This window comes from Microtus oregoni, unplaced genomic scaffold, assembly GCF_018167655.1.
Source record: "Microtus oregoni isolate MIOR12 unplaced genomic scaffold, Mior012 000034F_ref0000314, whole genome shotgun sequence".
In the NCBI taxonomy this organism is placed as follows: domain Eukaryota; kingdom Metazoa; phylum Chordata; class Mammalia; order Rodentia; family Cricetidae; genus Microtus; species Microtus oregoni.
In genome coordinates, this window is record NW_024543093.1 from 13296648 (window position 1) to 13358144 (window position 61497).

Genomic DNA, 61497 nt, shown 5'->3' on the forward strand with positions numbered 1-61497 from the left:
AAGCATCCAGCCCCTGGCTCTTAGTCTGAAATGACGATCCTGCCTGCAGGAATCTCAGAATGAGATTGTATGTGAGAGCTCTCTCCTCCCCTTTTATATTCTCCTCTAGTTCTGGAATTAAAGGCATGCACTATCACCCAGTTTCTATGACAAATTAGCATGTCTACTGGGATTAAAGGTGTGTCACCACTGCCTGACTGATCAGTGTGGCTATTTTTCACTCTAAACTTCAGGCAAGCTTTATTTGCTAAAATACAAATAAAACACCTCTACAGGTCTGTGATGAAGTCTGTGGCCAGGTTGCTACTAGGGCCAATACAGAGGTCTGGACAAAAGACTGCAACTTGGTTTGAGTCTGAGGGCCAAGTCACAGCAGGGGACATTCAGATATGAGTGGACTGTGCTGCTACATGGGGTCATGGTGTCATCTGGGCCCGGGCTGCTGCTGAAGGCTATGCCAGGGTTTGTGGCCCTTTAGCAGCTGGGGGCTGGACTGATGCATGGGGCCCCTGTTCCCACCATGAGCTATGAGGGTGCCCAGGGTCAGATCAGTCACCTGAGTCCAGGTTGGTGTCTAAGGGCCAGGAAGCTTCCGGATCTGAGTATACTGCACTGCTACACACAAAGTCCTGGTGATGTCTGGGCCAGAGCAACAGCTGAGGGCCCTGTCAGAGTCCATGGCCCTATTGACAACAGGGTCTGTGATGATGTCCAGTGCACCTGCTACCATGGACGGTTGTGTAAACACCACAGCTTGAGGCCATGTTGGTGTCTCAGGGCCATACTGCTGCTGGGGCAGTGGTGATATCCAGACCCAGGCACTGTCGAGCATCATGGTTCTACCATGACTGGGGTCTGTGCTGAAGTCCAGATCCTGCACTGCCACCAAAAGTCTCATAGAGGCTAAAGGTTAGAGCCACAACCATTCCTACCTGAGTGGCCAATCCTTCCACCCAGAGCCAGGTGATGTGGGAAGTCCTTTTGTATATGCGTTTGCTTTCCTTGGTTAATGAATAAAGAAGCTACTTTGGCCTGTGATAGGGCAGAATAGAGCTAGGCCGGGAAAACTAAATGAGTGCTGGGAGAGAGTAGGTGGAGTCAGTAAGAAGCCCTGTAGTCCCGCTGGAGACGGGTGCCAGACAGAACTTCACCCAATTAGCCACAGCCACGTGGCAATATACAGATTAATAGAAATGGGTTCACTTAAGATGTAAGCACTAGCTCAAAATATGCTTAAGTTATTGGCCAAACGGTATTACAAATACCAGGATGTCTACTAGGCCCAAGCTGCTGCCAATGGCCATGTCTGAGTCTGTGGTCCGGCTATAGCTGGGGCATATGTGGATGTCTGTGGCCTGTGTCACCTCATGGCCCTGGGAACCATGCAAGATGAAATCAGAGGGCTATGCTGAGCTGGCCACACCCTTTGTTGGCTCTGTGAGAGCTGGCCTTGCCTCTCGCTGGACACCACAGTGAGAGCTGGACCCTGCATGCCGGAGAAGATGGCCCCCATCACATCACAGGCCAGGGTGAACCATCCCCGAAGGCATGCATGTAGGAAAGCAGACTCTGTTCACTTGCCCAAGGTGGGTGACCCCAGGGGCCTGAACTGACCAGCTTGGATACTATCCAGGCCTACAGCTTGGCCGTGGGTTAATCTAGCCTAGCACCTACCCCATCTAGGACAGACTGGAATTGGTGAAGGGACTGGTCCTGTGGAATGACACCCGCAAAATCTCCAAAACCAATGGCAGCAACAGGATGTCCCAGAGGAGTTCCAATGAGGATCTAGTGATGCTGCACCAGAAACCAGAGGCCTTGGACCAGACCAGAGACTCACTGCAATGAACATTTGACAGTAAAGCTGATGAACAAAGAGGTATACTGTATGCACGCTGAAACCTCCATTGCCACCAGGATGGATGAAAAGGTGTTGGAGAAGCAGGAACGAAGGAGAAATGAAGAGATTTTTCTGTTGTGGCTCTTGTTTTGTTTTTGTTGTGGGTCTTTTGTTTGTTTCGTTTTTGTTTGGGGCTTGTTTTGCTTCTCCTTTTGTTCTCTTGATTGCTTACTTTGAATCGTTTCCTTATGTGGGGTGTGTGTGGCAGGGATGAGGAGGGCATAGGGAGGACAAGGAAGTGAACAGAATTGGGGTGCATGATGTGAAACTTGCAAAGAGTCAATAAAGAAGTTATATATATATATATTGGTTTTTTGAGACAGGGTTTCTCTGTAGCTTTGGTGCCTGTCCTGGAACTAGCTCTTGTAGACCAGGCTGGCCTCGAACTCACAGAGATCCGCCTGCCTCTGCCTCCCGAGTGCTGGGATTAAAGGCGTGCGCCACCACCGCCCGGTTAAGAAGTTATATTTTTAAAAAAAGTTTTGTGGAGGCTGAGATGGCTCAGAGGTTAAGAGCAGAGGTCATGAGTTCAACTTCCAGGAAACACAAGGTGGCTCCTGACCATCTATAATGGCATTTGAGGCCTTCTTTTGGCATGCAGATGTATATGCAAATGGTACCCATGTATACATAAAATACATAAATAAAAATATCACACTGAAGAAACTGTAAGAAGGTTAGTAAATACTTTTTAAAAAATTTGTAAGAAATTTTTCTGCTTCTTTACATGGACAGTGGGTAAAGATTTCAAAGAACCCCTAAAACAAAAGAGGTCCTGATAAAATGAATAGAATTCTAAGCAAAGAGCTCCAACTAATCAGTAATGTTTGAAAGTTGCTTCCTCATTCCAACTCTCAAAAACTAAAGTTACTTTTTAATGTGAAGTTCATCATTTATAGACACAGTTTTCTGTAATTCTTTTACCCAATTTATTACACATAAAGAGGTTTCGGAAAGCCTAGAAAATTTAAAGAACAGAAATGAAATGAAAGAATGTATCCCATTACCTTGTAAATTACCTTGTGTTGTTGTAAATGAAAAAGTTATATGATGAAATGAAGTAAGTCTGCTCTGAGTAAATCATATTTACAAAGATTAATTTCATTAACAACCTTTATTTTCTCTTCTTGTTTGGCAGTGGTGGGGATCAAAACTAAGGTAAAAAAGTTGCATAAGTGTCTGAAACTGGATTCTAACCCTTGCTTTCTTTCCACCTCATAAGTATTTAATATCTGCATACCCCTTAACTCTTTTTAAATTATCAACACCAGGCATTGCAACAGTGTTTCCATCACAACAGTATAGAGAACAAAGGGTATCTCCATATTGCATTCTTAATTCTTAAAGTTCCTAATCAATCATGCTGACATGTGAGATATATTTGAAAAGTACAGCCTAATACATATTTTCTGAGAACCACAAACTCGTTTGAAACGATGGTGCTTTCTCTGTCCATTACTAGGCATCTATTGGGAAAACTCATACATACATGCTCCTGACTTACAGTGAGCAAGGAAATTAGGAGATTTTTAAGACATCTGACTGAATGGACTTAAGTATTTCCATTGACATAAGAAAGATAACTGGCATGAGCTTTTATATTTTAAATAACATGACAAGGGAAAAGCAAATGAGCAAAGCTAAATGGCATATGCTCTTAAAGCCTAACCTCACACTGGTAGCAGTATGTTGAATGATATTTTCTGGAATAATAATTAGGGGCAGCAGTAGTGATGCACTGTGATGATCATGTATACAAATATATAAAACTAGCAAGAACGCCACAGCCCATTACACCCAAAAGAAATACACATGGTTTGATGACTTTAACAAACTTTACACTAAGTAACTATGGCAAAGTAACATTACAGGCTAGGGTTAATGTTCATCAGTTTGGATGTATTTAACATAAATCACCTTCATCTTTCCCACTTGCAAAGGATGCAATCTTATGAAATCTAAGAAGCACTGGTATTAGTGGAAAATAGAGTTCAATATATTTTAATGAAATACTTAGTAGATAACAAGTAAAGTAGGAAGAAGCAAGGCCTTAAAAAGTAATACTTGCAGAAGTAGGAAATTCTCCTCAGTAACTAGGATGAAAAAGAAACAAGGAAAAACAGTAACATCCTGGACATCTACCTGAACATTCAAAAATAATCTGAATCATGAAAACGAACAAAATTGCCACCCTTTAAAAGTGAGATTAACTCGTACTCATAAATCACTACTTCCTCTCACTATATCACAACCTTCCAGGTGAGACCATTATTACAACACAAAAGAGAGAACTATATTCAACCACAAAGTACTTTTAATAAATAGGAACCGCAAACTACATTAAAGTGTATTCAAGTCATTTAAAACAATTATTAAGCAGGTTAGAAATTACACCTAATGAGGACTAACACTATCATTAATCACAATTGAAAAGATTCACTAAAATCCATTACATTTTATTGAGATACATGGTATGGTCGTGTTCATGTTTTGTCCAGAGAAACACATCAGCCTAATATATTTTATGTTTCAATGAGCAAAGAAACACTTATAATAAAAGTTGAACAATATAAGCATAAAAGAAATTTTACATCTTAAAAACCAGTTTCAAACTGATGAACATGGCAATAGGTTTTAACTTTTAAAGATACACAGTTTCAAGCATGGTGTGGCGTGTCTGTCTGAGTTTGAGGTCAGCCTGGTCTCCATAGTGAGTTCCTAGAGAGACAGACCTAGGTAGAGAGATAATGTCTCAGTAAATAAAAGAAAGAACAGTTCAAAAATGGCAATTGGGGCTGGTGATGAGACCCAATGAGTAAAACTGCTTGCTGAGCAAGCCTGGCAGGGAATAAAATCTTGAATATCGTCCACTGAGCTGCACATCTCTACTACGGCACACTCACAAACACACACACATAAATAAATAATAAAACATCAAAAACTTTAAAAGAAAATATACACTAAAATTACAAAATATAAAATCTATGTAAAAATGTTACTCTGAGAAAAAAATCTAAGTACGCACCTAAATTTAGGAAACTGGCAAACAATAATAGCTTTAAAAAGTACATGCCAGAAAATACTAACAATGGACAAATATATTTTTTCAACTTCACATGAAACATGACAACTCAAAATATGCCTAAAAATTAAGCATACTCGGATGGTTACAAATGCCATCTGAATTTGACAAATCCAATACAGCTTTCTACCAAAGGAAACTGTATTATTACTTGATTTAAAAACTGCTATTAAATTGAAATTCAATTGATTTACCAAACAGATTTTATCACCAAAACTCAAATAGTTTCTTTATTCAGGTGTTAGTGTTATTCCTTCATAGAGGTTATTGTTATTCCTTGCAGCGTCCCGGTGGCTTTCCACTGTGGGTTAAAGTTCCTGTTGGGCCCCAGCTTTGCAACCACGAGGAAAACAGGCAGGTAGAATAATGCCAAAGTTATTTTACTTGCCAAACCATACTTTAAAAGTTTTTTTTTTAAATTAAGTCAAGCAGTCTTGTACGTACATAAGAAAGGAACAAAAATCACAATATTTAATTTTTTAGTGTATTTCAGGTTTTCAGTAATATTCTACCAAATATTGCTTCCAGCCTTTCACGTTTCTTGCTTATACAATGATCATCTACAGGAGAAAATTTAATGACTCTTATCTGAAACAAACTTTACTCAATGTTGCCATGCTCTAAACCTCCACTGCCCTACTGCTGGAATAAAAGGCATGTATCAACATGCCTGGTACAACAACAGATTGTATCCTATGTACGCTTGCTATGTAAGAAAAAATTATACAGCTACTGGTCTCATATCCTCTCAATTTCTCTCCATACTTCCTTTATTCCTTGCAAGCTGGCTATGAATACGCTCACATGATTTACATTGGTATAAATTCTATCCACTAGATTTCTTCTCATTGTGAATTCTTTCATGTTGGTGAAGGTATGTCGAACATGTGAAGGCTTTCCCGCATTGTTCACACACATATGGCTTCTCTCCAGTGTGGTTTCTTTCATGAATTTGAAGGGATTTTGAAAAAGTGAATGCATGCCCACACTGCACACATACATATGGTTTCTCTCCAGTGTGAATTCTTTCATGATTGTAACAAGCTCTATGCTGGATGAAGGCTTTCCCACATTGCTTACATGAATAAGGTTTCTCTCCAGTGTGAATTCTTTCATGTTTGTGAAGGTATGTGGAACACGTAAATGCTTTCCCACACTGCTTACAAACATAGGGTTTCTCTCCAGTGTGAATCCTTTCATGGATGTAACAGGCACTGGAATAGGTGAAAGCTTTCCCACAATGTTTACATGAGTACGGTTTCTCTCCGGTGTGAATTCTTTCATGGATCAGAAGCTGAGAAGAACGAATGAAGGCTTTCCCACACTGCTTGCAAACATAGTGTTTCTCTCCAGTGTGAGTTCTTTCATGATTGTTACGGGTTGTGGGATCACTGAATGCTTTTCCACAATGCTTACATAAATAAGGCTTCTCTCCAGTGTGAATTCTCTCATGTTTACGAAGGTATGAAGAACGTCCAAACACTTTCCCACACTGCTTACATGCATAAAGTTTTTCCCGGGTGTGACTCCTTTCATGTTGGAGAAGGTGGTAAGAATGAATACATGCTTTCCCACACTGTTTACACACATAAGGTCTGTCTCCAGTGTGAGTTCGTTCATGATTGTAACAGGCCCTGGGATGAATGAAAGCTTTTCTACAGTACTTACATGCAAAAGTCTTCTCTTTAGTATGAGTTTTATGATGTTTGATAAGGTGACTAGAATTAATGAAGGCTTCGCCACACTGCTTACACACAAATGTCTTTTCTCCAGTCTGGAGTTTTTCATAAGACTGAACATAACTACACGCCATGAGAGCTGCTTCAAACTGCTTATATTCAAGGACGTTATCTCCACTACGCGTTGCTTGAGACTCCTGAGCAGAAGCAAGACTCCTCCAGTGCTCATTAGAGAGTTTATTTTCACAGGGTTTCTCTCTGGAAGGATTCTCAAGGGTAAGAGAGGACTCGGAATATGTAAATTCTTTCCAATATTTCTTATGTTTAAAAGACTTGTCCATATCTTCCTGATACTCATATGGTTTCTCTCCAGTTGGATCGCTGCGATGCACATCCGGTTGTGAAAGACCAATGGCATCATTTGCGCACACACTGTTGTCACAGACGGCTACTCCAGGAGGCATGTCCTCACTACCAACAGGCTCTCGGTCACAGACTGCTACTCCAGGAGGCATGTCCTCATTACCAACAGGCTCTCGAATCTGCCGGTGGGTTTCTCCACACTGAATATCACATTCAGATTCATATAATCCTTTAACCACATGAGCGCTGAAAAAAAAAATGAAAAGAATATTACTATAGTTTTATGGCTAGCCAAGAGAGATACTGGAGACTGGGTATTGAGGTGCACACTTGTTACTTCACTACTTAGAAGGCAAGGGCAAAGGGACTACAAGCTCGAAGCTAACATAAACCACATAGAAAGAGCTCATTCTAGGGGAAAAAGAGTTGTGACTATTGCCACAAGAATTTATGCCTAAAAAAAAAAATTGAACATTGAGCCACAGGCCCTGGGAAAAACACACAATTTTCTTAGTTTCTCTAATAACATTTTTTCTCCTAAAACAATCCACATGGTTACAAAAAGAATGGTGTAAAAACACTGCAGATGCAGAGTAATTTGTTCAGCCCATGTTACATTTTATTCTTAACTATTCCTATTTCATGGTTGGCTCGTATGTGACAAACAGGGTCTTTGCCAAAGTTACCAACGTTGAATAGTCCTGATGCAAAATGGTGTGGGTCAGGCTTTATGGAATTGGGATAGCTGAGTATTTTTTTTTTAAAGATTTATTTATTTATTGTGTATACAGTATACTGCCTGCATGCATGTCTGCAGGCCAGAAGAGGGCACCAGATCTCATTGCAGATGGCACCAGATCTCATTGCAGATGGTTGTGAGCCACCATGTGGTTGCTTGGAATAGAACTCAGGACCATTAGAAGAGCAGGCAATGCTCTTAACCACTAAGCCTTCTCTCCAGACCAATAGCTGAGTATTTTTAACGTAGTTATTGAAGTTACATTACAATTTATCCCAAACACACTTTTATTCACATATGTTTGACATTCAAGGTCTAAAGGTAACTCGAAAAACTATATTAAATAATTTTGTGCACACAGTAAAGTTTTCGTATAATGAAAGAATTGGGAAAAAGTCTCATATAGCTTAGGTTGCGTGGTATTGTGCAATATTACATCACAAAGTTGGGATCCTTCAATTCTGAATGCTCAAGTTCAATGAAGTTTCAGATTAAATGAATTTACATTTAGCTGTACTTGGATTATTTACTTGGGTATCAGATTTTCTACTACTTTCAAGTATTTACTGTAAATTCTTTTTTGTTGTTGTTGAGTGTAAATTACCTCAGATTTCTCCTAATACTTTGGTAGTCCTCTCCAATATTTTCTTCCTCTGTTTTCCCTGAAAGGCAAACCCAAGGAAAGTTTGGTTACATATTACATTAAAAATCATTACATTCTTGTCTCCCACCCCGTGGTAAAATGCAAAAAAGCATACAAATAGTCAATAATATCTTGCCTTTTAATATTTCAAATTAGGCAACTATACAGAAGAGCAAGAAACACTTACTTTTGTGAATGAATAAGAAAAATAATTATGCTGTATTTTTTTACCTATGGAGATCAGGTTGCTAAAGGTTTCCTTCATCACATCTCTGTAGAGCTCCTTTTGATAAGAATCCAACAAAGCCCACTCTCCTAGAGTGAAGTTCACAGCCACGTCCTCAAAGGTCACTGGCTCCTGAAAGAATCCACAGACACTTATGAGACCAATGGTGAGAAAACACGGGAGATCCAGAGTGCCTTGATCCCTTCACTTCATGCCTGTTCTTCATCTGTTTCTTATATATCATAATTAGCACTACTTTTCACTAGTCACAAATAGTGAATACACACTTGGTATTCGTTCTAACTTGTGCACTGTCACAGTCCTCAGGCCAGTAAGGAACTGCATGATAAATGAACAACACAACACCAGCACCTCTTGTGATGTTTGCCTTGATACTCTTTGTACAGTGCATCTTTAGTAATTTGGAACCCACCAGATTTAGAAACGTCTACTTGTCAACAGAAGCTAATTATGAAGCCTGAGGACACCCACTGGAACAGAAACAATTAGCTTAAGGGTAAAGGGGGAATCACCGCCAGGCAATGCTTTATAGTATTCTATATACTCTTAGTATCTTTCCAACTTTTTACCTATTTCTGACATACTAAGAATCTGAAACCCCAATGAAACTTGGATGAATTCTCTCTTATCAAGATGACAAATGTGCCCAGGTATAGTGGTGCACATATTAATTCCAACACAGAGGAGCAGGGGCAGATGGATCTCTGTGAATTCAAGGCCAGTGTAGCCTATGTGGCAAATTCAAGGACAAACAGAGCTACACATATAGTGAGACCCTGACTCAAACAAAGAAAAAGACTGTGGATGTCAGCCCTACACAGAACATTTTAATCAGTCCCCCCATGCCCAAGGCTAAGGGATCATCATAGAAGAGGTAGAAAGAATTTAAGAGCCAGAAGTGGAGAGGGGTGCTACAAAATGCTGATTTCTGGGCATCACGTGACTACTGTGCCTGTGAAGTCATGGTATCTATGTTAGCCTACACAAGATCAAGTCAGACAAAATCCTGGCATAAACAGAGAGATACTCTCCATGCCTCAATCCTTACTAAGGAGCTAGTGGCAGATGGTTGCTGCTGGGGAGGGAGAATCGCTCTTCTTTTACTCTGTAGCCACTGGGAGTTTCCTATGCTCCAGTGAATGGTACCATACCATACACATATTGGCAGTACTGATTAAACTTAATGGTTTATAAGGAAAAAGAGACATGAAGTTGGGCAATAGTCATATTAAGGAGGATATACAGGAAGCTTCAGGTGGAAATTGATATAATCATATTTTATTATGCACATATATAAAATTCTCATAGAATATAAATACAAAAAAAGTCTCATCATTGGTCTGATAAATAACATGAAAGATCTTCTGCCAAAATGTGTTACACCAAGGCCAGATAAGGAAGAGTGCTGCCAAACTTGGGTTAGCATGGGTTGCATCACTGGCCTATATGATAAAAGAAGAGAACCAACTTCTGAAAGCTGTCCCTGACTCCCACTCTCTGTTGTGGTCCAAGCACATCACAGCCACCCTAAGAATAAATACAATGAAAACAAATCAAAGCAAGGCATAACTTTCTGAAAGAGAAATAACAAGCTCAGGCTCTTTCTGATGTGTTTTCTGGGACATTTAGTGAAATATGTGACAACAATGGCAATCTCTCCCAGAAGATAAGAGCAGAGGGGATTGGAGAGTCAGCTCAGTGGGTAGGAGTGCTTGTTGCTCTTGCAAAGGAGTCCCCGGCACTCACAAAAGGCAGCTCAAAGTCACCTGTAATTTCAGCTCCAAGGGATCTGACCCACTCTTCTGGCCTCTACAGGTATCCCCCCCACACACCCACTACACTAGTTAGTTTGCGGATTTCTTTGTTTTGTTTTTGTAAACTTGATACAAGCTAGAGTCATCTGAGAATAAGAAATCACAACTGAAAAAATGTCTTCATAATACTGGTCTGTAGGCAAATATATGAGACATTTTCTCAATTCATGTTTGATATCAGAGGGCCCAACCCACAGTAGGCAGTATCACTTGTGGGCAATAAAAAGCAAGTTGGAGAATAGTCTGTTATAACTTTAAAAATGGGTGGGGGGACGACACCATCAAGCAACAGGGCTCATGTGGAGAGTTTTTTTAATTGGGGGAAGGGAACGGGAAAGAGGGGAGGGGAGAGGAGGCCTGTCTGAAAAAAGGAGCGGTGGAGGACAGGAAGAGAGAGGAGAGACTGTAGTCTTTTACATTACTTTTACTGTCCCTTTAAAGACTTTGTTTTATCTGTACTTTTTTCCTTCTGTCTCCCAAGCCTACATATATTTTTTAAACACATTGTGTCTCATTTAAGAGGTCTTTTATGTCTGAATCTATCCTATTGTGTATCTGAAACCCTTTTCTGACAAGTAGTATTTTAAAATGGTTAGCAGTGTGGTCTGCCAGGATGCTGGCTCTGCTTCTCTTGGCCTTTTAATATGGTGGAGGTACGTTCACCGCTTCTGAGAGCCATGCTCACTGTCCTAGCTCCAGGGATACAAGCGGATCTATGTTGCCATTAAGCAACTTGCAGTACTCAGCTCACAAACCCCATTTAAGTGTTATGTAGCTGAACCTCCTTGAAAGAACCAGAGCTGTTTGTGCAACTAGCATGAACCAGGAAGCCTTGTTAAAGGAGCTGAATCTCTGTTTGTGCCCAGCAAACAGAGCCTATCTGAAAAAAAAAAAAAAAAAAAAAAAAAGATGCTGCTATCAAGAAGCTGCACTTGGCTCCCATTTTTGTGGGTCAGAAGGCTTCTTTCTGTTCTTAAGCTTTTTTTTTTCATTTTTTCATTGAACATTCTCCAAAAATGGCCATATCTTGGACACAAAGCACATCTCAACAGGTACAACAAAGTTGAAATAACTCTTTGCAACCCTATCTAACCATATCAATAACAGAAACAATTGAAATGTTATTAACTTACAAAAATTCAACAGCTCTTTACTGATAGAAAAATGAGTTAAAACAGAAAAATAAATTAAAGACCTTCTAGAATTGAGTGAAAATGGATACACAGCATACCTGAAGTTATGGGACACATTAGAGGTGGTTCAAAGAGGCAAGTTCATGTGCTAAGTACCTACATAAACCCCTTGAATAGATCTCAAACTAGAAACTTATCAACACACCAATATATATATATATATATATATATATATATATATATATATATACTTGGAGATAATCAAACTCAGTGCTGAAAACAATAAACAAACAACAATCTCCTTGAAAAAAATAAAAAAAGCATCAATAAATCTGAGAGTTAGTTGTAACAGTACTTTTTCATTGGGACTGCCAGCCCACAAATGGTGACATAGAAATCAATTTAATTATGAAAGCTTGACCTTAGCTTAGGCTTGTTCTTAACCAGTTTTACAACTTCAATTAACCCACATTTTAAGTCTATGTTCTTTCACGTGGGTTGTTACTTCATCTCCCTGCTGCCCGTCCTGCTCCCACATCTAGTTTGTGACTCTGCCTTTTTGCTTCCCAGAGTTCTTTCTCTGCCTGGAAGTCCCGCCTATAATCACTCTCCTGTCTCACTATTGGTCATTCAGCTTTATAAAATATTGAATCAATCACAACAATACATCTTCATACAGTTGGTTCTTTGAGAAAAATAAGTAAGATTGACAAATCCTCATCCAAATTAAGTAAAAAGCAGAGAGAGGATCCAAATAAACAAAATTAGATACGGAAATGTCAACAGACATTGAAGAAATCCAGAAAATCATAAGAACATACTTTAAGAAACCTGTACTTCGCTGAATTGGAACATCTGAAAGTGGATAATTTTCTGGATATATACCAGAATTTAACTTACCAAAATGAAATCAAGATCAGATAAGCAGTTTAAAAAGGCAAATAAGCCCTATTGAATAGAAGCCATCATTAAAAGTCTCCCAAACAAACAAATAAACAAAGAAACAGCCAGGCCCTGGTGTTTCATAAAGAATTCTATTAGACCTTAAAAGCAGAATTAAAGCCAATGATCCTCCAATTACTCCACAAAACAGAGACAAAAGGAACACTGCCTAATTCTTTTTAATATGTGACAGTTACCCTGATACCTAAACCTTATAAAGTCCCAATAAAGAAAGAGAATTACAGACCAATTTCCCTTAAGAAAATAGGTGTAAAAATTCTCAAGGAAGTACTTGCAAACCAAATCCAAGAACACATTTAAAAAATCATCCACCATGATCATGTGGTCTTCATCCCAGAGATGCAGGATACATCAACATACATAAATCAATAAATGCAACCCACCATATAAACAAACTGAAAGACAAAAACCCCATGATCATCTCATTAGATGCAGAAATGGACTCTGACAAAATCCAATACCCCTTCATGATGAAATTACTAGAGATTAGGGATTAAAGAAAAATCCTTCAAGATAATAAAGGCAGCCCCACCCTCCACCACTGCGGCCATATTAGCCAGCCAGCAGGCAAGGTTCCTTCAGGCAGACCATCCCACCATCACCCCCCCATCAGACCCTATAATCTACAAGTCATTCTCTGACCCCCAAACCTACCCATCCTCTGTGACCTCAGATACTCCCTGAGACATAGACACACTTGTATAGATTGGACTAAGAGGTAAGTGACTGGTCTCCCAGCTGGAGAGCCCAGCATTTAGGTCCTAAGCCTGAGGGCACAACTCGTGCCCCTCTCCCAACCAGCAGGCAAGGCTCCCATAAGAAGGCCACTCCACCCACTCCCAATTTGACCCTGTAATCTACAAGCCTCACTCTGTCCAGTGGGAAGTAGCCTTGAACTCTTTGGCACAGGAGACCACTTCCTAAATATAACAACAGCAGCACAGACACTGAGAGCAACAATTAATAAATGTGACCTCCTGAAACTGGAAAGCTTCTGTAAGGCAAAGTACATGGTAAATAAGATAAAACGACAGCCTACAGAATGGGGAAAGATCTTCACCAACCCCACATCTGACAGAAGGCTGATCTCTAAAACATATAAAAAACCAAAAAAAAAATAGACATCAAAATACCAAATAATCCAATTAAAAAAATGAATACAGATCTAAACAGAATTCTCAGCAGAAGAATCCCAAATGGCCAATAGACATTTAAGGAACTGTTCAACATTCTTAATCATCAGGGAAAAGCAAATCAAAATGTCTCTGAGACACCATCATACACCTGTCATAATGGCTAAAATCAAAAACACTAATAAAAGCTCATGCTAAAGAGGATGTGGAGTTTGGGGAACTTGTACAGTCACTTTGGAAATCAGTATGGCAGTTTCTTAGAAAATTGGGAATCAATCTACCCCAAGACCCAGTGATACCCACTCTTGGGCATGTACCCAAAGGATGCTCAATCATACTACAAGGACACTTGCTCAGCTATATTCATAGCATTATTCATAATAGAACCTGGAAACAACCTAGATACCCCTCATAACTGAAGAATTGGTAAGGAAAATGTGGTACATTTGCACAATGGAATATTACTTAGCTGTAAAAACAAACAATGCCATCATTAAACTTGCAGACAAATGGATGGAACTAGAAAAAAATCATCCTGAGTAAGATAACCCAAACTCAGAAAGACAAACACTCATAAATGGATATTAGATGTAAATCAAAGGATAACCAAACTACAATATACAGCTCCAGAGAAGCTAGGTAACAAGGACCCTAAAGAGGGACACATGAATCACTCTGGGAATGGGAAATAGATGAGATCTCCTGGGAAAACTAGGGGTGTGGTGAGTGGTATTAGAGGGGAGGAGATTAGGGATGAGAATATAAGGAAATGAATGGTCAAGTTGGGGAAGAGATGGAGTGGAAGAACAATGAAAGAGATATCCTGACAGAGGGAGCTATTATTGGGTTAGGAAGAAACCGGTGCTAGGCAAATTCCCAGGAATCCATAAGGTCAACCCCAGCTAAGACTCCTAGCAATAGTGGAGAGAGTGTGCCTGAGCTGGCCTTCCCCTGTAATCAGATTGGTAACTACCATACTGTTATCATAGAACCTTCATCCAGTATCTGATGGAAGCAGATGCAGAGATCCACAACCAAGCACTGGACCGAGATCCAAGAGTCCCTTTGAAGAGGTGGGGGAATATATGAGCAAGGAGGGACAAGACCGCTATGTGGCAATCTAAAGAGGCAGTTGGACCAAGTTTGTGGAAACTCACAATGTCTGGACTATATGGGTCCTAACTACGCCCTCTCCATGCAGGCGACATTTGAGGCACCCCTGGCAATGAGATCAGGATCTATCCTGGTGTATGAGCTGGCTTTGAGGGACCCATACCCTATGGTGGGATGTCTTGCACAACCTTGATGCAGGGAGGAGGGGCTTGGTCCTGCCTCAACTTAATGTGACAGACTTTGCTGATTCCCAGTGGGAGGCCTTACCCTTTCAGAGGAGTGGATGGAGGAAGTGGGGCTGTCATGTAAAAGAAAGAAAAAATAATGATAAAGGTAGTTTACAGCAAGCCCAAGGCCAACCTCAACTTAAATAGTATGGAGCTCAAAGAAATTCCACTAAACTCAGAAACAAGATGAAGTTGTCCACTATCTCCTGACCTATTCAATATAGTTCTTGAAGGCTCAGCTAGAGCAATAACTACAGGCGTCCAAGGGGATACACATAGGAGAAGAAGAAATTCAAGTATCTATTTGCAGAAAATATGATAGTATATATAAGTAACTCTAAAAGTTCCACCAGGGAACTCCTACAGCTGATAAACACTTTCAGTAAAGTAGTTGGATACAAAATCAACTCGCAAAAATCAGTAGCCCTCCTATATACAAATGAAAAATCGACTAAGAAAGAAATCAAGGAAACAACACCCTTCATAAAAGCCTCAAATAATATAAAGTATCTCTGGGTAACTCTAACCAAATACGTGAAAGACTTATATGATAAAAAACTGTAATTGAAGAAGATAATAGACATTGGAATGGTCTCCCATGCTCATGGATCAGTAGAATTCAAGATGGTTATCATACTAAAAGAAATCTACAGATTCAGTGGAATCCCCATCACAAGTTCAACACAATTATTAACAGACCTTCAAAGAACAATTCTCAACTTCATATGGAAACACAAAAAATCCCAGGGTAGCTAAAATAATTCTGAACAATAAAAAAAAAAAACTGCAGGAGGTATCACTACTCCCAATTTCAAGTTGTACTACAAAGCTGCAGTAATAAAAACAACAAGATAATACGACAGACTTGCTGATCAATGAAATTACATTGATGGCCCCATCATAAACCCACACTTATGGACATGTTATGGTTTTTTGTTTGTTTATTTGGTTTTTTGGGGATTTTTTATAAATAAGCCAGAAATAGACATTGGAAAAAAAGATAGCATCTTCAACAAATAATGCTGGTCAAGATGGAAGGCTACATGCAGAAGAATCCAAATATACTCTTAGTTATCACACTGCAGAAAATTCAATTCCCAATTAATCAAAGATCTCAACTTAAAATCAGATACACCGGGGGCTTGAGAGATGGCTCAGAGGTTAAGAGCACTGACTGCTCTTCCTGAGGTCCTGAGTTCAATTTCCAGCAGCCACATGGTGGCTCACAGCTATGTATAATGAGGTCTGGTGCCCTCTTCTGGCATGCAAGCATACATGGAAGGAATGTTGTATACATAATAAATAAATCTTTTTTAAAAAACAATCAGATACACTGAACCTGATAGAAGAAAAAGTGAGAAATAACTTGGAAGTCATTGACATCGAAAAAAAAACTTTCTGGGCACCATTAGCACAGGCACAATTAATATATGTAATTTCATGAAACCAAGAAGCTTTTAATACCATCATTCTGACAAATCTCTATCTTTGGGTATCAGAAAAGATTTTTACCAACTCCACATCTAATAGGGAACTAATATCCAAAATACATAAAGTACTCAAAAAACTAGATATCAAGAAAACAACCCAACTAAAAACTGGGTACAGGTCAAAACAGAGAAAACCCAAAAAGCGGAGAAACATTTAAAGAAATATTCAACATCTATAGCCATTGCATAACTGTAAATCAAAACTAATTTGATATTCTATCTTACACTTCTCAAAAAGACTAAAATCAATAGAAGTGACAGCTCATGTTGGAGAAGATGTGGAGTAAAGGGAACACTCACCCATTGCTGGTGGGAGGGCAAACATGTACAGTCACTATGGAAACAGTGTGGCGGTTCCTCTTTTGGGCACATACTCAATGGATGCTGTACACAAGTGCAAAGGATACTTGCTCAACCATGTTTATTGCTGCTCCATTCATAACAGTCAGAAATTCTAAACAACTTAAACATCCATCAACAAAAGAATGGATAAAAGAATTGTGGTACTTTGACAAAATGGAGTATTATTCAATGGTTAAGAAAAAAAAGAAACAATGAAATTCACAGGCAAATGGATGGAACTAGAAAAACAAAAAAACAAAAAACAAAAACTATTCTGAGTGAGTTACCCCAGACCTAGAAAGAGATATCTGATCAGTGCCTTGCTTAGCCATCACTGGAATAGTTTCCTCCTGCAGCACATGGGAACAAATAGACCCACAGCCACATATTACTCAAGAGAATGCGACCTTGGAACACTCAGCCCTAAATGGAATGTTTGCATAAAGTCCCTCCCCCAGAATTGAGAGAACTCCTTTGAAGAGGAGGCAGAAAGAGTATAGAAGCCAGTGAGAATAGAGAATCCCAAGGAAACAAGAGCCTCTAAAATCAACCCGAGGAAAGCTCATATGAGCTCAGAGACTGAAGCAGCAGGTACAGGGCCTGAACAGGTCTGCACTAGGTCATCTGTGCATATATTATGGCTTCAGTTCAGTTCCCTCCACCCCAAGATAGGGTTTATTTCGTTGCCTTAGTTGTCTTAGAACTAGCTCTGTAGACCACGCTGGTCTCAAACACACAGAAATCCATCCGCCTCAGCTTCCTGAGTATTGGGATTAAAGGCGTGCACCAAAACCACCCAGTTTTTTTCTTAAAATGCTACTCCTGAGTGTGTGAATGAGTGGGACTATGATTCTTGTGCTTTCTCTTGGGCTCTTTTTCTTCTGTTTTGTCCAATTCAGATGCATTAATTTTTGTTTTATCTTACTTTATTGTTATCTCTTAGACACCTGTTTGTTTTCTAATGAGAGACAAAAGGGGAGTAGATGCAGATGGAAGGGAGAGGGGGGAGGATCTGGAAGAGGGTAGAGGGAGGGGAAACCATAATCAGGATATATTGTGCCTGGGGGAGGGGGATCTATTTTTAATGCAGTTGGGGAAAAAGACAGTAGCAAAAGGTATGTTTTTAGCTACAAACGTTTATGTGCAAAATAGGGGCTGAAAAAAAAGCTATGTGAAGATTATTATATGGAAGAGTCAGTCTGCAAAGGACGATCAGAAGCCCTTTGTAACTGGGACTTTCACTAAGGAACAGAGCACACACAAGGAAAGCACCTGGTATACACATTAGGGAGAGCTTGGCATTCTGCAGATATTTCACAGTGTCATGGACTGCACTGCCTCAGCCTTGGAACTCCCTCTTCGGCTCACCAGTTAACTCTCCCTTTTGGGGATGGCTTTCCTTTCTCAGTAAGCTGTCTAGATTCTGTTTCTAACCATGTGTTTCTAGTGCAGTCCTCCGCTCTAGGAAACAAGATCCTGGAATTGAGTCTCTTCTGAACTCGGATTCAAATCTCAGCATTTAACAAGTATGCTTTCCTTGACACCGTGGGCTTCCTCAATGTTTCTCTGATCTCCATGTCAAATTAAAAGGCATGATTTTTTTTTTTTTGTCCTTTTTACTAGGTCACGACAAATGCCTTAGTAATGGAAGCTTGCCTGATCTGTTGGGTTTTCTTTTCCCCTCAAACTCTATTAAATTGTCCTCTGGTATCCTTCTAAGTCCATCTTTATTTTTTAAATTAAAGAGACCAAAGAGCCAAAAAGAAGTAACCTCAGCTTCCAGGGAGACACATTGAGAACCCAGAGGCACGTGAAATAAAGAATTCAACTTAATGATGCAAATGCAAGGTCTTAGGAAAAGAACAAGTCAGATCCAAAAGCAAAGACAGCAAGACATGGAAACGATACAGTGAGAAGTTAATGAAAGGGAAACTCAGGGACAATACAGTCAAACTCTACGTCACAGGTGGCTCTTGTAAGAAAAAAAAAGTAAGACAGGCAAGCTACAAAAATAAGTCATATATTAGAGAAGGTTACAAGACAGTCCAGTGGAGTGCACAGGACCAACTGATAATATCTGAACACAACTGAAACAGAGAAAGAAAAGAAAAACTAAGTAGTTAAACTCTGAGTCAATACAACATGCTAAAATTAAATCAAGAGGATATAAACAAGTTAAGCATATTAATAATGAACAATGAGGCTGGAAAATACATAGCAAAACCTCCCAACTCACAATTCCTTCTGCTTATTCAAAACTAGAGAAAAGAAACGACATTTTTTTCTGGTACATTTAAGTTATTTCCTTCCATCTCATGCTTTTTTTCCTCCACAGTCAGTAATGCTGGAAACATTTTCCAAAAATTTTACTTTTGCTTAGACAATTAACAATTTCGCCAAATTAACGGGTGAAAACAAACAATTGTGAAACAAACTGAAATTTTCCTCTTCCTTGAAAGCCTGGGCATTTTCTCCCACTCTCAGCCAGAGAGAGCAAACAAATCCTTCTGCATTAACAAACAGCAAAAACCAGGATGCGGGACAGGGTTAAAGTTTAGAGAGATAAAAGGTTTGCCTAGAATGAGCAAGACCTGAGGTTCAACGCCCAATACTTTTAAAAGGGTAACAGCGCTGTCACTAAAGTCCCTTCCCAGCAGTCTGAATTCCAGAGAGCATCAGCACCAACTCGCCAGTGGTGCAGTGTTTGGAGAGGCGCGGTCTCACCAGGGAGCACTGGGGACTGGAAGACGCAGCTTCAGTAGGGCAGGCAGGGCAGGGGAGGGCCGGACCGAGGGACCTCATCCCAGGCTCCCCGCTGCCTGCTGCACACTCAATTAAAACGCACACGGGTTTGAGGGCGGTGATGACAGACTCCCACCTCGGACTCTGCAGCACAGCGCCAGGGGAACGTCAGGGCGGCGGCGCTACCTTGTGACAAAGCCTCTGCAGTGTCACAAAACCGTCAAGCACGACTCCAGGAGTCCAGGGTAAACTCACCATTTCCTGCTTTTGGGCGTGAGCAGGTGTCCTTTCTAAAGGGCCTGCAGAGTAGCAGAAGGCGCCATCGCCCAAGACAATCCACCACTGGCCTCCCTGCAGCTACACAGGACTCAAACAGGGCGGCAATGGCGACACCCTCTGACTGTCCGTGCTCTTCATTGGACAGATCGTGCAAGAGAGTAACAGCGTCTGTGATTCGTGAATGATAGCGACCCGCCTCCTTAAATCGGACAGCACATCGGTTTTTTTTCCTGTTCAAAAGGAGCTCAACTGACCAACCTAACTCTGACTTCTTACCCCTGGAGTAAACCCGGAGTATACATTCTATTTAAAGAGACTGTGTTCCGAGAATTTTTGCACATGCACTTGCTTGCTCGTGTACTCAGAGAATTCCTTTTGCCTTTTACACACACACACACACACACACACACACACACTACTTTGTTCTGAATATTCAGGGCTCAATGGCACAAGGACAAAGACAATGCCCCCCTACCGGCAGCTTTAGAGATAGAGGCTTGCCCAACCTTTTAGGTGGGTTCTGGAGATACAAACGCAGGTCCTCATGAAGGATGAACAGACTCTTTTTTTTTTTTTAATCAACCCAGCTCTTCTTTAAGCTTGCAATATTTGTTTTCAGCATGATGCTTTCTGCAGTGTTTGGGTTTTAACACACAGGGAATGCTGAATTCAAGATTTACCTTCAAGTGAAGAATTTCTGTGGTGGTCAAGATTAGAGATGCATTTCATCCAACCCCTGGAATAAGTATTTGTGAATTTGGTGCTTTATTTTGGCTGTGGATGATGTTGTCCCCCTTCTGAATATTAAGATGTTGAGAGTTTTTATGGTAGAGGAAGCAATACAGAGCATGGTGATCTCCTAGAGTTAAAATGTTAGGCGTCTTTGTCTCATCTCTAGGATATGAGCCACTGCCGGAGGAGGTAGAAGGGGGAATCCTCGTGAGCAATTGATGTAAGCTTTTTATGACTATTTTAAAAATATTTATTTAACGTTATTTTATGTGCATTTGGTATAAAGGTGTCAGATTCCCTGGAAATGGAGTTATAGACAGTTGTGAGCTGCGAGGTGGGTGCTGGGAATTGAACCCGGGTCCTCTGGGAGAGCAGTCAGTACTCTTAAACACTGAGTCATCTCTTCAGCCCAGCTTTTTATATCTCTTGAAAACTCTGTGGAATATTACCCCCATGTTGCTATTTGCTCTGTCCATTGAATGATTGTGGGTGTTTTTTTTTTTTTGTGATCCTTGTTGTTGTGTTTTAATTTTTTGGAAGAAAATGGATATATTAAAACAAACGATGTGAGAAAACCCGGTTATTTGCCTCGTCCCAAACTCTTTAAGTTTGCATATCTAGGCTTACAACATGTCTTTGTGCCTGGGTTGACTGAAAAGTTTCCGTATCCCAATATGAAGCCTTTCCACCAACACAGTAATCCAAATCAAGCCGGATTAAGAAAAAGTCTAGGTTTAAGGAGTAAAATGTTCCTGGATGACTTTCCTACCCCAGAGAGGAGATAGAGGGAAGAACTAATGGGCCAAGCAGTGATTTAATCAATATGGTTTCTGTGTGATTATTTCAGTTCTGAGTATCTGGGACAAACAAGTGGCCTCCTTACAACAGAACACAAGATTAGAAAAGATTTTATGTTAGCCTCAATTGAGTACAGTTGAATTAATATAAAGCTCATGCATGCATACAGAATGGTTGAGATGCATACATACTTTTTCCACATATAAAGTAATGCAAGAAATTAAGTTCCAAATATCAGCACACATACATCCTGTATGGAAAGAGAATTTTGGACAAAAGGATAAGGATAGACTCCTGGAGAGTCTGTGCTGTTAAGCTTCTTGATGCAGAGGATGAGGATGTAGAATTAATGTGAATATCTCCATTACTAAATACATTTGCAAGACTGAAGCAATGACTTAGATGGTGTAGGAGGGTCTTCTTTCTATGTGTTGCTTTCATTGGTTAAATAAAGAGACTGCCTTGGCCTTTTGATAGGACAACAGCTTAGATATGTGAAGTAGACAGAACAGAATGCTGGGAGAAAGGAGGCAGAGGCAGAGAGAGCTGCCATGAAGCTGGCAGGTCAGACATGCTGAATCTTTCCTGGTAAGCCACGGCCTCATGGTGGCATACAGATTATTAGAAATGGGTTGAATCAAGATGTGAGAGTTAGCCAGTAAGAGGCTAGAACTAATGAGCTAGGCAGTGTTTAAATGAATACAGTTTTCGTGTAATTATTTCAGATGTAATCTAGCCAGGAGCCGGGAGCAGGATGGGATGAAACAAAGGACCCGCTCCTCCTTACTACACTTAGAAATTTAGAACACTGGCATTGACTCCACTCATCCGCATGATGGTTCACAACCATCTTAGCTCCAGGATTTCCATCACCTTGATATCATGGGCACCAGATACTCACATGGTTGCACATATATACATGTGGGGAAAATGTTCATACACATATAACAAAATAATCTAAGTACATTTGAAGCCAGGTATGGTTACATGCACCTGCACTTATTAGCTTAAGAAACTGAGTCAGGGAGACTGAGTGGACCCCAAGTTTGAAACCAACCTGAACAACATGTTGAAACTATATCTCAATAAAATAACAGAAAGTACATTTGATAAATTTCTATATGTCCTTTTATAACTAATGCCTTCATTTATAATAACTGTGGACTACTGCCTGTCCAGTTTACTTCTTAAAACCAATATAACAAAATTATTTATGTATGAAAGGAGTGTTAGTTGCATGGCTCAATGTGTAAAATTGCCACCAATACTGACAGGCTGAGTCTAATCACCTATACTTATGTGGTGGAAAGAAAGAACTGACTTCTAATTGTCTTCCAACATCTATATGTGTACTATAGCACATGAATGTATGCTTATACACACACACTCAATAAACAAATTTTTTTTAATTATAGATACTTAATGTTGGAAATATGTTGGGGAAAATAGTCAACATTATTTACCAAAAGGAAATTCAAGCCAAAGCTATATTGAGATTCCATTTTATCCTTGTTACAATGGCTATTATTTTAAAATGTAATAATAAGAAATGCTAACTAAGATATAGGGGAAAAGAGCAATTATATGTAGTTAGTGAAAATGTAAAGTAATACAGGCATTTTGCAAATAAAGTAAGGCAGTTGCTCAATAAAAAAATACTCAAAATTAAACCATCCTTCAAACCAGAAATAGTCCTCTTTGTTATGTAAGGGAGAGAATTTAAACATACGTAAGAAATGTATGCACTCGTGTTTATTGTAACACTGTTCAAAAATACCTAAGGTGAGGAATCATCCTTGATCTCATCAACATATAAGCAAATAAAGAGAATATGGTGCATTACTATACTATAAGTATATAGAGAGATATAGACATGTATGCATGCATGCATACATACAATTGTATATATGTAATACAATTGTACTGACTATTATTTGCACATAAAGAAGGGCAAATTCTTTTAAAAATGGATGATACTATGATGTCTCTAAGTGAAATCATCCACACAAAGGCAACTATCATGTTCTTTTATTCATATGTGGAAAATACAATACAGGAACAAAACAACAACAGAATTCCACGACAGTGTTAGAGAGACTGTTACAGAACATGGGATGTCTCGTGGAAGTAAGAAAAGATGACTAAATAAAACAGTAGCTGGAAGGGTAGATGATAACAGCATAATATATCATAATGAAACACATTAATATGTACAATAAATATTGTTAATTTTACTAAATATATTTTGAATGTTTTCTTGTTAGTTTCTTATTTTTGTTCTGTCTGGCCTAGAAGTTGCTAGGGAGATTAAACTGACCTCAAATTTGTTAGAATTCTCCTGCTTCACATCCTCAGGGTTGGAATTATAAGCATGTACCACAATGTGTGGGTAATTTTATTAAATGTTTTAAAGTAGAACTGAAATCCAAACAAAAAAATCTCAGTAGTCTAAGCTTTAAAATCACAAGGCAAAGAAACAAGAACAAGATAATTCTAAGTCAAACATAAGAAAATAATAATTATAAAAGATACCAACAAAAATACATACAGTGTCATCAGAAGAAAATATCAAAAAATCAAGACCTTTTGGTTGAAAAGATACTAAATTGGTGATTTTTAGATGCCAAACTAACAAAAAGGAAAGAAAACATGTAAACTCCAAATTTTTGTTTAATAAAATAAAAAAGAAGGAAGGAGAGAAAGAAAGAAGAAAGATAGTAACCCTATTCAACCCACAGAGATTTTTAAAATGATTACAGAATGTTCTAGTTGCAAAAATTGCATAATCATGAATGTAACTTTTAAGCACAGACATAGGGAATATAAATAAAGAAATACGTATTAAAGATATTAAAATTAAACAATGAAGAAAGTATTTAGGTAAATATTTCTTGCAAGTATAGATTTTTAAATGTTCACAAATAATAACAAATGATGTATACGATACATAAACAATGCGAAGTTCATCTAATCACTCTATTTCCTGTTTGCTCGTAAGCTGATATGACTCAAAGGACTTGAAAAAACTTTGCTTATATCATAGTTTATAACAAATGGTACAAATTACAAAAATCAAAATGTAAGAGGCACAGGTTTAGGTATAAGGAGAGGAACCATGGCTTCTCAATGAGCTGTCCAGAACACACAAACTCCTAGCATGTGTATGTGTTCAGCAAACCAAAATTTTTCTACACTCCATCAATAGTCATGTTCATGTATGCTTCTGTTGTGTTCCCATGATTAATTAGCTAATAGGCTCTTGATGATTAGAATTGCTCAGTCTCCAACCCTTACAGTGGCACAGGATATGTTTTCATATTGTAATTGCAAATAAAAAACATCTTAAAACTTTACAGCTTTGGATTGAGTAGGATGCTTCTTCCACTAAAGGTAATTGCCACCAAATCATCCAAACTGGAACCTACATGTAAGAAGAATGAACTGACCAATGGAACACATACGTGCACGTGTGCACATGTGCTTTCTCTCTCTCTCTCTCTCTCTCTCTCTCTCTCTCTCTCTCTCTCTCTCACACACACACACACACACACACACACACACACACACACGCACACGCACACACAAAGAGAGAAAGACACAGAGAGAAAATATCAAAAGCAAAATCTTTGCAATTATGGAGGCTAGATGATGGTGTCAGATTCCCTGGAGCTGGAGTTACGGTTGCTTTTGAGCTATTGGAACTAGTGAGGTTGCTCAGTGGTAAAGAGCTTGCCACAGAAGCATGAGGCTGCTCTTTTGTCTTGATGACAGTATTTTTTTGCCTTTCATCCCTGTTCTGTTTCAGGTGGCCCCCTTTATTGTCGATCTCAGTGTCTGCTACTGGTGTTATAGTTAGGAAGTGGTCAATGTGCCAATGCATTCCAGGCTACTTCCCACTTTTCCTTCTATCAATTTCACTGTAACTGGATTTATGTTGAGGTCTTTGATCCACTTGGATTTCAGTCTTCTGCAGGGTGATAGATTTGGGTCTATTTCAATTCTACATGTCACCATCCAGTTATGACAACACCGTTTGTTGAAGATGCTTTCTTTTTTCCATTGTACAGTTTTGCCTTCTTTGTCAAAAATCAGGTGGTCATAAGTGTGTGAGTTTATGTCAGGGTCTTCAAAGCGAGTCCATTGACCCATGTGTCTGTTTTTTATGCCAACACCAAATTGTTTTTATTACTATAACTCTATAGTAGAGATTGAACTCAGGGATGGTGATACCTCCAGAAGTTCCTTCACTATACAGGATTGTTTTAGCTATCTTGTTTTTTTAAAAAAAATATGAATTTCAGGGCTGGAGAGATGGCTCAGCAGTTAAGAGCATTGCTTGCTCTTCCAAAGGTCCTGAGTTCAATTCCCAGCAACCACATGGTGGCTCACACCCATCTATAGTGAGGTCTGGCACCCTCTTCTGCTCTGCAGGCATACACACAGACAGAACATTGTATACATAATAAATAAATATTTAAAATATATGAATTTCAGGATTGTTCATTCAAGGCCTGTGAAGAATTGTGTTGGGGATTTTGATGGGGATTGCATTGAATCTGTAGATTGCTTTTGGTACGATTGCCATTTTTACTGTGTTAATCCTACCAATGAATAAACATGAGAGAACTTTCTATTTTCTGATTTCTTCTTCAAAGACTTAAAATTCTTTCACTTTTTTGGTTAGTGTTACCCCAAGATAGCTTATATTATTTGTGGCTATTGTGAAGGGAGATGTTTCTCCTAATTCTTTCTCAGTTCTTTAGTGTTTGTGTATAGGAGAGCTACTGATATTTTTTAGTTAATCTTGCATTCTACCCTGTGACTGAAGGTGTTTATCAGCCGTAGGAGTTTTCTGTTAGAATTTTTGGGGTCACTTATATATAATATATCATCTGCAAATAGTAAAAGTTTTGCTTCTTCCCTTCCGAATTATGCCCCCTTGATCTTTTGTTGCCTTATTGCTCTAGCCAGAACGTCAAGTACTATATTGAATAGGTATGGAGAGAATGAACAGCCTTATCTTGCCCCTGATTTTAATGGAGTAGCTTTGATTTTGTCTGCATTTAATTTGATATTGGCTGTTGGTTTGCTGTATACTGCCTTTATTATGTTTAGATACGTTTTTTTTAATTTCTCCAAGATCTTTATCATGAAGGAATGTTGAATTTTATCAAAGGCTTTTTCAACACCTAATGAAATGATCATGTTGTCTTTTTCTTTCAATTTGTTTTTATGGTGGATTTTATTTACCTATTTTTGTATGTTGAACCATCCCCGTATCTCTGGAATAAAGCCTATTTGATCATGTGGATGATTTTTTGATATATTCTTACATTTTATTTGCCAGTATTTTGTTTAATATTTTTGTATCAATGTTCATGAGAGACATTGGTCTGTAATTCTCTTTCTTTGTTGCATCTTTGATTTGAGTATCAGTCTAACTCTAGCCTCATAAAACAAATTTGGCAATATTGCTTCTATTTCTATTGTGTGGAACAATTTGAGAGTTATTGGAATTAGCTCTTTTTTGAAATTCTGATAGAATTCTGTGCTAAAACAATCTGACCCTGGGCTTTTATTTGGGGGGATTTTAATGGCTGTTTCTATTTCCTTAGATGTTTAAGCTGTTTACCTGATCTTGATTTAATCTTAGTATGTGGTAACAATAAGAAAAATTGTCTGTCTGTTTCTTTTACATTTTTCTGCTTTGTGGAGTATGAAATTTTTATGTAAGATCCAACGATTCTCTCTTTTTCCCTGGTGTCTACTGTTATGACACCCTTTTCTTTTCTGATTTTGTTAATTTGGATATCCTCTCTCTGCTTTGGGGTTAGTTGGGATAATGGTTTGCCTATCCTGTTGATTTTTCTCAAAGAACCAACTCTTTTTTTATTCACTGATTCTTTGTCTTGTTCTCTTTGTTTCTATTTACTGATTTCAGTCCTGAGATTGATTATTTCCTGACACCTACTTCTCCTGTGAAAGTTTGCTTCTTTTTGTTATAGAGCTTTCAGGTGGGCTATTAGGTTCTTTGTATGAAATTTCTCCAAATTCTTTATGTAGGCACTTAGTTCTATGAACTTTCTTCTTATCACTGCTTTCATAGTGTCTTTTAAGTTTGAGTATGCCATGAATTCATTTTCATTGAATTCTAGGAAGTCTTTGATTTCTTTCTTTATTTCTTCCTTGACCAAGTGGTGGTTCAGTTGAGAGTCATTCAATTTTCCTGAGTTTGTAGACTTTCTATATTTTTTGTTGTTGTTAAACTCTATCTTTAATCCATGGTGGTCTGATAAGACACAGGGGTTATTCCATTTTTTTTTATCTGTCGAGATGCGATTTATATGTTCAGCTTTAGAGAAGATTCCATGAGCTGCTGAAAAGAAAGGATATTCTTTTGTGTCTGGGTAAAATCTTCTGTAGATTTCTTTTAAGTCCATTTGAATCATAACATCTGTTAATTCCCTTGTTTCTCTGTTAAGTTTCTGTCTGGCAGACCTGTCCATCGGTGAGAGTGGGGTGTTGCAGTCTCCCATTATTAGTGTATGGGTGTTGATGTGTGATTTAAGCATTATTAATGTTTCTTTTACAAATTTATGCCCCTTGTATTTGGGGAATAAATATTCAGAATTGAGATTTCAGCATGATGGATTTTTCCTGTGATGAATATGAAATGTCCTTCTCTGTCTCTTTTGATTAGTTTTAGTTTGAAGTCTATTTTATTAGATATTAGGATAGCTACACTGACTTGCTTCTTAGGTCTATTTGATTGAAAAACCATTTCCCAACACTTTACTTTGAGATAATGTCTGTCCTTGAGGTTCATATGTGTTTCTTGCATGCAGCAGAAGGTTAGATTCTATTTTCCTATCCATTCTCTTAGCCTGGGTCCTTTTAATGATGAATTGAGTCTGTTGTTACTAAGAGATGTTATTGACCATTGATTGGTAGTTTCTGTTATTTTTTTATTTTGATGGTAAAATGGTGTGTGTGTGTGTGTGTGTGTGTGTGTGTGTGTGTCATTTCTTTGAGTTTTGCTATTGTGAGATTATCTATTGCCGTGTCTTCATGGATGTAACTGAGTTTCTTTTGTTGAAGTTTTCCTTCTAGTACTTTTGGTAATGCCAGATTTGTGGACAGACATTGTTTAAACCTGATTTTTTTTCATGAAATATCTTGTTTTCCCTGTCTATGTTGATTGAAAGTTTTGCTGGTGTAGTAGTCTGGGCTGGCATCCATGATCCCTTAGTGTCTATAAAACATCTGGCCAGGACCTTCTGGTTCTCAGAATTTCCATTGAGAAGTTGGGTGTAATTTTAATGGGTCAGTTTTTATATGTTACTTGGCCTTTTTTCCTTTACAGCTCTTAAGTTTATTTCTTCTTTGTTTGTTTAGTGTTTTGATTATTATGTGGGGACAAGAGTTTTTCTTATTTTTGTCTAGACTATTGGAGTTCTGTAAGCTTCTTGTACCTTTATAGGCATGTCCTTCTTTATGTTGTGAAGATGGACACTATAATGTAGTCCCACACTAGCTCAGAATTGAATATAATAAAAAGTTCTTCATTTAAAGGTAGAATCACAGATCACAGTTCTTTCTCTGCATGGGTGGAGAACAGGAAACTAATCCAGTAGCCAAGAGAGCTCCCAAGCTTTACAGCTCCATTTATAATATGAGACCACGCCCAAGTGGGCTGGTATCTTAAAGGCTAATTGGCTAAAGGAGTTCCCACAGCAATGCTGGGAAATTTTCTTCCGTGATTTTGTTGAAAATGTTTTCTGTGCCTTTGAACTGGCATTCTTCTCCTTCTTATCTCCCTATTATTCTTAGGTTTGCTCTTTTCATAGTGTCCCAGGTTTCCTGGATGTTTTGTGTTAAAAACTTATTGAATTTAACATTTTCTTTGACTGATGAATCCTCTGTTATATCTTCCACACCTGAAATTTTCTCCTCTAGCTCTTGTATTCTGTTGGTGATGCTTTCATCTGTAGTTCTGTTCATTTCCCCAGCTTTTCCATTTTCAGAAATCCCTGTTTGATTTTTCTTCATTGTTTCTATTTCAATTTTCAAGTCTTGAACCATTTCCTTCACCTGCTTGATTGCTTTTTTGTTGGTATTCTTTGCTTTCTTTCCTTTTTTCCCCCCCTTTGAGACAGGTAACTTTGGAGCTGTACTAGAACTAGCTCTTGTAGACCAGACTGGCTTTGAACTCACAGAAATCTGCCTGCCTCTGCCTCCTGAGTCCTGGGATAAAAGGAGTGTGCCACCACCACCTGGCTTTCTATAAGTGATTGATTGATTTCTTCCAATTTTTGTTTGTCTTTTCCTCAACTTCTTTAACGGAATTTCCATTGCCTCTTTAAGAGCTTTTATTATCTTCAGAGAGTAATTATTGAGCTTGTTTTTTTTGTGTTTCAACTTCATTGTAATCTACAGGTTTTGCTGTTGTAGGATCACTGGGTTCTGGGGGTGCCATATTACTCTTTCAGTTTTTGAATGCATTCTTATACCAGAGTTTTCTCATCTTTTTTCCAACCAGAGTGGCTTGTGCCTGGGGGCTCTTTTTCCAACTGTTGTGGTTTGCACCTGTGTCTATGTATGCTGCTGCTTTTCCAAATGGTGTGGTTTTACACCTGTTCATATACAGTCAGATGCATTTGCCGGGACAGGCTGACCATAGGGATGATGTTTAGGTGTTTGGGCAGTGGAGTGGGTCTTTTTGGGATAGCGTCCAGTGGGGCAGGGGTTTGTGCAATATTAAACATTAAATTTCAAAACTTCTAAATGATAAAGTGGGGAATACATTTTCATCTACATTTATATAATTTCTATGTATCTGTTATCTAATGTTTATCTAGCTTATCTATCAATCTATCTATCCACCTACCAATCTAACATCTATTTTCTAAATAGGATTAGTTATTCAGGAAATAAGATCAATAATTTATAAGCCACATTTGATAAAAAAGTGAAAGTTTTGTTCTGCAAAGGAAGCTAGTAGTAGAGTGATGAGGCAACTTACAAAATGGGGAAACCTTTGTTTTCTGGGAGTCCTGAGTATGTGAACAATTCGGTCTCTGATTCTTGTGTCTTCACTTGAGGCTCTTTTCCTTGTATTAATTTTTCTTGATCAACTTCAATGTGATAGCTTTTGTTTTCTATTTTCTATTTTATACTGTTATGTTTATTTGTTGTATCTTAGAAGTCTTTTTTGTCTAATGAGAGACAGAGAGGGGGTGGTTCTGGGATGGGGTGGAAGTGAGGAGGAACTGGGAGGAATAGAAGAAAAGGAGACTCTAATGAGGGTATATCTATGAGAAAAGAATCAAGTTCAATAAAGGGGAGTAAATAAATAAAATCTAAATAAGTAAATGTGTAATAGGAGAAATTTAAAAACTTAGAGAAGTTGAGGCTGGAAAAATGGTTCATCAGTTAAAGGCATCTACAGCCAAACCCAATGACCAAGTTGAGCTTTGAAAGAGCAAACAGACTTCAGCCCTCACTTGAAGTTGACCAAGTAGTTAAAGGATTCAGCTGAATATTCCACTCAGAGCTAGTCTAGGCAATTTTACCTTTCCATGGAAACTTCTTATTTTTATGGTCAATGTAGCAGGCCACACTGGTACTTCACTTTGCCCATACATTTCCTTTTTATCCATGTCCTGTTATCTTGATTTGTTTAAAATCTTGTGAGAGATGACACTGTTCTGTTTCATTGAGTGGCTCCTTATGCAATTCTTTTCACTCTAAGCTAAGTTCCCACGTCTTTCCTTAACTTATTTTCTTCACTCTTACAATTCCTCCTTGTATTCTTCTCTTTTATTTTGTATATAGCAACTAATATTGACCACTACTCATACTGCAGTTTCTTTATTCTTTTTATTTTCTCCACAATAACTAAATCACTAATATACAAACACTACTGGGTGGCTCTTTACTATCCTCAAAAACTGGTACTTAAGTAATGACTGTTTTGTGGCCATCTGACACATTTTCACAGTGAAATTACTGTTTTATACAGACTAGTTGCAGCCAGGATTCAATTACAATGAAATAACAAACTATTGTTTGATGAATAGATTTACTGAAGATATAAATAAATTATTCAACTGAAATAAAATTAGCATTCAACATATGAAAATCTATAAATTTCAATGAAGGCAGACCTAACGGGAAAATTTATAGCCCTAAGAGACAACATTAAACATCCAAACATTGGCAGGAGAGGGCTTAGTGGTTAAGAACTGAGGGAATCTGAGTTTAATTCCCAGCACCCATGTAACTCCAGATCAAAGGGTTCCAATGCCACTTCTTGCCTCCTTAGCCACTGACACATATGCATCTAAGTTCACAAAACAAACATACATATACAAGGACAAACAATGTAACAGTACACTTTGAGGTATAGAAAAAGAAGATCTCAAACTGCCAATCTCTAAATGGAAAGAAATTATGAAAACAAGGCAGAATGAAACCAAACAAGAAATGAAAAAAATGAATCAGGGAAACAGAGTTGGTAGTTTAAAAGATAAACAAGTTGAACAAACCATTAGCTAAATTAATGAAAAAAGCAGACATAAGTAAATACAGTTAAAGGAAATGAAGACATTGCAATAAACAGCAGGAAATTCTGAGAATCAGAACAATAGATATCAAAAGTTCATATTATACTAAACAGGAAAAATGACAAGAAATAGACAAATTTGTTGGCATATAGGACCTACAAGAGTTAAATCAATAAAAAGTAAAATAACTTCAGGAATCTAGTACATATACAAATAAAAACTAATAACAATACTTCTTAAATTATTCTAGAAAGAATGTGAAATATAAAAGGAACGGTTCCAAACATATTTTCCTCCAGAAAGCCAGTATTGTCCTGATTCTAAAACCTAGCAAAGACACTGCAAAAAAGAAAATCAAAGTATAATCTAATCTCTTTGTTAAACATACATGCCAAAGTTCTTAAACCAAAACAAAGCAAAAAACAACAGAAGCTAAAACAAAACAAAACTCCTACTTCTAAAGAGAATTCATAAACAAATCATAACAATCCTTCCACCTTGTTGAAGCTGGTTTCATTCCAGGCATGTAAAGATGGTGCTATATACATTGATGAATAAAAGAAGTTCTGCAAATTGTGTCAGGGACAGAGACTACATAATCATAACAATAACTGCACACAAAAAAAACTTGTAAAAATTTCAATTTCCTTTCATGACCAAATGTTTGGAAAGATAAAGGATAGAAAATTTGATAAAGGCTATATGAAAAATTGTAGCTGATTCTTAGTAAGAGAAAAAACTCAAAGCATTCCAATTAAGGTCAGGAATTTTTAAATTGCATTCTCGGTACAATTTAAAAATAGTACATAATGTCTTAGCTTCAGCAGTAAGCCACCACTCTTGGCTTGCTTCTTTTTGAATGATATGTCTCACTCTTTCCATGAATAGATTCAAACTCTTTTTTTCAAAACAGGGTTTCTCTGTAGCTTTGGAGCCTGTCTTGGAACTAGCTCTTGTAGACTAGGCTGGTCTCGAACTCACAGAGATCCACCTGCCTCTGCCTCCCGAGTGCTGGGATTAAAGGTATGCGCCACCGCCGCCTGGTGAATAGACTCAAACTTGAGGTAGTCATCTTGCTTCAACGTCCTACATACTGGAATTATAAATGAGTCACCATGTTAATTGGCTTCTCAATGTTGAAACACAACAAAAGGAACGGAACACAAGAACAGAACAATGGTTACAGGCTACACAAAGACTAAAATTGGTGCTAACAAAGGTGAACTAGCTATTGGATAATAGCAAAAGGAGTAAAGATTCTGCAGTCTGGGTGATGTAGAAGACTAATAACACTAAAAAGTTTCCTAAAAATATAGAGAATCAAAATTTAAATCTACCCAACTACACCAATTATATTTTTTTTTAAAAAAAAGCCAAATGTAAACATTGGAGAAAAGATATCCTCTTCAACATGTTAGAGAAGAAGTGGCTATCTTTTAGTAGAAGGAACAAAACATTTATCTCCTACACTGGGAAAATGTAAGTTCCAACAGAATCAACTCTATTTGTTATACTCAAAATTCTGCAACTACTAGACGATAATAGGGAAGGTATTTAATGATATAAGCATAGATAAGGCATTTCTGAAGGGGATTCCAGTTCCATGGAACTGAACAGAGTGTTTAGAAATAAAAAGATAAATGGCTAATAAAGTACTCAGAACTTGTTCAAAAAATTTACCCAACAGGGAAATGCAAATTAAATATTCTATATGATTTCATCTTACTCTATTCACATGGATATTTTTTGGATAGAAATGATGACATTGATGTGTAAAAAGGAAAATTCCTACATGTTACACTTCCACTTATATTGGTGGTAGGGTAGGCACTATATGAGAAAGTTCATCAAAATATTAAAAATAGAACTTGTGTTCTTTTATGCAGATTTTAGCATGGTATTTCCAGGGTCTATCCATTATCACAACAGACATAAGTGAAAGTATCACAGGAAGTCTGGATAAAGTCTTGTCCTTTGCTATGGTATCTTAAACATGACAAGAGAATAATGAAGACTTTATGAAATGTAAAATGAGCTTTCCTTTATTAAATGGGATATGCAGAATACAATTTAACATTGATAACTTTTCAGTGCCTCTGCTTGTGGGATTAATTATGAGAACCTGGGGTTGCATTATAATGCCCGATAGGACTTGGTCATCTGTTTCAGCTTTCCTGCCAAATAATGTTAATCTAATAAAGCTTTGATAACATTAAAATAATAGAACTGCCATATGATCTAACAATACCAATCAATATAGCAAAAGGACTCTATACCAAACAATAGATTAAACTGTACTTCCAAGTTCATTGTGGTTGTATTCTCAAAAGCAAAATGGAACTACCTAAGATACCCACCAACAAGTGAATAAATATTGAAAATGTGGCATTTACATAATGTAATTTTCTTTCATGGCAGGGAGAAATGAAATTGTAAAATATATAGGCAATGTGATGCATTTGGAAAACATACCAATTGAGAAAACAGACACAGCAATACACCATCTTAATCTCCCTTATTGCAATGTCTGGATAAAAAGTTTAAGTGTATCAGACATAAAAACAAGTGCTCATGAAGAACAGAAAGGTAGAAATGAATCATTAGAGGAAAGTGGAGAGAGCAACACCTCATACATAAATATAGGGATGAGGTAATACTAAAGAGTAGAAAAGATGTAAGCAGATTGGGGAAAAGAAGGCATACAGAAGAGAAAGAATTGGGGTAAATAAGACAGGATATTCAGGGGGAACATATAGAAAGATATTTTATAATGTTAGCAAAAAATATAACCTAAACCAAAAAAAAAGCTTGAATGGACACATTCTCTGTTGATGGAAAATGTGTCTTTCCAAAGTCACAGAACATCAGAACCCAGTGCTAAGTTTAGGATACTTTCTGACCACTTGTTGCTCAAGGAGAACCTGGGGGCTCTCTTAAAATGCTATTGTCATTGCTCAAGACTGTCAATCAGAACTTTATGGTAAAACCCTGTACCTGAAAACAGTACCCATATTGGTCAGAGGACATGAAGAAATCAAGCTAGAGATGACCTGGAAGCTGTCTTTCTCCAGATGGCTTTCAAATTATGAGAACTTGCTGTGCAGGTTGCTGGGAAAGAACTAGCTGTGCATTCAATATTCTGAGTGCTAAGATACAAACCTTGGAAAAATATAATAAAACAGATCACATAGATATTCAAACCCAGATAGAATTTAATGTGGGGCCAGTTTCAGCATTACATTATAAGAATAAAGAGGAATAGTCTAAGGTTTTCAGCTATCCAACCTTAATATATCCTGTAACCTTACAGGGATTTCCAAGTGGCAGAGATTCTGTTACAGTTAACTGGACTCCTGTGACATTGTTAGATTTAAAGTTTTAAGAAAGCAATAGTCTCATATGACATGCATTCACCTTTTGTGAAGCAAATGTTAAATCTATGGTCAGTTTGTAATAGAATTATCCCTAATAACTGGAGAGATTTGGTTAATTGACTTTTAGAGATTAGTACACAATTACAATGGAGTACCTGGTTAAAAGAAAAGGCTAATATTATTGAACAACAAACTAAAGCTAGAGAGAGGGAAATCTCCTAAGATCAAACTCTTAGAAAAGGCTATGATACTATGGAAAGTAGGCTGTATATAATGACCATACCCTGGATTTATGTCATGCATAACTTTTAAATTCTTGGAACAGAATTGAAAAAATAGAAAAGAAAATTGATTACTGCAGCTATGCAGGAGCCAAAGGAAGCCATTATGGATTTCTTACAAAGATTAATTTCAGCAGTAAATAGAATAATACCAAGTTCACAAGCTAGACAAATAATAATTGAATCTCTAGCTTTTGAGATTTCTAATTCTCTATGAAAAAGGATAATTAAGCCATTAAAGGCAAGGTCAGCACCTCTGGAGGAATGGATCTGAGATATAATTAATATAGAATCTCATAAACATGATGATACATGGATAGGAGAAGTGATTTCCAGATGTTTGAAGAAAATTCAAAATGCCAAATGTTATAATTGTGGAAAACAAGGTTACTTTTAAAAGGTATTGTAGACAGGGAATTATTAGAAACAATGTTTTTTCTAAGAATAATCATTCAGAAAGACACTTCCACCTTGATTATGTGGAAGGTGTGGCAAAGGCAGTTATTATAGGTCAACGAAGAATAGTCATGGGAATTCTTTGCTGTTGGGAAACTCTATAATGGGCCTCTTTCAGGTCCCTATGCCAAATTCAGCCCCTATGCCAAATCTGGTTCTGATGTGGGACTCCCCTCTGTATGCTGTGAATATTTTTTATTACCACTGGTTAATAAAGAAGCTTCTTTGGGCAAAATAAAGTTGCAGGGCAGAATAGAGCTATGTGGAAGAAGGGGAGAAATGACCTGAATGCTGGGAGAAAGAAAGCAGAGTCAAAGAGACGCCATGTAGCCACTGAAGGAGACAGACACCTAGGAACCTTACTGGTAAACCATGAGCCTCATGGTAAAATATAAAATAGGAATGGGTCAATTTAAGATGCAAGAGTTAGTCAATAAGAAGGCTAAGCTCATAGGCCAAGTAGTGTTACAATTAATATAGTTTATGTGTTATTATTTCAGGTCTGGGCACTTGAGAATGTATGGTATATGCCTACAAATTAGCATGCCAACAGGGGCTGACTATATCCACATAAAACCTGAGAGAGCTTGAAAAGTAATTATAGACACACACACACACACACACACACACACACACACACACACACACAGCTTAGTGTAGCTTCTTGGTACCAATGGGCTCTGTTTGCTGGGAGCAAACAGGAGTGCTGCCACTCCTTTAAGAAGAGATTTATTTCCCCAAGCTCCCCCCATTCTCCCCCTATCCCCCCTCTCTCCCCATCTCCCCTTACCCCCATCCCACCCCACCCCCAAGATCTCAATTTTCTCCCCGGCAATTTTGTCTACTTCCCATAGCCAAGAGGACAACTACATGCTTTTCCTTTGGTTCACCTTCTTACTTAGCTTCTTTGGGATCACCAATTGTAGACTCTGTGACCCTTGTTTATGGCTAGAAACCAATTATGAGTGAGTGCATCCCATGTTCATCTTTTTGGGTCTGGGTTACCTCACTCAGGATAGTGTTTTCTATTTCCATCCATTTGCATGCAAAATTCGAGAAGTCATTGTTTTTTACCGCAGCATAGTACTCTAATGTGTAGATATTCCACACTTTCTTCATCCATTCTTCCATTGAAGGGCATAGGTTGTTTCCAGGTTCTGGCTATTACAAATAATACTGCTATGAACATAGTTGAACAAATGCTCTTGTCATATGATAGGGCATCTCTTGGATATATTCCCAGGAGTGGTATTGCTGGGTCCAGGGGTAAGTTGATCCCGAATTTCCTGAGAAACCGAAACACCGATTTCCAAAGTGGTTGCACAAGATTGCATTCCCACCAGCAATGGATGAGGGTTCCCCTTCCTCCACAGCCTCTCCAGCAAAGGCTATCATTGGAGTTTTTTATTTTAGCCATTCTGACAGGTGTAAGATGATATCTCAAAGTTGTTTTGATTTGCATTTCCCTGATTGCTAAGGAGGTTGAGCATGACCTTAAGTGTCTTTTGGCCATTTGAACTTCCTCTGCTGAGAATTCTCTGTTCAGTTCAGTGCCCCATTTTTTAATTGGGTTAATTAGCGGAGGATTGGGATGAAGGAAGGTTGGATGGGGGAGCACGGAAGCACGGTTCTTAGTTAAGGGAGCCACCTTAGGGTTGGCAAGAGACTTGAACCTAGAGTGGCTCCCAGATGCCCAAGCCGAGGTCTCCAGTTAGTTCCTTGGGCAGTTGAGGATGGGGAACCTGAAATGACCCTATCCTATAGCAATACTGACGAATATCTTGCATATCATCATAGAACCTTCATCTGGTGATGGATGGAGACAGAGACAGAGACCCACACTGGAGCACTGGACTGAGCTCCCAAGGTCCCGATGAGGAGCAGAAGGAGGGAGAACATGAGCAAAGAAGTCAGGACCACGAGGGGTGCACCCTCCCACTGAGACAGTGGAGCTGATCTATTGGGAGCTCACCAAGGCCAGCTGGACTGTGACTGAAAAAGCATGGGATAAAACTGGACTCTCTGAGCATGGCGAACAATGAGGGCTGATGAGAACCCAAGGACAATGGCACGGGGTTTTGATCCTACGTAATGTGCTGGCTTTGTGGGAGCCTAGCCAGTTTGGATGTTCACCTTCCTAGAAATGGACGGAGGGGGGAGGACCTAGGACTTACCACAGGGCAGGGAAATCTGACTGCTCTTTGGGCTGGAGAGGGAGGGGGGGCAGGAGTGGGGGGAGGGGGAGAAGGGTAGGAGGAGGGGGAGAAGGGTGGGAGGAGGGGGAGAAGGGTGGGAGGAGGGGGAGAAGGGTGGGAGGAGGGGGAGAAGGGTGGGAGGCTGGGAGGAGGAGGAAATTTGTTTTTTTTTCTTTTCTCAATAAAAAAAAAAAAAGAAGAGATTTACTGACTCAGCAAAGAAACGGTGGTTTGCTGCTTCATGTTTGCAACATGAACTCTGGCTCTTTAAGGAGGCTGAGCATCTGAATGGGGTTTGTGGGCAGCACACTACAAGTTACTTGGTAGCAGCATGGGCCAACTGCTTACCAGATTTGAGGTAGTGAGCAAGGCTCCCTCCTGGCAATCCTAGAGCTGGTGGTAATTTACTTCTACCATGTTAAAAGGACAAGGGAGGCCTCAGTGACCACAATGCATACCATTTTAAAATGTTTTGTCAGAAAAGGATTTCAGATACACAATAGGATAGATTCAGACATAAAAGACCTGTAAATGAGACACAGTATGTTTAAAAACTGTATGTACGCTTGGCAAAAAGAAGAAAAGGAATATAGAGAGCTATAAAAATAAGTGAATTGTTAAAAAAAACATAAAGCACAGTCTTTAAAGAGACAGAGTACAGGCAGTTAGATATTAAAGGAGTAAAGAAAATCAGTCACATAAAGATGGAATATACACAGAGTCTGGATTATGTATATTATTGTGTTTTCTCTGAATATTTGACTATAGAGAGATATGTGATTCTGGGGGCTGCTAAGCTAAAGCAACATATATTTTAAAGGTATCTTGACTTCAAAATTTGGGTCTAAGAATATGTTTTTTGGAAAAGAGGTTGTGCTTTTGTTTCTACAAAGGATGAGAACCTGTGGAATAATTCCAGGCTAATGTGGCTTGATAGACAAAGACCACCTGAAAGGTCTCTGTGAACACCCAAAAACACTTTGCCCAACAAAAAGCAGGAAGAGAGAACTACATCCAAATTCCCAAATATTTTTTATAAATGTTTGTATACATTTAAAGGGGGATATAAATAGAGATCAAAACTTTGAATTGGTATAGATCTTGGTCTGTTGATACAAAATTAAGGTCAATTTTGTTATATGTCTTTCTGCTTTTGTTTAAGGTATTGTGTTTATGCAGCTCATTTAAAAATGTAATGTATAATTAAAAATACAGGTTAATAGATAGTCATTCATAATAGTCAAGCTTGTAGTCATGTTAGTTAGGTTTTGTAGATGTACAGAGATATATTTCAGATGAATAGTTATTCTTCAAACTGTAAGTCCCAAGTCCTGGTCTCTGGCCTCCATCTTTGGAGGCCCGTTCCTGTGCCCGCCAAGCCTTTGACCCCTCCCCGAAGGAGGGTCAAGACATCTGCCAAAATATTGACCAAGTCTATTTAAACTGCTTCCCCAGAAAGTTCCCTTGTGGTCTCTTTCATCTCCCCACAGTGGTCGCATTTGCAGCTTCCCAGCACCCCTCGAGGCCACCTAAGAGCACAGGATCATTAAACCTGGATATTTTTAATATGGCTTGTTGTGATTTGGCTTGATTGGGATTTTTGTGTCAGCAGAGAGCTGGCATTAGGAAAATTCCTAACACAAACCTTTCAAAGACTAACAGAATATGGCATTTAAAACGTTTAAGAACTTTGAACTTTTCAGGACAGTGAGACATGTCTGCTCCTGGCAGCACCAAGCTACTTCAAGAGGAAGATGGGCATCAAAAAAGCTCCTTATAAATTGGTTAGCTATTTGGATAAGAAATGGTTCTTGCCTGGACTGCTCAATGGTATGCTGTATGAATTAGGCATGCAGGACCCACAGAAAAAATGACTGCTGAATTTGCCTAAAGAAAGTAAGACAGTCCTTCAGGGTTCCTGCTTCATGAGAGAACTGCCAGACATCTTCCAAGACACAGAAGAAAGCAACTGATGAACTTTGCCAGTACAAGACATAAGTGATCTTCATGGAAAAGTCTGTCAAATACTGTGGGCCTGTAAGCTAAAGATGAATGCAGCAATGATACAGAAGAACTTTGGGTGATTGTCCAGCCAGCGAGATGTATCTATAAATTCTAGAGTTTTGAAAGTTGCTTACAATGCACTTCCTGTTGACTACGTTGAAGTTAAATTTTTTTCTTTTTATTTAGACAGAAAAGGGGAGGTAATATAAAATTCCCCTCTGTATGCTATGAATATGTTTTAAAACCATTGGTTATTAATTAAACTATTTTGGGCCTGTGGCAGGGAAGAATAGAGCTAGGTAGGAAAAACTAAACTGAATGCTGGGAGAAAGAAGGCAGAGTCAAAGAGACACCATGTAGCTACTGAAGGAGACAAACACCTGGAAACCTTCAGAGTAAAATAAACCTCATGGTAAAATATAAAATAAGAATGGGTTAATTTAAGATATGTTAGTCAATAAGAATCCTAAGCTAATAGGCAAATCAGTGTTGTAAATTAATATAGTTTCTCTGTTATTAAGTTGGGTCTGGGTGGTCAGGAATGAATGAATGGTCCCTGTCTATATGGTTCAGTCCTTTCATGCCATTGTAGAAGAAATTCCTTCCCAGAGCAATTAAAGAACCCAATACCTATTGTAAGAAACCATATAGCTGTAGAAGAAAGAACAAAAAAAATTCAGGAGAAACAATAAAGCAAGTATCCTGGAAAACTTCTATAAACAAACAAAGGTATCCTGGAAAACTTTTATAAACAAACAAAGATCAAAATTAAATTTACGAGTAAATGATATTATCATTGAAGGTCTAGTACACAGATGCAGTTGTGACAATAATTTCATCAGAATCTTGGCATCTAAATTGGCCTCTTCAGAATGTACATATTCAGCTTTTAGGGATTGGAACTTTATCTTAAATAAAAGAGAGTGCAAGATGGGTCAAATGTATAAAGCTGGAAGGACAGAGAAGAACATTAAAGCTATATGAGGCTAACATAGCAATGAATTTGTGGGGATATGATTTGTTACAGCAATGGCATACCGAGTGCAATATTCCCTAAGCCTTTGAAACAATCCATATGTTTCTGGGAAGAATATTAGAAGGTTTTATAAAGAACAGTCCCTGACCATCCAAGGTCCACAAGAACAAGGTCCAACAGCTGCTGATCTTTCAAAGGTACCAACAGCCCTACCTTTAAAATGGTTGACAGACAAACCTGTATGGATTAAGCAATGGCCTTTAACAATAGAGAAACTGCAGGCTTTAGAACAGCTAACACAGGAACAACCAGATACTCAGCATATTGAAGAAACAACCAGCCTCTGTATTTTTTGTATTTAAAAAGAAATCTGGAAAATGGAGAGTGGAAGAGATTTAAGAGCTGTTAAAATAGTGATTCAGTCAATGGGCTCTCTACAGTCTGGCATTCTTTTGCTGTCTCTATTGCCACAAGGATGGCCTCTTTTATTTATTGATTTAAAAGACTGTCTCTTCACTATACTTTTAGAAGAAAAAGACAGAGAGAAATTTACTTTCACAATGCCTACTTAAAATTTTCAGCCTGCTAAAAATTATCAGTAGAAGATCTCTTACAAGGAATGTTAAATAGCCTCCCTAAACAATGACAAATATCCATAATCCACTGAACAACAACAACAACAAAAACACCCACCCTACACCTCTTAAGAATGTGGGAATCATATTCATAAATTTACTTCCAGCTGTCTGGGGGAGATGGCATCTTTAGGGAATCCTGAAAAGAAAAATTTCAGTTAACTGTCAAGTCCTAGGAGAGGTAGCTCTATCATTTCTTTGTTCAGTCTATGCATAATGGAATAATGCAGGGCTTGTCTCAAGTCTGTCAGTCTGGATCATCTCAGCTAGCCATCTGGAAATTATTTTTGTAGTCCAAAGCTGATCCTCAAGTGGCATTTTTCAGCTTAGTGGTGTTATAGTCCTGGAGGTGTCATAATTATGAGGCACCGTCCTCCTTATGGAGATTTCAAAGGTCACTGTTAGGTATGCTCATCAGTGCAGAAAAATGATACTCAAAGTTAAAATCATGTACAATAAGGTAGATTAAACCTTTTTCTAGAATTAGTAGTCTATATAGAATTAGTAGACCATGACAAAAGTGATATATATATATAAAGAAAAGCTGCCAAAGGGTCAATATAAAACCAAAAGATTAAAAAAACACACCAAAAGATTATGAGATTAGTAACAAAAATAATCCTTAAATTTTTGTTTTTCTTCTGTCCCTTGATGGAGGAAGGTCATTGGCTAATAAAGGAACTGCCTTGGCCCATTTTATTGGTTAGAAGATAGGTGGGAGGAGTAAACAGAACAGAACGCTGGGAGGAACAGGAAGTGAGCTCAGACTCCACAGCTCTCCTCTCGGGAGCAGACACCTGAGAGAGACACCATGCCCCGCTCTCGGGCTCCGACCCAGGATGGACTAGGCTAGAATCTTCCCGGTAAGACCAGTTCTCACAGATTATTAGAGATGGGTTGATTGGGATATCAGAATTAGCCAGTAAGGGCTAGAGCTAAAGGGCCAGGCAGTGTTTAAATGAATACAGTTTGTGTGTTGTTATTTCGGGGCATAAGCTAGCCAGGCGGCTGGGGTGCCAGGGACGCAGCCCCCTGCCACTCTTATTACTACATCCCCTATCTTGTCTCTTTTGACATGAGATAGAGATTCTGAATTTAGCTTTAATAAGCATGCTTGGGTTTAGAGGAGAGAGCAACACACCGACTCCAAAGTCAGCTTTAATCTTTAATTGTAGTGGGACTACAAAAAGACCATTTGCATTATATGTCTGTAGAGAACAGCAGAAACAAACATGAAAGTTATGAGGATGACCCACCCTTTGTTTCTTGGCCTTTTGACCAGCTACACATGCAGAAATAAATCATATTTTGTGTTTGAGTGTACACTATGTGTTTGTAGTTATCTTCAGAGTCCAGAGAGAGTCTTCATTTCCTGGAAGATACAAGTCATTGTAAGTCACCAAATATGGGTACTGAGTGAATTAGAAGCCTTTGGAAAATTAGTTAAATACTCTTAGATGCACAGTTATTTCTCCAGTCTGGTTTCTTGAAACCTCGTTAAGAGCCTGAGGCTGGGCAGGTCACCAGTGCTAAGCAGTTACATGCTATTGTCCTGATAAATGGTCATGTTAAAATACCTGGAAAATTCTCATGTTCATACTCATAAATTAAGGAGTATATCTACTGAAAAGTACTGAAGTAACAGAGTGAAGATGAAAGAAGAAAGAAGGGAACTGGGAAGATAAAATACAAATATTTATTATAGAAATACATGAAACCATCAAAAAAAGTAAGATGATCAATTAAAACTGCTTTTAAAAATATAATCATTCAAGTACAGAGAAACATTAATAAAACACATAGAATCTATGTTACTATAGAGGCCGGAGAGAGAGCACAAAGATTAAGGGCACTTGCTGTATTTAAGGGGGACTAGAGTTTGGTTCCTAGCACTTTATGGTGCTAAAACTGAAGCTGAGTCAAGTTCCAGGAGGTCCTACGCCCTCTTCAGACCCCACTTAAATGCGTGTACATATACTCACACACAAACACAGTCACACACACACACACACAGAGAGACACACACAAATAATATAATAAATTAAAAAATAATAATCTATAAAAATGTCACTCAGGGCTGGGCAGTGATGGCACACACCTTTAATCCCAGCACATGGGAAGCAGAGTCATGTGGTTCTCTGTGAATTCAACCTGGTCTACAGAGAGAGTTCCAGGTTCTACAAAGAAAAACTCTCTCCTGAAAGACCAAAAGAAAAAGTCATTTAGAATTTTTTTTACATAAACATAATTACCAATGAGCTAATAGGTATGTTGAAAAAATAATTTGCTATGTAAGGGACACAGAAAATATTAAAATAGGAAGCAAAAAATTTTCTGCTTCTACTAGACACAGAAAAACCTGAAAGAGAAGTCAGTGCTCTTAGCTACAGAGCCATCTCTCTGAGGCACCAATTTATTCTCTTTTTCTTTTCATATTTTTTATTTGTGTATGTACATAATTGTACAGGTACCTGGAGAGGACCAGAAGGTGTTTGAAAACTCTGGAATTAAAGTTAAAATTAGCTAAAAGCCGCCCAATACACATGCTGGATTCCAAAGAAAGCCCCGCAGGAGAGGTGCAAATGCCTTTAATCACTGAGCCATCTCTCCACGCTTCAGTTTCTTCAAAGGCTAGCTATTGCTGGACACAACTTCTAAGAAATCTGTCTTCCCAGTGTTGGGAATGGCAGACCAGAAAATTACGCCAATATTATTAACTTAACTCCAAGCTTAAAAACAAAAAGGCAAAAATATAAGTTTTGTATAGAAATGGACCAAAAATCAAAATGTTAAAATTTTTATTGTACTTTCTTCGGATTATTTGTAAAATATTCTACACAAACATAAACTCTCTTTATAAGATTTAACTACATGAAAATGTTTTATAAGCTTTATTTCAACTGAAAATCATCATAGCTTTCTTAATTTTTTTAAAATTTTCATTTGGTTGGAACAAGTTCACCTTAAAATTTCCAAGTGGCAGTCAAATGTCCTGTATTGGATACTTTATTTTGCTAGCCTCCTATCCTAGCCATAATAAGCAGGCATTAAAATGTGTATCAGAGCAGGATTTTATCCTGAATGTTTGTATACTAGGGCTAAAATTACACTATTTCTGGTCATATCTGCTTCTTTTCACATCAAAATTTCATTTTTTTCTTACTTTAGCACTATATTTATTTACTTCATTTGTGTTTGCACACACATATAATGGTGCGCATGTGGACTTCAGAAGTCAACTTTTGTGAAATGGCTCTCTATTTCTGCCATCTGACTTCCACAGTTAAAACTGAGATCATCAGGCTACCCAAAAGACCCTTTACTGAGCCGTCTCAGGGTCATCTAAACTCATAAGTTGGCAAGCCAGAGCGTCACACCATTTATAGTTGAACTATGAACCCATATGTGGATTTGTGACGGTTTGTGGAACACAACCACAGGTTGCTCACGTGGACAAGGTTTCCATAGTGTGAATTCTTTCATGCTTGAGGAAATTACCACAGTAAGTGAATTCTTTTCCACAGTGTTTACATACATAAAGTTTCTCTTGCATAGAATGAATTTTTTTATGAGTGTAATAGGAACTCTGACTGTTGAAGGTTTTCCTACAAAGGTCACATGCAAAATGCTTCTCTGCGGTGTGAGTTTTTTCATGACTGTTACGGGTACTGGAAGTGGTAAAAGTTTTTGTGCAATGTTTACATGTATAAGGCTTCTCTCCAGTGTGAATTCTTTCGTGACTGTTACGAGCACTCGAAGTAGTGAAAGCTTTTCCACAATGTTTGCATGCATAAGGCTTCTCTCCAGTGTGAATCCTTTCATGCTTGATTAGGTCACCAGAAAGAATGAATACTTTTCCACATTTTTTACATAGAAAGGATCTCTCCCCAGTGTGAATTCTTTCATGGCTGTTTCTGTCACTGGATGTGGCAAAGGCTTTTCCACAATACTTACATGCATAAGGCTTCTCTCCAGTGTGTATCCTTCTATGATTGATAAGATAATCAGAACGACTGAACGCTTTCCCACATGTTTTACAAATGAAGGGTTTCTCTCCAGTGTGTATTCTTTCATGGCTATTACGGTCACTGGAACTGGTGAAGGCTTTCCCACAATGCTTACATGCATAAGGCTTCTCTCCAGTGTGAATTCTTTCATGATTCATAAAATGACCCAAACGTTTGAAGGCTTTCCCACATTTTTTACATACAAAGGGATTCTCTCCAGTGTGGATACTTTCACAACTATTATAGTCATTGGGACTAGTGAAAGTTTTTCCACAATGCTTACATGAATACGGTTTCTCTCCACAGTGAATTCTTTCAAGTACATCATCAGCACTGGAAATAGTGAAGACTTTTTCACAATGTTTGCATTCATAAGAATTTTCTCCAGTGTGACTTCTTTGGTGCATGAGAAGGTATTTCAACTGGATAAATCCTTTCCCACACTGCTCACACGCATACGGTCTCTCTCCACTGTGAATTCTTTCATGTTTTTGAAAGCATGACAAATATCTAAATGTTTTTCCACATTGTTTGCAAATATAACACTTCTCCACAATATGAATTCGTTCATGGCTGATAAGGTGACTGGAATTGACAAACGCTTCTCCACACTGCTTACATACAAATGGTTTTACTTCAGTATGGATACTTTCGTCTATCTGGCCATGTGTGTAGTTTGTAACAACGTTCTCTTCGTGCTTGTTTCCGGTGTCAGTCCCCTCCTGATGCTGATCACAATGGAGACTCCCACAAGCCGTATTACATTGCTGACATTCAGAGGATTTTTCTTTAGAACATTCATGTACCTGAAATGGCTCAGATTGACCCATATCTTCCCAAAATTTTTCATGTTTAAAAGCCTTTTCCACAGGCTCCTTATACTCAAATAGTTTATCTTCAGTTTGATCACTGAGGTGCACATTTGAGGGCAAATTACCAATGATGTTTCTTATACACAAACTGCTACTGTTTTCATATAATGTTATAGAAGGAGGCATGGCCTCACTAACAATAGGCTCTGGAATCTGTCGCTGGTTTTTTTCACACTGACTATCATGTTCATATTCACCATCTTTCTCAACCACCTGAGTTCTGAAAAAAAAAAAGAAGAGAATTATTGGAACTGGAAATAGTGAAGGCCTTTTCATAATGTTTACGTTAGTATGATTTCTTTCCAGCATAAACTCTTTAGTGTGTGAGAAGGTATTTTCCAATAAATGTATCCTTTGATGCCTAAGAACGTATTGGTGCTGGTATATTTTTATTTAGGCAAAGAAAGTGTTGGTGACTGGTTCCAGTGGTCCACTATAGTTATAGTACTTCAGAGGCAAGAGCAGAAAGACTCGAAATTTAAGACCAATAAGGGCCACATATAAAGATCCTGTGATAAGAAAATAATTTATTAACTTTATTTTCGTAAGAATTATAAAGAATCTGGAGAGACACCTCAGGTGCTAAAAGCACCTCTTCCTCTTCCAGAAAACCGAAGACCTATGGGTTCACAGTGGCTTTAGCTTCAAGGGGCCTATAGTCTTCTTCTGCCTCTATAAACCCTTCTCACACGTGTGGCATGAACTCACATCACACACACACACACTCATAAAAGATTTATGAACAGTCAAATTTCTGATGTTAGTACAAAAGAATAATAATCACATGACATTAGAAAATATGCCTCCACTTAGGCATTTGAAATACATAACTTGCTGGTTAGACTTTTATCAATATGACACACGATAGGGACATTTGAGAAGATGGAAACTCAATTGAGAAAATGGCTCTATCAGATGGGCTTGAGGGTAATTCTATAGGCTTGCTTTCTGGATTAATGAGTTACATGGGAGAGCCTAGCTTACTGTGATTGGTGCCTCCCCTGGGAAAGTGAGCCTGAGCTGAATAGAAAAGGTAGCAAGCAAGCCAGTAAGTACTGTTCCTCCATGGTTTCTGCTTCCAGGTACCTGTGCAGCTTAAGCTTCTGGCCTGGCTTCTCTTGATGATAGACATTGACACAAAGTGTAAGCCAAAATAAACCCTTTCCTGCCCAAGTTGCTTTGGGTCATGATATTTATCACAGGCCAATAAAACAAACTAAAAAAGAAATTGGTACCCAGTCCATGGGGTATGTTACAGACCTGACCATGCTGTTTTTGGAAGGACCATGATAGTGCTTAGAACTTTCAACTTGAAAAGCCAGAGAGTGCTCAAATTAACGATCGGTTTTGGCAGATTGGAATGTAAGAATGTTAAGAGCAATGGAAACAATGAAAGCCTGGCCACGTCAAGTTTCTGAAGGATGTCTGAGAGTGATCTGGCTGTAACTTATGTCATACACTTGATCATCATGGCTGATGTGGAAGGTGAAGGAGTGTCCCCTTCCACCCTCACAGCTCCAAGTGGATCCCTCTTGCAGCTGTGTGCTTTGTCAAGGAGGACCTTCCCTGAGTAGAGGAACAGCAGCTGTGATCCCACTCTAGAACAGCCAAGCAAACTCTCAAAGGGACATTTACGAGTACCCTGGAGACTCGATCAGAGTGGTTCATGCAATAGTTTATATTAATAATCTATGCTTTCTGGTCAGCTGGGGCTGAAGAGTCAGCTATGATAACAAGCATTGAGGTTACATCTTCAGAGATTTCGGTCAGCACAAATACCACAGGGTCCCAAGGTTGCACTTCAAACTGTAAGCAAACCATGGCAATGTGTAAGATTCTGTCAGGTAGTATTCACATTGGCATCATGAGAAGTACAGGAATGAAGGGGTCGTGGAGAGAAGTTGAGACAGGGTTTAGTGAAAGGCCAGGATCTCCTGTCACTGATGAAGGTGAAACCCCAGGTGCAGTGGAAACACCAAGAACGAAGGGTTTATTGAGAACAGATGAGACTGTGCACCAAATGTCAAGGCTGGAGCTCCTGGAGAGAGATCAGAAAGTGAAGGGGAAGCTGCGACCTGTATGGATCCTAGCAGAAGACAGATACCAACACCATGGATGACTGCCAAGGACAGAAGCAGTTGTGGACTTGAGGTAGTCTCAGTCTAGGACTCAAGAGATGTATGCTGTGGATAGCAGGACAGAAAAGTTGTGTCCCCTAAGCCCTTTGGAGACTAGACTATCATGAGTGAAGCCCAGATGAAGGACACTGAGCTACAGAATGTGCTTAACATTGTTGAATTATGGGTTTGCTTTGAGCTAATAGTACCTGTGCTCTGCTTCTTTCCTTTTGAAATAAGAAGTGCATATCGTATACTTGATTTTACAGGAGCCCAGAGAGGAGACATTCTGGATTTAAGAGACACTAAATATTTAAAGTTTATAAATTTTTAAAGACTGTGGAGATTCCTACAGTTATGCTCTGATTTATACTGTGATAATAAAATGAGATCATGGGGGCAAACAGGAAAGGAAAAGTTATGGTGTAATAGTGGTGAATCTGTATGTCAAGATCACAAGGAGTCTATTGTGCTGGTTAGGGTTTTGTCCACTTGACACAAGCCACAGTAATCTGAGAAGAGGGAGTATCAACTAGGAAAATGGTTCCATCAGATTTGCCTGTCGGCAATCTGTGGGGACATTTTTTTGATTTGTAATTGATGTGTGAGGACCTAGTCTGTTGTGGGTACCACCCATTATTAGCATATGGGCCTGAGTTCTATACGAAATGAAGCTGAGGAAGTGCTGAGGAGCAACCCAGTAAGCAGTGCCCTTCTCTAATTCCTGTCTCAGTCCTAGTCTTCAGGTCCCTGACCAGCATGAGCTCCAGCCTTATTTCCCATCATGAGGGACTGTGATACGGAAGTCAGGACATTGTGTAAAGTTGTCTTTTGTCCTGGTCTTTATCTCAACAATAAAACGAAATTTAAAAAAGCTCTTCTGAGGCTAAAGAGGTAAGTCAGACGCTTAGAGGACTGATGGTCTTCCAGAGAGACCACGCTTGGTTCCCAGCACCACAGGTGGCTCCCAACTGTCTGTAACTGCAGCACCAGAGGATGGGGATCTTACACACTCTTTTTCTTTTTTTTAAATTCTTTTTTTTTTAATATCCAACTAAAAGGATTTATTCCAGTCAGCTGAGACTACACTCAGGTATTCGAGACCTAAGGGTAGCCCCAAGCATTTAGACAAATCCCACATCCTGTAATCTTGCTCAACAGTGCAGGAGGAGCATTTGCTCTAGAAGGCAGTTTAACAGTAGCCAAGATAAGCAGTAGCTGGAGGAGGAGGTCTTATACCCTCTTTTGGCCTTCAAGAGGTGAAAATGTATTCATGTACTATTTAATGTGGAACACAGACATACATGAAACAAAGCATGCATAAAAAACCAAATAATTCTAAGAACCAAGATAACAACAACAAACATCCCTTATACATAAAACCCTCAGAAAACATCATAAAAAATACATCAAATACTTCTGAGTATGAGGCAAGTTTTTATGTAATGAACCACTGAAAAATCTCTTACATAGTTAAATATTGCAGCACACTTTGGTGACATTCAGAAATTACAGAGATGGGATATTCAAATTCTGAATGATCACATCCAATTGCAGTTTTATAAACATCTATGTTAGAATTAATTTATACTTAGGTATATTTGGATAATATATTAGGTTCTCAGTTGTCTTATCATCCCCACATGTTTGATGTGAATTCCTCTCTCTTGAGTATAAATTACCCTAGATTTCTCCTGAGCCTCTGGTAGTCCTCTTCAACATTTTCTTCATGTGTTTTCTCTAGAAGTAAACCCAAAGAAATCATGACTTAGTCAACATTATAAAAATTTATTACATTCTAAATTTTATGATGTGACCAGGCACATTAAATTCACTACAAGTTCCCTTTCAATATTTCAAACCACAAACCACTATACACATACGCAGGAAACAGTAGTCTGAGTGAATAAGCTAAGAAATCATAGTGTGTGTTTTACCTATGGAGATCAGGTTCATAAAGTTTTCCTTCATCACATCTCTGTAGAGCTTCCTTTGATTAGAATCCAATAAAGTCCATTCGCCCGAAGTGAAGTTCACAGCCACATCTTCAAAGGTCACGGGCTCCTAAAACAGTGCACATATTAGAATGGGAGGTTTTACCTGACAGGTTGACAGGATGCAGAGCCATCGAGCACATGTGCTTTGGAAGACACTTCTAAGTGGTTATGCAGATAAAGGTTAACATGAGGAATTATAGAGATTACATGAATTAATGTGAGAAAACCCACTCACAGTGTGTGGAAGCAGTCTCTGACTTGTATTTAGGATATTAGAGGAAGAAGGGAACTGAGGAACATACAGCCACACATTCTTGATTATAGTTATGATTTTGTAGACAGATGTTTCTATACCTTGGTCCTGTAGTGTTAAGTCCCAAAGAAACACACAGAGGCTTATATTAATTATAAACTGCTTGGCCTATTAGCTCAGGCTTATTATTACCTAGCTCTTACAACTTAAATTAACCATAATTCTTGTCTATGTTAAACCATGCGGCTTGGTACCTTCTCTCAGTGAGGCATTCTCATCTTGCTTCCTCTGTGCCTAGCTAGTGATTGCCTCTCTGCTTTCCCATTTCCCAGAATTCTCTTAGTCTGGTTGCCCCACCTATACTTCCTTCCCGGCTACTGGCCAATCAGCATTTTATTAAACCAAATGAGTGACAAATCTTTTCAGAATACAAAAGGATTATCCCACAGCATGATTTGACTATCTGTTTCACACTCTTGCTTTAAGGTTTCTATCACGATTTACTGAACCCTTCAACTATGAGAAGAAATAAACTCTTTCTGCCTTAATTCATTTTGTTAGATAGTTTATCACAGCAATAGGAAAACCCTAATATAGGAACAGACACAAAGAAGTCGGGCCACTGTTGAAAATAAGCCGGACCAGGTTATCCGGGTATTTTGAACGTGTGTGTGTGTGTGTGTGTGTGTGTGTGTGTGTTGGTTGTTTTCTTAAGGCAAAGAGAAAGAGAGTGAGCAAGACAGAGAGATTAACATACTAGAAAAAAGCAAATCTGATATGTATATATAGTAGATGCTATACATACAAAAATGATGAAAGAAAAGCTTACAGAAGAGGCACAGATCAGGAAGACTCAGAGTAGAAGAAGGATTTAGTTTCAAACTAAGATGGAGCCCATTACTTTGCTATTTTGTTCAAGAACCTAGCTTCATTCTGCTCTGGGACCAGGAACGTAAAAAAACTCATGTTTAAAAACAATGAAGTCCTTCACTAAGTGAAAAGAGTATAAGCAAGCTTAAAATTTTAAGACATGAGGTGATGAGAAAGCAGCTGTAATTGGTATGAAATTAATTCTAGGCCCTGGGAGAATAGTGAGACAGAACAAGAGAAACAACCTGAGACTTTACTTGGGTTTTGCACCCAACACCCTGTGAGTATTGTTTGAACAATCATCTGTACGTAACCTTGGACCACATCCGCTATCAGGTTTCAGGTTTTAAAACAATGGCAATACGTTAGCCCCTCAGACTCCTTATTACTCCCTTATATGTTTTCAATTGCATGGAAACACATCTGCTGACAGTGGAAAATGGCATAAAAGTAATGTGTCACTTTGGGGCTCATGTACCTTAGTCACACTGTGTTTTCAAAATTAGCATCTAAGGAAAGTCTTTTTACCATTTGGCCTATGAATGAGGCATATGATTAAAATCAGAGGCATGATGGGAAAGGGCATATGCAGGAACAAGGCTTTCCAAATGTCCCCTTCAGTCAAAATGCAGAACCGGCTGTGCATGCTGAGCCACCAAATCTTCCTTTCAAAGCCCCAAGCCATAATTGGTGACCCAACCCTGTTCACACCCACAGTTTGGATATTTTAGGAAGGTTATTGAAGAGAGGGATCGAGAAAGACCTTGAACTAAAATTACTAAAAACAGAAGCAGCAAAGCAGGTCATTTTCAATGGGCTGTGCTCTGATATTGTAGGATGGAAGTTGCCGATATATCTGCTGATCCTATACTTGCAACTCATGCACTTTCTGACCCTCTCTAATGTTCCTTTCCCTTCTCTCACTGTATACATTGGCTATGATTCTGTGAGCTAACACTCCTCAATAGGGAGGGAGTAATGCTTTGTTATGTGAAACACTCATGAGCATGGGAAAAACTCTCAGTCGTCTGTTAAGTTTTAAGCTTTGCTACCAATGACCCTATAATTACAGGTGGTTAAGCCAAGCACTGAGATGCCTTGATACCTACGATCTTGATAGTCATGAGACTAAAGCAAGGGGATCATTAGATAGAGGCCAGCCTGGGCTACAAAATTTTGTCTCAAAATGAATTACCAAAAAGGAGAGCGAAAAAGAAAGACTGACTCCAAAAAAATAAAACATGAAAACGTCCTTTTTTTTCTTATTTTTCAAAGAACTTTGGGTGCATCATTAATTTACCAATTTGTGAGGTATCATTTTTTAAAAAAAAAAATATTGGCTACCAATGCTATAAACCTAAAACTGTCTTCATTCTGTCTCACGGACTTGTTTATACTGTGGTTTTTCATTAATTTTAGAAATTTAAAATTTTCTTTCTTGATTTGTTCCTTGATCTAATTATGATTTAGTAGTATGTTGCTCAGTTTCCATGAGTCTGTACTTTTTGTAGTTCTATTGCTGATAATAACCACCTTTAGTCCAACTGGACAAACAGAAAACCATTTCTCTATATTTGTAGAGATCTCTTCTTGTCCGAATGTGGTTGAGTTTGGAGGAGGTTCCACCAGCTCCTGAGAAAATGGTGTATTCTTCAGTGTTTGGCTGGACTGCTCTAATATATGTCTATTAGGTCCACAGATTTGTTTAGTTTTTCATCCATATGAATCAATCAATTGATAAGAAAAGTCATATATTACCTGTAATTTTAGATCTAGTAGTATGTCTACATCTAGTACAAAATTGGGTACCTATGATTGTTATGCATGTTTAGTGTTGCAGTTTTCTCTTAGGAGTGTTCCTATGAGTATGAAATGACACTCTTTTGACTAGTTTTGGTTTGAAGTTGATTTTATCAGATACACAATAGCTATGCCTTCTTGGTTCATTTACATGGAAGACCAGTTTAAATTTCTTTTACCCTAAGATGGTATCCATTGTTGACAGTAAGGTAGGAATTAAGATTTTTTTCCCCTCCACAAGACATCGTTTTTCTTTGTGGCCCTAACTGTGCTGGAACTCACTATGTAGATGAGGCTGGCCTCAAACCCAATGATCTGCTTGTCTCTGCCTCCCAAGAGCTGGGATTAAAGAACTGTACTACTACCACCTAGCAGGAATTAAGACATTAATATTAAGAGCTATTAATAATCAGACATAATGGTGCATGTCTTTAATCCTAGCAATTAGGAGGCAGAGGCAGGTAGATCGAGTCCATTCTGGTTAACATAGTGATTAGGAGAACAGTCAAAGCTACACAGTGAGACACTGTCTCAAAAAGAGAGATATTTCCAGACAAAGACTATCAGACCAGCTGAGCTGCCTGGAAGAGGTTCAGAACAGCATGTTATGCGGTCTGATCGAATGCAACATAATTCAAACAGCAAGTAAATACAGAAAACTACTATTTATTGTAATCAAGCTGCTGCTGATCCATCAGGGATGCAGAACAGATTCGGGAGCAGAACTGTGACCCTGAAGCAGAATGTTACAGAGCTTTGAAAGCATAAAACACACAAACATCTGTGCCAAGTTACAGTTACATTTTCCACCAATCAGTATTCAGGGAACAGGAGCTTTCCTAGGGATATTTCTTCTCATTGGTTTTCTTACTCGTGTGGCTGGGAAGTTTGCCCAGCATTCATGCTTCAACTTGCCAAACAAAATCTGGGTCACCCAGGAAGGTCTTGGAAAGTGAAACTTCATTGGCCCTTTATTCAAAATGGAAGTTCTATTCAAACTGGCCTCAGTTTGGTTCCTTCTTACATGCAGAGCAGCCTGGAAAAAGCAGAGACCAGGCAACCTGCTTGGTAAAGGGTCAGATCAGCTGAACTATCAGCAAAGAACAGTGCCCAACCTGCTGAACAGCCCACAGGCTTGCAAGGCTCTCTAGCTGACTGGCATTCCTGAGCTGTTGCCCATGTTACAGTTGGCTTTGGTAATGCAGCTGTCTTTAATTCATTTCTGACCCTGTAATTCCTCACTTATATTTCTGTAATCGCCCCAATGAAACTCACTGGTTCACCAAGCTGGACTTTGGTAGTAGCCATACTTTAGTCTATTGTTGGTTTCCTGTCTGGCTTGAAAAGATGATTGGTCACATCTCCAATAGAATGTCATCACAAAACAACTACGTATAAAGTCACAGATTAATTCAAATTCAGTAATACTCAGTGCCTTTAATACCCAACTCACCAGTCAACTAATGAACTAGGCAAGAAATAAACAGAGAAAATCTGTAATTAATGGCACCATGAGGTCAGCTGCAGTCTCGTATGCCTTTAACTCCAGCACTCAGAAGCCAGATGCGGGTAGATCTCCATGAATTTCAGGTCATCCTGGTCTACACAGCAAGTTTGAGGCCAGCTGGAGCTACATAATTGAGACTGAGTCTCAAAAGGACAATAAACAAACAAGCAAACAGAATCAATGACACCATAAAACAGATTGACCAGCTAAATACATAAAGGATATTCCACTCAAACACAAGAGAATACACACACTTCTATGCATCTAATGGAAAGTCTCTATATGAGGATACAAAGCAAGTTTCCACAAATAGAGGAAACCTAAAACCATGTCTCATATTCTAGCTCATCACAATGCAATAGGACTGAAAGCCAATAGCAACAGAAATTTCAGAAAATCTACAAACTCATAGAAATTAAATAAAACATTATTGAATGATAAATGCCACTGTAGAAATAAAGGAGATCCAGTATTTTTTTAAGTTAAATAAGAATAAAGGCAAGATGTGAGAAAACAGATAAAATGCAATAAAGAGAGTATGAAAAAAGGATCATTTCTAACTCATTTTACTATCTTAAAAAAAGTCATACAAGAGAGGATGGGTGGTGGTGGTGCACACCTTTCATCTCAGCACTGAGTTCCAGGGCACAGAGTTGAGTTCCAGGGCAGCCAGGTGTAGGCAGAGAAACCATGTCTCGAAAAATCCAAAGCAAACCAAAAAAAAAAAAAAAAAATTACACAAGAGTGATTCCCTCCCTCCCCTCTACTTTTAAAAATGTGCAGCAGGGCTGAGAATGTGGCTCACTTGGTAATTCTTGCTTAATATACAGAGACTCCCTCCTTCTGTTTCCTCCCCTGCACCGCATTAAACCAAGTGTGGCGACTCATTCCTCGCAACCCCAAAACTTGGGAGATGAACGGAGGGTCACAACTTCAAGGTCATCGACAGCTACTATGGAGCTCCAGAACAGAAAAACCGAAAAATATAAAAATAAGCTCGCAGTACAGGCCCCTTCTGTTTGGAGAAGTACCCTAGAGCAAAACCAATACAACACCAAAGCGATTACAGGAAATGATAAAAACAGGTCGGAAACGAGTGTGCCAGGGCAGACAGGCAGCAACGTTCACCACCCGCGTCCCTTCCGTGCACAGTCCGAACTCCGCGTCTCCAGCCCTGCAGGCTGCATCGTCTGCGGAGGCGGAGGTTCATCGCGGATTCCCCACGACAGGCTGGGGACTGGGATGAAGCCAGCACTGCAGCAACAGGACAGGAGCGGACTGCACAGCCGGCTGCCGGCTCCGCCTGTGCCAGACTCCACCCCTGAGTCTGCTGCACAGCGCCAGGGACCGTCCGGTCGGCGGCGCCAGGCTGCACCAACGACTCCAGGAGCCACCGCGCACTCACCATGTCCTGCTCCGGACGCGTGCAGAGGTCCTCTCGGAGGGGGCCTGCCGTCAGAATAGGTGACACCGATGGAAGCCAGCTGTCACACACCTCACAAAAGCTACTTGGGATTCAAAAATGGAGCCAGGGGAGGAAACCGCGGAATATTCTTGTTCCTCATTCGACATTTCCAGCAAGGAAGTAACAGCGTCCCTGATTGGCGAAAACTGCTGGACCCGCCTTCTTATTCATGAGTAGCAGGGTCAACATCCTTTCGCAACACGGGGGGGTGGGGTGGGGGATAAAATCAACATCCAATCGTAACCCAGGCTTTCCCCCTGGAATAAGACTGAGGGATAATTGCACTTGAGGGGAACACCGTTTGAGATTTTAGCGCACAGACTCGCTTCCCATGTACTCAGTGGCATCCTACATTTATTCCACACAAAATAGTGCACAGATTGGCTCTGAACAGCCCAGATTCAGTGCCCTTAAAGAAAACCCGGGACCATAACAGGAAGGGCCCCGGGTCAGTGAAAGCAGAGTACGAAGAACAGGGCCAAATGTACCAACTAAAGAATTTGTCAGGAATGCACTTCTTGACTGAGTGCGGAAAACAGAATTACCCGGAAGCAATGGTCCACGAAGGATAGCGGGTGAGGCGCGGGAACAGATCTTGAGCGGGAGACAGAGACCTTACTTTGCCCAGGTCAAGAAGATAACCCACAGTATCAAGTGTCAATGTATTCTCAGTCTTCAGGACCACACACTGTGCTGTACAGGAAGCCTCAAACAGGAACATTTCCTAGTGATGAGGGACAGATACCAAATATGTTAACCCAGGGAGCATCCTATAAGTTCCTTCTACCATGAAATCGCTCCTTCAGCACTTTAACATTCATAAGATGGGCAAGGGCTTCCGCAATCATATTAAAGTTTTAACCAACGTAAACTATCAAATTCGCAAATATTTCCCTAGGGCTCTATTTTCTAAAGTGTGTCATTAAACATGATTGGTTTGCATTGCAATGAGAATCTGAAAAAAATCTAAACAAACAAAAAAAACATAGTAGTTAAATAAAACCACAAACCAAATGGACATAATAGACAGCTTCCAAACAATCCACTCAAACCGAAAAGAATATATATTCTTCTCAGTAGCTCATGGGATGTTTTTATAACATCAACCACATATTAAGACATAAATCTCAACAAATATAAAGAAATTGTAGTAACAATCAACGTTTTATCTGACCACAAAGGCTTAAATCTGGATATCTTCAAAAATAGAAACTACAGAAAGTAAATAAACTCATTGATATTAAACAACACACTACTGAGTGATAATAATAACAAAAAATAATAAACTGGAAAATAAAATTGCATGAAGTAAAAATATTATACATATATATAATATATGTGTATGTGTATATATACACACACAGATGTACATACATGTATATTAGTGCTAAAAACTGAACTAAGAACCCATGGAACATAATGTACATAGTCCTAAGAAGAAAATTTGTAGAATTAAGTACCTACACCAAAACATTTGCGCTATCTCAAATTAATAATTAATAATGGACCTGAGGCCTAAGAAAAACAAGCACAAGTAACACCTGAAAGTGACAGATTGGAAGGCATGATCAAAATCAAGGCTGAAATTAATGACATAGGAACCACAACAATACCAAAAACAACACAAAGAATCAATAAAATGATGATTCCGGTCTTTGAAATCATCAACAAGGTTGACAAATTGTACTGCTTAGGTTTTTTTGTTTTGTTTTGTTTTGCTTCTTTGTGTTTTTTCAAGACAGGGTCTCTCTGTGTAGCACTGGTTATTCTGAAACTCTCTCTGTAGAACAAGTTGGCCTCCAACAACGAATGATCTGCCTCTGTCTCCCAAGTCCTGAAATTATTGGTATGGGCCATGGCTGTCCAGCTGAACTGCTTAGTATTTTTTTCTTTTGTCTACTTGATACAACCTAGAGTTATCTGGGAATGGAAAACCTCAAGTGAGAAAATTCCTCCAAAAGATTGGTCTGTATGTAATATGTGTCATATTTATGATAAATGGTTGATGCTGCCTTTCCTTTATGATGAACTATATAAGTTGTAAACTGAAATAAACCCTTTCCTCCCAATGAGAAACAAATGAAGACACAAATCTTTATCCAAATTCACCAAAGGAAAGTGAGATAAGAGCCAAATTAATATAATTAGTGAAAGAGGAGATGTTCCAATAGAACATCACTGAGAACACAGAGAAACATAAAGCATAACTCTAAAATAGAGGATCTGCAGAAAGGGAACATTCCTCCACTACTGGTGGGAGTGCAAACTTGTATAGCCATTTTAGAAATCAATATGGCAGTTTCTCAGAAAATTGGGTATCGATCTGCCTCGAGACTCAGTGACATCACTTTTAGGAATATATCCAAAGTTCGCTCAATCGTACCACAAGGACACTTGATCAGCTATTTTCACAGCAGTATTATTTGTAATAGCCAGAACCTGAACAACCTAACTTCCCCTCAACTGAAGAATGAATAAAGAAAATGTGGTACTAAACCGGGCAATGATGGCACACGCCTTTAACCCCAGCTCTCGGGAAGCAGAGGCAGGCAGATCTCTGTGAGTTCGAGGGCAGCCTGGTCTACAAGAGCTACTTCCAGGACAGGCTCCAAAGCTACAGAGAAACCCTGCCTCGAAAAACCAAAGAAAAAAAATCAAATCAAAACAGACAATCAAACAAACAAAAATGTGGTACTTGGGCTGGAGAGATGGCTCAATGGTAAAGAGCACTAACTGCTCTTCCAGATGACCCAGGTTCAAATCCCAGCACCCATATGAAAGCTAACAACTGTCTGTAACTCCAGTTCCAGAAGGAATGACATAAAATAAAGTTAAATAAATTATAAAAAAATTTAAAAACAAAAAACGTGGTACTAGTTGGGCAGTGGTGGCACATGCCTTTAATCCCAGCACTTGGGAGGCAGATGCAGTCAGATCTCTGTGAGTTCAAGGCTACCCTGGTCTACAAGAGTTAGTTCTATTTGTTGGACTCTTAACAATAGGAGTAGAGGCTGTTTCTAATGTTAGGCTGGCTCTTGGGAACTTATTCCTCATACTGCATTGCAAAGCACAGTCTAAATAAAAGGGGGGGGGAGCAGAGTTCCAGAGATTCCATGTCCTCTTGTGAACTTTGAATGCACCAGGTACACATGCAGTGCTTCAAGAGGACCTTAGATCTCTGGAACTGGAGCTACAAATAGCTGTGAACTGCTGCAGAGGTCCTGGGTATCACACAAGTGTCCTCTTGACATCTGAGCCATCTTTCCAATCCCACCTTTCAGGGCATCTGTAGAATTCTCTGCTAAACTCATGTGGCCCTGGGAAATCTTTTAATTGGGAAATTATTAATTATTGCTTATATATCATTGATTGTTTTGGGTCTGCTTCAATTATTTACTTTATGTCTTGATTTAACTTTTGTAGGTCACATCCATTTCAAAACTTCTCAATTTCTTTTCAATTTTCCTCAATGGGATACAATTTTTTTATTTGATGTATTTATTTATTGTACATCCTGGCTGAAGTTTCCCCTCCCTTCACTCCTCTAATTCCCTCTTTTTCTTTTTTTTAACCAACTCTAAGATTTGATCATCTAGCTTCTATTCATTCAAAGAATAATCCATCTCTTCATCGTGATTAATATCTTCCTTATCTTCTTTAAGTATTTTGATAAGTCTCAATTAATGCCCAAGTTACCCCAAATTGAACAAGAATATTTTCCCTTTGTTTATATGTGTTTTTTCAATATTCTTTTGGACTCAGTCCCGTTTTCTTTATCTAAAGTTCTTTCTTCAAGAATCCAGGAATTATAAAGAAAAATAATTGCAAGCAATCTAATACCTATGATTTTGATACTTGAGCTCCCCTTTTCTTTAAGATATAATGCATAAGCTCAACATAAGGCAAAGCCATCTCTGGTTTCTACCCCATTATTCTCAATCACCTTTTCAATGAGGATTGCAACTTGCCTTACTTAGATTTTCTGTTGCTTTGAAAAGACACCATAACCATAGCAACTCTTATGAGGGGAAACATTTAATTGGGGCGGCTTACCATATCATCCAGGTGGGGAGTATGACAGTGTGCAAGTAGACATGGTGCTAGAAAAAAAGATGAGAGTTCGAAACCCGGATCAGCAGGCAGAAGAAAGAGAATGCTACACTGGCTATGGCTTAAGAATCTGAGACCTCAAAGTGTGCACCCAGGGACACATTTCCACCAACAAGGCCACACCTTACAATAATGCTACTCCCTGTGAGCTTGTGAGGGTCAGCTCAATTCAAACCACCACACTACTCTCTTATCTCTTGCCAACTTCAGGTAGCTTCTCATGGGGCCACTTGTTTATCACTGTAATTGGTGGTAGAACCTGGGAGAATAGAGCCTAAAAATGAGGCAGACTAAATTCTAATACAAGAGATTATTATAATATAACATAATTATAATAATACTCAGAGCATCAATTTATACCCTAAGGGTTAAGTAGAGTCACATTAGTAAAGTATACAATCACAAGAAAACTATACAATCACATGGAAAGATAATGTTTTCCTATAGAAACAAAGAAACAACTATAAGCAGTTACAATGAATAATCTGAAGTAAATTCACTTCTATCCATTATACCTGGAAGGGGCATGAAAACATATTCCAAGAAAAATTCTGTGTTTTTGAAGTAACTGAGGTCACAAGAGTCTTGCCTAAG

At 38.7% G+C, this 61497-nt stretch overlaps 1 protein-coding gene across 1 annotated transcript; it reads right to left on the minus strand.

The window, feature by feature from the left end:
* Positions 1-4080: 4080 nt before the first annotated feature.
* LOC121432314 (zinc finger protein 709-like) lies at positions 4081-56914 on the minus strand. The gene is made up of 8 exons (XM_041630169.1): positions 56734-56914; positions 50839-50965; positions 50584-50641; positions 45354-47004; positions 19866-19967; positions 8638-8764; positions 8368-8425; positions 4081-7270 (listed from the first exon to the last, which is right to left on the minus strand). The coding sequence occupies exons 1-8, from the start codon at positions 56734-56736 to the stop codon at positions 5809-5811; spliced, it is 3588 nt and encodes a 1195-aa protein (XP_041486103.1). The 5' UTR covers positions 56737-56914; the 3' UTR covers positions 4081-5808.
* Between the last annotated feature and the right edge of the window lie 4583 nt (positions 56915-61497).

What these genes read in the sequence shown, in the direction of transcription:
- LOC121432314 (XM_041630169.1), bottom strand. An exon ending in AGGCTCAGGAGAAATCTAGG is followed by an intron (nt 47,005 to 50,583) that starts GTAATTTATACT and finishes TTTTTTTTTCAG; the next exon opens with AACTCAGGTGGTTGAGAAAG. An exon ending in TAGCAACCTGATCTCCATAG is followed by an intron (nt 8,426 to 8,637) that starts GTAAAAAAATAC and finishes TTTGCCTTTCAG; the next exon opens with GGAAAACAGAGGAAGAAAAT.